Source organism: Lactuca saligna, chromosome 8 (genome assembly GCF_052625555.1).
Source record: "Lactuca saligna cultivar CGN05327 chromosome 8, ASM5262555v1, whole genome shotgun sequence".
Lineage (NCBI taxonomy): Eukaryota > Viridiplantae > Streptophyta > Magnoliopsida > Asterales > Asteraceae > Lactuca > Lactuca saligna.
The window spans coordinates 138,354,722-138,426,810 of record NC_136424.1 but is presented as its reverse complement, the minus strand read 5'-3'; the positions used below and the strand labels follow the sequence as shown (position 1 = coordinate 138,426,810).

Sequence of the window (72,089 nt, the reverse complement as noted above, 5' to 3'; positions counted from 1 at the left end):
TCAAAAACCACATTTTTGGCACATTTAGGGGTGTTTACGGCCTTGGTACATACTTGGGCCATAAACTCCTTTTTCCCTTCCTTTCATTATGTTTAAATGGTCTAAACCCAAAATACTAAGTCCCTAAATTATGTATGAAGCCTAAGGGTGGTTTGGGAGGGGTTTTGGGACATTTAGACAAGGTTTAGAGGTGTTTACGGCCTAAACTTGTGATTCGGCCGTAAACTCTCTTTTATGCCCTAGAATCTTGTGTTTTGATGTTTAAACACTCCTAAGCTAAATCCCCATTTAGTTTCTAAGCTTTTAGGGACATTTTTGAGTCATTTTGGCCACCATTTGGGGGTTTGCGGCCTAAGGAGGCACTTAGGCCGTAAACTCCTTTTTCATGTCTCTATCTTGTGATTTTTAGGCTAAAAAGACAATAATGTATGCCTAGAACAAGTTAGGGTTGATAGTCTTACGTTTAGGAGTCGAAAATCGTAGTTTTGGAGTAAAAAATGAGCCTAGAGAGAGAGAGTATAGAGAGAGAGGGTGGAAAAGTCTCCAAATGTAGTTTACTCCCCTTTATATATGGGTGAGAGTCGGAGCTCAGTGATATTCTAACCGATACTGTCGTTTAACGGGGCTTTTGGTCTCACCCGATTTAGTGGTCGTAATAATAAAAACTAACTTTTCCAATTAAATGGAAATGTGTGTTATGTGTTTTTATTTCCTTTTATCACGACTTAACGACATATATAATTGAAATATTTATTTAATTGGCGACCTATAATTAACGGAACTTGTATGCAGTGGAATATTCTGTTAACGGTAACGGGGAAATGTGACGGAACAACTTGGGTTCTCACAGTTTGGGATTGAAGTGGATGTGATGCTCAAAGCTGTGGAGCTTCGCATGTAAAAAAATGGATGTTATGGATAAAAATAACGAATTCAGGGTCAAAGCTCAAAATGATTCATTTAATTCTACACTCAAAGATCTTCATTGGACAACAAAAGAACGACATGTTATTTTTGTTAAAGATGTCAAGACAGTTCGTGAAGATGTGAATCAAAAATTCGATGAGCTGAAGGTAGAAGTTTCCAAAGAACTGAATGTGCTGAATTCCAATTATTCGACACTGCAGTCGAATGTTGACACTATTACGTGTCACACCCCAAAACCGGAACGGTGGAAACGTTCAGGGGTAGAGGACGTCATCTTTAGTATCATGAAATATGTATATGGTAAGCAAGTAATGAACAACAATTTCATTTAGAAAGAAAGTTTTTACAATGTGTGTGTTCACAAAACATAGATTTCATACACAAATAACAAAACAAGATTTGAAGCTATAATGCTCCATCTTCTGAATCCCCAGCACGAACACCTGTCTAATAGTCTCCTGAGAATACAAGTTATTTGAAAAAGTTGATCAGCAATTAAGCTGGTGAGTTCATAAGATTTTAGTGATATGAGTAATTTGTAAAGTGTTGTTGTAAATGTATATGTAAAAGTGATGTAAGTTGTAAGTTTTGCTTTGAAAGGTTCTCTTGTTCCTCTAGAAAATCCTATATTTCCTACTTGAATGAAAGTTAAGTAAAATGACACTACAAGCCTTTCTATAGGTACTAAGTGGGTACAAGTTATATATACTCAGAGTAAACAAACAATCGATTGTGCGCATCTACCCCAAGCTCACAACCCAATGGGGAACATAAAGTAAGGCGGATAGCACACACTCCATTTGTTGTTAGATCGTTGTCCTATATAACCCTGGTGTGTTCACTTGTTACTCATGGAGTTATTTGTAGTGGTTCCTTTATATCTAAAGAAAAGTTCTTTAATAAAACCTATATTTCTTATAGTAAAATACTAACCATGGTGACTACTTTTATAATAACTTTGTTTATACTGCTATATATAATCTGATATTGGGTCGAAAGTTAATTGGGTGAATCTGACCTAAGTCCACAACCCAACGGGGAACAGGATGTAAGGTGGAAAACACACATTTAACTATTTATTGAGTATTAGTTTTATATATAAACATGGTGTATAAACTAAGGTATCATAGAGTTACACACCTAAGGTCTCTAAAATTGTACAGACTTAATAAAATGGATTAAGCCCTTATCTGGGAAATCTCTAGTTTTGTATACCAAAAGTACTGACTTTGAGAAGTAATTTTTGTACTAGAAAAATTGTGCTTTGACTCTATGTCCTATAACCTGATCCATACCTGGTACCCTTATGATGACTTAATGTATACTAGGTATATATATATATATATATATATATATATATATATATATATATATATATATATATATATATATATATATATATATATATATATATATATATATAGAATCGGGTAGATAATATATTGGATTAATCTGCCCTAAGTTCAAAACCCAACGGGGAATAAGAAATGAAGCGGAGATCACACATCCTATTAGCTGTTGGAACCTATTAGAATATATGTATCTTGTGATGTATACATTAAGGAATCATAAGACTAGCATTATAGTCCTATCCTTTAATTGTAACATTCTACCAAGGCATCTTCTGATCTGTGCTAAACACGACTGTTCCTTTGTCCAATGTAAAAGTATATTCTCCCTAGTTTATAACTATATTGACTAGAAAATAGATCAACTTTCAAGTGGTACTGTCACTTTATGAAAGTAGTGGGAAAAGTAAGTACACAGATGTTGTTTATAATGACATGCGGATGTGATAATAACCTAAAAACATATTTGTTTTATTACGTTCATAATGTGAAAGCTAGAACCCCTACTAGACGCTCTCCCTGACAAGAGATTAAGGGAACTAAACGTAACCCCCGCAATTTCTTGCAAGCCGTGTAGTTCACATTAAAGTTATATGATCATGTATACCCAATATAATTATCACCAATGGGTTAGTGATTCATTCGTATAATTAGATCCTGTTTGTGTGTTCTCATGCTATAGCAACTTAACTTGTTTGTTATACTCTGTTCTGATATTGTTTTATTCTCTTCACTGTTTGTTCTGTTATGGTATTGTTTGATTCTCTTCATTATTTGTTCTGTTACGGTACTGATTCTTTGTGTGCTTCATTGTACTATAAGTAATGAATAACATTCTCCTAAACTATACCTATAATAGTTTACTAATGTTCTACCTGGACTGTTACTGAAAAGTCTCATTTATCTACTAAGTTATGTTTATACTTTAAAAACAGAGTTTTGTATAACTATAAAGTAACATAACTTTTAAAAGAGTTTTGAAATGTTTTGACAACTTATAAATAACATAAGTAAAGTTTTCAAAGATGTTTAACAACAAACATTTACACAATTATCATTGTCTTCAACGTGTATTCCCCCCCCCCCCCTTAAAACAGTTAAAATAGTTAAAAGATTCATTGCGGGGTATGAACTCACCTGATGTGGGTGATTTAACGGATATGCACGTACGGATGAAAAGTTCCACGAATGAAGTACCGAGACACAATAAGTCCTAAATGATATATAATGACACCTTTTGGCATTAATATAGTGTTTATAAGTATATGATCGGAAACACCTTCCGGGACTAGGAAAGACCTTGACCAAGTGTTGGAATCACATGTGATTCAACAAAGGAAGGTAGAATAGCACTCACATGAGTTTACTACCATGGGTTTATGGCCCAAGGGAGTTTACGGCCGTAAACTCATGGTTACTCATGTATAAGTGCAAGTTTGAAGGCTATAGATGTTTTAGGGACCTTAGCTCTACCCTAGGATGAGGAAGACCACTTTCTTTGTAGCTTTTGGGGTGTACACGGCCCTAATGAGTTTACAACCGTAAACTCATGACCATTTATGTTTATGATAGTTGTTTAGGGTCCTAAAAGTCATAATGAAGCATCCTAACTTCAAGTCTAAACCTTAGGAAGTGTTTGTGGCATCAATACACCCTTAAATTGAGTTTTCGGCCCATGGACCACTTTGGCATGTGTTTGCAGCCGTAATCACCTATGGGTGATGGTATTTTGACTATTTTGAGTACTTAACACATCAAGGTAAAGTGGTAGGCTAGTCTCTAGGCTTATGGAAAGAATTTGGGGCATCTTTGCACCACAAAAGGGAGTTTACAGCCCAAGAACATCCTTGGCAATAAAATCTCTTCTAACCTTTGTTTCTTGAGGTTTCGAAGGTCTAGACATGTTTAATATAGTGTAAAACAAGTTAAAAGAAGAGTGCTTAAAATATAAGGGCTTGAACTAGTCGATTTGGCCAAGAACACTAGTGTGTGTTCTTGGTGTTCTTGGTGTTCCTTGAGTATCTAAACAAACATGATTTTCATGGATGAAATCAATGTAAGAAGCTAGTTAATAAGATGTATTAAATAATCAAGGGATAGAATACTCACTCTTTTGAAGATCTAAGGAAAGAGGTTGGTTGATAGTTGAGAGGATTTGGGAGAAAATCCGGCCAAGAAAGGAAGAAATGAGAAGAAATGACCCAATGCCCTATATCTACTCTTGAGTTTATGGCCACATGAGTTTACGGCTATAAACTCATGGTCTTGTGGATGTTAACTCATTAGATGTGGTTAGGATTTGATTTGTTACACTGTGGTTCTAGTGGATACTTTCTAACACGTATTCCTTAAGTGTATTAGGATCAAAACTCCATAGAATGACCTGTAACTTGGCTAGAACTCTATACTAATGATTCTGACACTCAGTTGAGTTGACTGACTGTGCTTATAAAATAATAATTTTTAGGTTGTCACATCATCCCTCGGTTAGAGGGAATTTCATCCCAAAATTAGCTTTATTAACACATATTGGGGTTGCGCTCTTCTGATTGGAAGAATACCCGCTTGTAGACTTGGAAACTTTGCCCTTCCGTTCATAATAGTATTCATACTTGGTCCATCTATCATTACCTCGTGTACACAAGGCGTATATAATTAGGGTTAGTTAGACGGTTGGACGTGCGACTCTGCCCCAGGTCCACAACCTAACATGGAACAGGAGGTAGGGCGGAAACACACATACTAGATCTACATAATCATAATCATATACCACCCTCGTGTATACACTAAATAATAATAGGTGGGTTGTATTCGTCCATAGCCTCTATGCTCGAACTTGGTCTGCTGGATGAGTGGTATTTCGTGACGGTCTGCGGACATCTGACGATAAGACTTTGAAGGACAAAGTACTCTTCGAACGAGTACTTCGGGGGTTTAGAATGCGAAAGATAAAAATTTTAATTCAGGTCTGACTTTCGGTACTAAAGATGAAAGTTTCGGGAACTTGCCGATCGAGGCGATAGAAACATATGAACTTAGTATGGTGAGGACCACGCCAACTCATGACGAAAGAAAACAACGGACTCTATAATGAACAAAGTTTTGGTCAAATGAAAGAAACGTCTGATAAACAATGATGTATCCCTGGTATGCTCGATACTGTACTCCTAGTATGTTCAACAATGTACTCCTTATAACTGTTCTCGTGTTTCCTATTTTCTATTTTGAAATTAACACTCCTATGTATTGTACCGCTATGTGTGCATACATACAAATAAAAGTGCTTTACTAACTGAAGGGATACTTTTATACCATGATCCCCCATGGTATCACTACCATCGCCCGTCATATAAAAGTTGTGAATACTTAAGATGAGCCAGGAAGTCGACTAAGCATCTCTGCCTCAAATCCTCAACCAATTAAGGAAAGGGGACCTAAGTGGAGTCACTCACTCTAAGTCTGCAACATCTTACTTGCGCATAACCTTGATGTATATGGTGAGCCATAATATCTTCTCTAAAGGATCTTTTAGTTCTCTTGAATATGTCGACCTATTTTAACATGTGAGTGGTTATAGTTACTTTTAAGTGTTATCCCCAAATTTTAATCTTATATGAATATAAATTAATTTTAAAAGTAATTACTATTTTGAAACGTACCACTACTCGTCGATGGCTCTGTGGTAGATTCTCCTGCGGTGATCATTAGAATGCGTCCATCCGCGACTGAGTTCTTTATTATTGGGCAGTCCTTCTGACGGTGTCCAGTCCCACCATAGCCATAGCAGGCTTCGTTTTCTTTAGTTCCGAGGACTTAGGAGATCGGTTGAGCCGGTGCCCTACAGTAACGGACAGTGTGTCCTTTTCTGTGGCAGTTCAGACACTGCATTTCTTGACATACTACGGTGTGGTGGAAATTGCACTTTCCACATTTCGGAAGGTTTCCAACATATCAACTGGCAGGTGCTGAAGCAGTAGGCATTGTAGCGGTGTACATAGTACTCACTGGTTGCTCTTGCGGGGTGTCTTGTGTTGTTCGCTTCTTCTTTCTCTTGTTCTCCGACTTCTGATTATAGTCTTCTTCCCTGGATGGCTCGGGAATAGGGACTTTTACACCATGGCGGACTTCATGGTCGATGAATCGCTGAGCCAGGTGTTTAGCACTATCGAATGTGGCTGGGTTAGAAGACAGCACATTTCCTTAGGTCGAAGCAGTCAGACCCAAATGTATCTTTCAATCTTCTTGCTCTCCGAGGTAATCATCTCGGGGCCTAGAACTTCTAGTTCGTTGAACCGGTTAGTGTAGGTCACTATGTCTGAGCCGACCATAGTGAGATCCCACAGCTCTTGTTCTTGTTTTTGAACCTCGCCTAACGGACAGTATTCCTCCCGCATTAACTCTTTTAGGTTTTTCCAACTTATTAAATTAGCCACTGATAGGGTCAGTGACTTAACATGGTTGTTCCACCTTGTTAAGGCCTTTCCAGAGAAGGTGCAGGCAACAAACTTCACTTTGCTTCCTTCTGGGCATAAACAGATTTCAAAGACCGACTTTGTTTTCTCGAACCATTGCATGAGGGCAATGACTCCTTCAGTCCCTTTAAAGGACAATGGCTGGCATCTGGTGAAGTCCTTGTAGGAGAACTCTCCCCGGCACATAGAGGCCTTACCTTGAGTAGAATTAGTAGGTTTTTCACCTCCACCTGTACTGATGGGGTGATATTGAGCCATGGTTGTTGCCACAGCCGCGGCCACTGCAACGTTTATGGTTGCCATATCTATTTGCAAAGGAGGCGGTATTAGAGTTATCGGATTAGTGTGCATGGGTGATCTGCGAGGAGGCATCTTTGCTATAAGAAAACAAAGATGAGACAGAATAAGTCTATAGCAATGGACACAAGCCGAAAGCTGAAAAGACAAGGTTATCCTAGTTCTGGATGTATCGGGTCCTGACTTCCACAGTGTTCTAGGAACAATTCATAAATTAGTCTATACCTAATAAACTCTATGAATTTGAAATAACTATCCTTGAATGAATATCTATTTTCTGAATAACTATTACCAACTGCATGTAAGAAATTAATCCCAACACATGTAATGTGAGCAGTGTTTCCACTCACTCGATAAATTAATAGGATTACTATTTATTAGTCTGACGTGTAAGACGTTTTGGTTACTTCGGCTGATCTTTCCTTGAAATCTTCTCATGAACTTGTCCTTGTTCCTCCTGGACTCTTCTGTTGTATACTATGAGGAAGTGGTTACGTTTATCTGGGCTTGTCGTGCGAGAGTGGAAGTGACTAAATAATTTATGAGCTTTAAGGTAACTTTATGGGGTGATCCTTATGCAATCCTCTTATAATTGTACAAGGTACACAAGTTTGTATACAATTGAAGATCAAATAGACCTTCGAATAATTGATCCCACCTCAACACTACACCCTTCAGAGGATTGGATAGCGAAGCGTAGGCCATAGATTCTATGTCTATAAGATCTTGATTATATAACACTTTAGGAATATACCTTGTAAGATTATAGGCTTATCTGTAAGAGTCTTTTAAGTTCTCAAATAAGTTTTTTATTTGGACTAAAATACTCCTATAGTATTCTAACTCTGTATCTACTCATTCCGTGTTCTCTTGATTGGTGTTTAGGTAAGTTTTAACTCTGTTGCAACACCACATCATTCCCAAACACATGTCGGTCACATCTCGAATGAATATAGTTGATCAGGCTATATTGATCCTAGCTATGATTACATAACTGTTCAGGTTGACGACAGTGTCCAACCTTTAAATACTTTAGTTATGTTCTCCTAGTGACACTAGTTCTATTATGTACATGTATGAGCAGGTAGGTATACTTTTAAGATTTGTAGTTATACTCTAAAATATATCATCATCCAGAGCACTTAAGCCCCATTGTATTTATAGTTGTATCTCTTTTATCGGTTGATATACTTAGTTCACTATAAACAATGTTCTGATACCAATCTATCACACCCCAAAACTGGAACGGCGGAAACGTTCATGGGTGGAGGACGTCATGTTTAGTATGACGAGATATGTATATGGTAAGCAAGTAATGAACAACCATTTCATTTAGAAAGAAAGTGTTTACATTGTGTGTGTTCACAAAACATAGAATTCATACACAAATAACAAAACAAGATTTGAAGCTATAATGCTCCATCTTCTGAATCCCCAGCACGAGCACCTGTCTAATAGTCTCCTGAGAATACAAGTTATTTGAAAGAGTTGATCAGCAATTAAGCTGGTGAGTTCATAAGATTTTAGTGATGTGAGTAAGCTGTAAAGTGTGGTTGAAAATGTATATGTAAAAGTGATGCAAGTTGTCAGTACTGTTTTGAAAGGTTTGCTTGTTCCTCTAGAAAATCCTATATTTCCTACTTGAATGAAAGTTAAGTAAAATGAAACTACAAGCCTTTCTATGGGTACTAAGTGGGTACAAGTTATATATACTCAGAGTAAACAAACAATCGAATGTGCGCATCTTCCCCAAGCTCACAACCCAATGGGGAACATAAAGTAAGGCGGATAGCACACATTCCATTTGTTGTTAGATCGTTGTCCTATATAACCCTGGTGTGTTCACTTGTTACTCATGGAGTTATTTGTAGTGGTTCCTTTATATCTAAAGAAAAGTTCTTTAATAAAACCTATATTTCTTATAGTAAAATACTAACCATGGTGACTACTTTTATAATAACTTTGTTTATACTGCTATATATAATCTGATATTGGGTAGAAAGTTAATTGGGTGAATCTGGCCTAAGTCCACAAATCAACGGTGAACAGGAGGTAAGGTGGAAAACACACATTTAACTACCTATTAAGTATTAGTTTTATATATAAACATGGTGTATAAACTAAGGTATCATAGAGTTACTCACCTAAGGTCTCTAAAATTGTACTGACTTAATAAAATGGATTAAGCCCTTATTTGGGAAATCTCTAGTTTTGTATACCAAAAGTACTGACTTTGAAAAGTAAGTTTTGTACTAGAAAAATTGTGCTTTGACTCTGTGTCCTATAACCTGATCCATACCTGGTATCCTTATGATGAATTAATGTATACTAGGTATAGATATATATAGAATCGGGTAGATAATAGATTGGATGAATCTGCCCTAAGTCCACAACCCAATGGGGAATAGGAAATGAAGCGGAGATCACACATCCTATTAGCTGTCAGAACCTATTAGAACATATGTATCATGTGATGTATGCATTAAGGAATCATAAGACTAGCATTATGGTCCTATCCTTTAATCGTAGCCCTCTACCAAGGCATCTTTTGTTCTGTGCTAAACCCGACTGTTCCTTTGCTCAATGTAAAAGTATATTCTCCATAGTTTATAACTATCTTGACTAGAAAATAGATCAACTTTCAAGTTGTACTGTCACTTCATGAAAGTAATGGGAAAAGTAAGTACACAATTGTCGTTTATAATGACATGCGGATGTGCTAATAACCTAAAAACATATTTTTTTTTATTACGGTCATAATGTGAAAGCTAGAACCCATACTAGACGCTCTCCCTAACAAGAGATTAAGGGAACCAAAAGCGACCCCCGCAATTTCTTACAAGCTGTGTAATTCACATTAAAGTTATATGATCATGTATACCCAATATAACTATCACCAATGCGTTAGTGATTCATTGGTATAATTAGATCCTGTTTGTGTGCTCTCATGCTATAGCAACTTAACTTGTTTGTTATGTTCTGTTCTGATATTGTTTGATTCTCTTCACTGTTTGTTCTATTGTGGTATAGTTTGATTCTCTTCACTGTTTGTTCTGTTATGGTATTGATTCTTTGTGTGCTTCATTGTACTACAAGTAATGAATAGCATTCTGTCACACCCCGAAAACCAAGGAGGAAACATTTCCGGGGCGGACTCCACATTGAGTATCAAATCCAATGCACATAGTAAGTAAAGTAAACAACCATTACATTACATATAGAAATTTACATTTGTTCAAAAGTAAAGTTGTACGGTGTTATACATATGTATATATAAACAAAAGCAAGACGTGTCTTTGATGCACACCGTCTTCGCCAAAAGGATCGCCGGGTACCTGTCTAATGCGAACTTGAGAATACAAGCAGGTTGAAAATCAGCATAAAGCTGGTGAGTTCATAAGCGGTTTTTTTTTGTGAAAATGTACGAGTTTCCTTTTGGTTTCTGAAAATATTACGAGCCAAGAAAATCCCATATTTTCTTAAAAGTAATGTTTGGTTAACTGTTAGGTTACAAGATTTTGGTTATGTTTAACTGTGATCCCAAGAAAATCCCATATTTTCCTAATGTGAAAGATGTATACTGAAAACCTGGTTATCCTTGTAAAGTGCATGTTAGTTTACCAACCCGAAATGTAATGTAAAAGATGTACACTGAAAATGTATTAGTTTTAACACGTTTATAAAACTAATAAATACCAAGTAAACTAGTTACTAAACCCATTATTACTAAAATGTAAATCTCTGTTATCCAAATTACGAGTTCTATAACCATACTACAGACTAGATATGACTCGAGGCGAGGCCAATATCTTTTATGACTTTTGTCACCCTTGAACCTTTCGGTTCGGCTGTAGCTAGCAGCCAGGTGCGGGATAGTCAGTCCCGTATAGATCTATACACTCAAGTCACGCTCCCTATCTAAGAGATTCTGGTTACAGGGGCGGTCCTCCACTCGCATATCTCTGTGGAGTGTTCTCCGAGGACGTGTCTCCAATTTATAGGAATAACAAATTTACTAGTAATAATATTGAAAGATCAAATGACTATCCTCCACTCGCGTATCTCTGTGGAGTGTTACCGAGGACAAAAACAATGTTCTAATTTCAAATGTTATGCTTTTAACTGATATAATGTGGAAAGACATTTGCGAAAATATAAATACAACAATTTAAACTATTTTTCACAAATAATATGATAAGGTATTATGTAGGTTCAAATGGTTACTTGTTACGACTGTCAGTGTTAAAAGCATATGTAATAGGAAACACAACATATATAAAACAAGTTTTGTGTAACACCCGCATTTCCAGGCTAGGCATTATCATTGATGTAATAGTCTAGGTTAACCCTTGTAACTCTTTTTGAAGTATTAATGATGAAATATTTGAGTATTATGTGAATTATGTGTTTATTTTTTTAATTAATATAATTTAATGAATTAAGAATAAAATAAGCATCAAATTTGAAGTGTGGGATAATCCCAATATCTTTGCATAAAGATTTAGTGGTCAAAACCAAGATTCCGAAGATATAAAGAATGCCGAAATCCGAGTTATAACGAAGAAGTTATGACCTATCGAAGTTTCGCGACAGAACCAGCAACGCTGAATGACGTAAAAAGTGAAATTCACATTAGAGCGATATTTAGCCTTAGTGATCTAAACAAAAGTGGTAGAGTTCATTAAACCGAGAGCGTGCATAAAAAGAACGCCCAAATATGACTTCGTATGAGGAGGTTATGATTTTTCGAAGTTTCGACTTAGCAGTATGCAGGCCGAATACTCGATTTGAGACCGAGCGGCTTTTAGCCAAAACAATCTAAACGAGAATCGAAGATCTTGTTAATTGTATTGAAACGATGAAAGGGTAGGCGAAAACGCACGTCGGATGAAGAAGTTATGATTTTATAACGGAGTTTTCCTATCCCGGCCTCTTAAAAATAAATTCAAAATTAGCCGACGGAGTCTAAACGAAAGTTGTAGATCGTAGTCTCACCTACGTGTGGATATAAAGAACGTTGAAAACAGAGTTCGTGTGAGGAAGATATGATTTTTGAAGTTTATTAAATATTTTCGATATTTAATTTAAATATATATTATCCGATATTATCCAGGGGGAGTCAGCGACCCTATCGTCATTACGCCCAACGTAATCTCATGTTACGCCCAGCGTAATTCAACCTTCCAGCCCCTATAAAAGGGTGTCGAAGGCAACCGACTTCTTTGCTCATTTCTTCCCTTTTTCTCGTGTTTTTGCATCGTTTTTCGTGTAAGAATTATCCTGAAGCCCCGGTATCATTCCCGATCCCCGAAGCCTCGAAGATCCCGAGAAGTGTGATTCCCAAGCCGAAGCTCTGCCCGCGAGGAGTCCGGTTTTTGTGAAGATCTTCCAGATCTGCCGAAGAATACTACTTGTACAAGTCGTAGTACTGTCCGATCATTTTCTAATCAAGTGAGTGTGTGGTTACTTTCTTCTAACGCATAATTATGAAGTATTTTATACGAAATACGTGTTATGTGTATATTTTGTTGTTATATGCGTGAAAGTATATTCACTTTCTTCTATCTCATAGATATGATTTATTCTCTATGAAATACGTGTTATGTGTATGTGTCTCATCTATTGTTTGGAATATGTATTGAATAAGAATGCTATACAGGTTTTAAACTATGTATAAAAATATATATTTTTATCTACTAATATGTCAGGTAGAACATGGGTAGATAGTTGTGTGATAAACAGATAAGAGGACTCGATGTTGTTTTTGATTCAGTCATCTAGCGGAGTTTAGATGATGACCACAGACTTTTCTAGACAGTCCTGTGGAACGCTAGCAGGTTCGCCACTTGTAGGTGTTAATGAACTTGCGTGTTCATTCGCGGTACTCCATCCCCCTTATGGTTGCCTTATTTGACATATATTGCCGGGAAACCCCCGAATGCATGTGTCGTCACCCCGATGAAATATTCTAAGACTAGGTCCCTTGTGTTAGTTGTTTTAGGGACATAAAGTGAGAATAACAGGAATGGGTAATTGGGTTATTGTTGGTTGGTGGAATTAAATATAATTATTTATTGTGGGTTGAAAACCCTATATGCTCTCCAGGCTCCCAAGCCTGACCCACTCAGTTTTATTTGTATTACAGGAAGTGGCGGAAGGGCATAAGATGGATGAATCATCAAGTTGTTTTGTTTACAAGTCTGTATATGTATATATTTGTTGAATGACTTGTAATGTTATCGTTTATGCTTTACGGTCTATATCGGAACATGACATCCCGAGTTTTGATTATATAATGAAAATACATTTCTTTTATGAAATGCTTTGGTAAATATTATTTTATCACGTTTTGTTTTTGGGAACAAATTCTGAAAGGGAAAATAACTCTTGAGGGTAATTAACTTTTGCGTTTGTACTCATTTGGTCCTTTTTTTGTATTCAATATACCATCGAACTTGTTGTTGGTGTTTACCATAGCCCTTTTGACCGGATTTTGACCTGTGATAGCCAGTCAAAGGGTTATGGTGAACACAAACAACAAGTTCGATGGTATATTGAGTACAAAAAAAGGAAAGAGACCAAATGAGAACAAACGCAACAGTTCGTTACCCTCCTGATTCATTTTCCCTTTACTCATTTACAACAAATCCCACATCATCTCCTAGTGATATTAATGACTTTATGAGATTCATTCTTGTTTCTCTTCAAAACATAACCTACGAAAGGACATTATTCATACATGTACAACTTTGTAATGCACTTGAATATTTATTAGGGGAATCTTGACTAAGCAGACACATTTCATGACTACATTTACATTTGCAATCAAATGATTTATCGTATCATGGATTCTAGACAAGTCTACAAACGAGTGGAATCACAAGTGCTATGATTTTTGAGTTTACTTAGCTTTAAGATCGAACTCATGGGATTAAATACAACATCAATATGTACAATATTAAGGTGATGTGTCTACAAAAGCAGCATGAGATTATTTTAAAAGCATAAATGAAAATCGGTCTTTTCTGGCCGAGATTTTGGGGATGTCACATTTTGAGTACAAGTATTACTTGTACTTTGCTTGTATTCCCCCCCCCCTTGAAAACAGTGAAAACATTGAAAAAGGGTAGGGGTATGAACTCACCAGCCTAGTAAATGTGACGGTTTGGATGCTAAGCGATGGTTCAGGGCTTGATAACGTGCTAGGTTCCTATGTAATATGAAATAATATCCAAAGGTATCTAATTAGACTTTAAAACACTAATTAGATATGATAATACACTCCACTGAGCGAAAACACTTCAAATCAAGTGTTTGGAGTTACCCGGGTGACATCTACGGACGTGTGACTTGGGAAATGAGTTTACTCTTCATGAGTAAACTCCTTATGGAGTTTGTGGCCCTAAACACTTTAACCACATGAGTTCACGGGCGTGAACTCATGGTTGAGGGTTTCATGGTGCTAAATGGCAAGATAACACTCGAGGAGGGTTGGTATGAATTTATCTAAGACATGGAAGTGGATTAAATCACCAAGAACACCATTAAAGGGAGTTTATGACCCTAAACATGGAGTTGACGGCCGTAAGCTCCTATACCCCTCTTAGATTGATGATTTAATTGCCTTAGACTAATCACATGCGATTCAAACAATTTTTACAAGCCTTAGGATGAATTTTGGGCACCATTTGACTTATCTTAATGAGTTTACGGCCCTGGACCCTATCCTTGGGGGGTTATGGCCGTAAACTATCAAATGAAGAGTTTTTATTATGTTTAAGGTCCCCAAATTGATTTTGGTTGGTTCTAGGATTTATTCCAAGGCTAATGGTGTGTTTACATGGCTTTTAAACACTTGAAAATGAGTTTACTCTCCATGAGGATGATTTTATGGCCCAAGCATGTTCTTTGGCAGTAAACTCATGTTTACTCCTCAAAAATCATGTTTAAGGTGTTCCAAGTCCGAATTGGTAAGCCATAAAGTCATATCTAAGTCCTAAAGTTGGTTTGGAGGGGTTTTAAGGCTCAAAAACCTAATTTATCTGAGTTTACGGCCCAAGCATGCTCCAGGGCTGTAAAATCATGAAGATGGTCCTAAATCAATGTTTAAACTTGGATTTGAAGGCTAAAGAGGTTGAATAACAAGTTAAGGAAGTTACCTTAAGGATTTGAAGCCTTAAATCAATGTTTTTGGACCTTGAATTTGGATTGAGGAGAGAGGTTAGAGAGAGAGTAGTGAGAGAGAGCAAAAGCTTCAAATGGAAGCTTAGACCACTTTAAATAGTGTTTAAGATTTGGACACGGTGGAATTTTACCCGATACCGATGTTATACGATGATTTTGGTCGCACCCGATTAAGTTACCGTAACCCGATATGGTCGATTCTAAAATGTTTCCGATTACTAATATGATGTGTTAATATGAGTTCTAAACATGTTTAGACACTCATTAAGTCATAATAGAAGTCCCACAATTATGACTTAATTTAATGACGTAACGGAAATGGAATTGAAAACGACGAATATATTAACGAAAAGGGTTACAATTGATGGAACGAACTTTGGGTTGTCACACATTCTCCTAAACTATACCTATAATAGTTTACTAATGTTCTACCTGCACTTTGGGTTGTTACTGAAAAGACTCGTTTATCTACTAAGTTATGCTTATACTTTAAAAAACAGAGTTTTGTATAACTATAAAGTAACATAACTTTTAAAAGAGTTTTGAAATGTTTTGACAACTTATAAATAACATAAGTAACATTTTGAAAGATTTTCAACAACAAACATTTACACAATTATCATTGTGTTCAACATGTATTCCCCCCCTTAAAACAGTTAAAATAGTTAAAAGATTCATTACGGGGTATGAAGTCACCTGATGTGGGTGATTCAAACGGGTATGCGCGTACGGATGAGAAGTTCCACGAATGAAGTCCCAAGGCACAATAAGTCCTAAATGATATATAATGACACCTTTTGGTATTAATATAGTGTTTATAAAAACTATATGAAAGGAAACACCTTCCGGGACTAGGAAAGACCTAAACCAAGTGTTGGAATCACATGTGATTCAACAAAGGAAGGTAGAATAGCACTCACATGAGTTTAGTACCATGGGTTTACGGCCCAAGGAGTTTATGGCCGTAAACTCATGGTTACTCATATATAAGTGCAAGTTTGAAGGTTATAGATGTTTTAGGGACCTTAGCTCTACCCTATGATGAGGAAGACCACTTTCTTTGAAGCTTTTGGGGTGTTCACGGACCTAATGAGTTTACAACCATAAACTCATGACCATTTATGTTTATGAGAGTTTTTTAGGGTCCAAAAAGTCATAATGAAGCATCCTAACTTCAAGTCTAAGCCTTAGGAAGTGTTTGTGGCATCAATACACCCTTAAATTGAGTTTTCGGCCCATGGACCACTTTGGCATGTGTTTGCGGCCGTAATCACCTATGGGTGATGGTATTTTGATTGTTTTGAGTACTTAACACATCAAGGTAAAGTGGTAGGCTAGTCTCTAGGCTTATGGAAAAAATTTGGGGCATCTTTGCACGATAAAAGGGAGTTTACGGCCCAAGAACATCCTTGGCCGTAAACTCTCTTCTAACCTTTGTTTCCTGATGTTTCTAACTTCTAGACATGTTTAATCTAGTGTACAACAAGTTAGAAGAAGAGTGCTTATGATATAGGGGCTTGAACTAGTCGATTTGGCCAAGAACACTAGTGTGTGTTCTTGGTGTTTCTTGAGTATCTAAACTTACATGATTTTAATGGATGAAATCAATGTAAGAAGCTAGTTAATAAGATGTATTAGCTAATCAAGGGATATAATACTCACTCTTTTGAAGATCTAAGGAATGAGGTTGGATGATAGTTGAGAGGATTTGGGAGAAAATCCGGCCAAGAAAGGAAGAAATGAGAAGAAATGACCCAATGCCCTATATCTACTCTTGAGTTTATGGCCACATGAGTTTATGGCCGTAAACTCATGGTCTTGTGGCCGTGAACTCATTTAGATGTGGTTAGGATTTGATTTGTTACACTGTGGTTCTAGCGGGTACTTTCTAACACTTATTCCTTAAGTGTATTAGGCTCAAAACTCCTTAGAATGACCTGTAACTAGGCTAGAACTCTGTACTAATGATTCTGACACTCAGTTGAGTTGACTGACTGAGCTTATAAAAGAATAATTTTCGGGTTGTCACATTACAGCTGCTGTCCGAATAGTTATTGAATGGTATCAAGTTTTAACTCCAAAGTTTGATGCAAAGGATAAAGCGAATGCTCAACAATTCGAAAAGATGGGTGTACTGCTTGGTGAATTAAAAGAGTTAGTGTCGAAGCCAACTCCTACTTCATTCTAAACTCTTGAGTTTTTAACTCATAAGTTACATTCGTTGGATCAAGCTATTCAGAAGGTTGTTGCTCCAATTTTCGAAGTTTACACATATGTTATCAATTGGTGCCCCACTTGTTGTCACACGGGTGCAAGGGGGAGAAAAGAAAACTCAAGAAAGCAAACCTTCGATGGTTACAAAGGTGGTGGAAAAGCCAAAAAGTATTGAGAAGATTGTTACTACTACTGGTGAAATAACAAAAGTTGTATCTAATCTAATCACAGTTCCTACAGTTCCAAAGACGAATACAATTTAGGCCATCAAGACAAAAACAAGACCCATTTTGAAGGTAATTGCTTTTGGTTCCTCTACTGAAGGAGGAAGCTCAAGCTCATCTAAACCAAAACCTTCCGAAGATGATGATAAAGGGAAGGGAATTTTGATTGAAAATTCAAAGGAAGAGAGGAAGGATGAGATAGAGGCTGAAATGGAAAAAACAAAGACAAATTCAAGGCATTATGAGACTTCGCGAAAGTGATCCACCTGGTATGGATAAGGGAAATCCAAAGAAGTTGCATAGCTATGAAAACATTGAAGCTAGAGTGTCATATAATCAGATGTATGCATTTGAGAAGAAACCACGTGTCACACCCCGGAACTGAAGGCGGAAACGTTCCGGGGCGGAGGACGCCATGCGTAGTATCACAACCAATGCACATAGCAAGCATAGTAAACACAACCAATACATTACATAGAAATATTTACATTTTTTTGAAAGCAAAGTGTGACAACCCGAAGTTTGCCCCATTGCCGTAACCCGTTTCCGTCCATAAAATTTGTCTCTTTCGAATTATTTCCGTTTAAGTTTTAAGTTAAGTCATTATTTTTGAGACTTCTATTATGACTTAATTGGTATCCAAATACGTTAGAAACTCATGAAAACATCCCAAACAATTACTTAAAAAAAATTTAGTTTCGACAGTATCGGGTTACGACAACTTAATCGGGTGCGACCAAAATCATCGTATAACGTCGGGGCAAACTTGGGGTTGTCACACTTTTAAGAATATCTTGTAATTAAATTCATTATTTTGATTGAATGTTTTCGTAATACATAAAACTTTTAAGAATTGAAAGCATAATAAGAAACAGTTTAACTTGCAGAGTTATTTTTCAAACCAAGTTTCAATTCTTATTATATAGTGTTATACTTTATACTTCACAATTGGTAGTTCACACATTTATTGTTGGAAATCATAGAACTTTGTATTGTCCTTAATAAAGCACACCCTAGATACGAGTGTGAAGGACATGTATCATTAGAAGTTAGATAGGTCCTAGTTAATACTCCCCCTAGATACGAGAGTAAGGAACTAGTAAAACCGGGTTTTTCGTATTAATATATTCAGTTTTAAATTCATGAATCTTAAGATTGGAGACACGTCCTTTGCAACACTTCCCCTAGACACGAAAGTGGAAGACTATCCCTGTAACCAGAATCTCCGGAAAGGGAGAGCGTGACTTGAGTGTATAGATCTATACGAGATTGACTATTCCGCACCTGGCTGCTAGCTACAGCCGAACCGAAAGGTTCAAGGGTGACAAAAGTCATAAAAGATATTGGACCCGTCTCGAGTCATATCTAGTCTGTAGTATGGTTATGGAACTCGCAATCAAGATTATGAAAACTTTATACTTACTTATTAGTTTTATATACGTGTTAAAACTAATGTACATTTATAGGTAACCAAACTTTCAGGAAACTTCACACACACACACTTTAAGTATGGTACATACTTGTACGTTACTCTCATATTCGATAACACTTCACAAACGTTTTAGGAAAATATAGGATTTTCCTGGGGTAATAACTATTCATAACCAGATTTGTGTAACACAATAGAAAACTTAACATTAGTTTTAAGAAAATATGGGATTTTCTTGGGTTCGAAACTTTTTCAGAAACCGGAAGGAAACTTGTTCATTTTCAAAAAACAAAAACCGCTTATGAACTCACCAGCTTTATGCTGATTTTTAAAATGCTTGTATTGTAACGCCCGCAAATCCGGGCTAGTCAATTTAGAGGCAATAAGGGGTCGAAAACAACTTTTTGAAAAAATATTATTTAGAATAAATAGTCCTAACCAAGTTGTAGAGTATGTCTCATGGTTTTCGTACATATAAAGAACGCCGAAATCCGAGTTATAACGAAGAAGTTATGACCCGTTGAAGTTTCGCGACGGAACCGGTACGATACCCCGCAGCGTAAATAGTGAATTTACGATAGAGCAGGATTTAGCCTTAGCGATCTAAATGAAATTCGTAGAATATGTTAAACTAAGAACATCGATAAAAAGAACTCCCAAATTTGACTTCGTAGGAAGAAGTTATGATTTTTCGAAGTTTCGGATTAACAGTGTACAACCCGAAATTCAAATATTAGATCAAACAGTTTTTAGCCAACACAACCTAAACGAGAATCGAAGATCTCATTAAGATTAGCGTAACGAGAAAAAGATGGGTGAAAACGGACGTCGGATGAAGAAGTTATGAGGATTTAACGGACCAATCCTGTCCCGGTCTGTTAAAAATATAAAATTTAAAATCAACTCAAAATTAGCTGACGAAGTCTAAACGAAAGTTGTAGAGTATGTTCCCACCTTCGCGTGGATATAAAGAACATCGAAAACGGAGCTCGTATGCGAAAGTTATGATTTTTAGAAGTTAAGTGTGCAATTTGCGAAGCTGCGATGACGTGGCACAATCCTGACCTTACCTTCCCCCCCCCCCCCACGGTCTCGCATCCGATGAGGACACGCCTCCCTTCGCATTACGCCCCGCGTACGAGGTCCGATACGCCCCGCGTACCTTCGGCCTTATCCTTTCGAGATGAGTGCGAGACAGCTGGCTTCGGCTGGCATCCATACCCAAGGAGTACGCCCAGCGTACCCTCAGTACGCCCAGCGTAAGGACCGAGCTGTGCGCCTATAAAATGGTTCGGAAGGCAGCCCTCATTTTCACACCAAAGCTCACTCTCTCTCTAAATTACTTTCTCTCTAGCCCATTTTAATCCCCCTAAACCCTACGAAGAACCCCCTAGCACCTTAGGGAAGCCCCGAGGCTTCCGGAGTCCCGAGAAAAAGGGTCTTTCGGTTTCGAAACGCTGCTCCAAATAAAGTTCCGATTTTCGACAAAATTCGTTGTAAGTGTGCTACACTTACGCAATTTTTAATATAGCTTTCAAATAATTATAGGAATGTTATTAGGTCCTTAAAACAATTATTTGGGCTATTATTATGAGTTATATTGAATGTTATTAACACTTATATAATAACAATAATAATAGTCAGACTAATTAATTTGTCGCGGTTATCGTTAGACTAAACCCTAGTGGTATTGGTACTAAGTTTTATCGAAGGAAATTGTTTTGAGAGTATCGAAGCGCTGTCCGAGTGCTGAGTCACCACCTTTTAGGTGAGTGCATAGTTCCCTTTCATCTTACACATAGATATGATGTATTTTATATAAATTACGTGCTATGTGTGCATATTATCTGAGTACTTGTTGTCTATGCTAAATGAACGATTTTATACATGTTTTAAATGATTTAAACTGTATATGTATTTTATATATACGATAATGTTGGGGTAAACATGGGTAGATATAATAGATGGAATATGATTTGAATGATGAGTTGAGAGGTGTTATAGACCATGAGGTGAGGGTGAGAGGTGGATACTGTGAGAAGCCTTTTTCCCAAATGATGGCCCCGTCATTCAGCAGAGTATGGATGACAACCACAGACTATTCTAGACAGTCAGTGGAACACTAGCAGGCTCGCAACCTGTAGGTGTTGTGAACGATGTGTTCACTCGGTGTACTCTAAACCTTGGTGATCATGCATACTTGATGCCTAAACCCTGGTGATCATGCAGACTTGATGCCTAAACCCTGGTGATCATGCAGACTTGATTCCTAAACCTTGGTGATCATGCAGACTTGATGCCTAAACCCTGGTGACTAAGCAGACTTAGTGCCCATTGTGTAAACCGTGGCTATGATGTACTTTGTGCCGATTCCTTAGGATAATCCTTAGGAATGAATGAACGAGAAATAGTTGATTCTTAAGGTAGATCCTTAAGAGTAAAGAAGATAATGGGGATGGGTAATTGGGTTTAATTGCTTGATTGATTAAACATAATAATTATATTATTGTGGGTTGAAAACCCTATGTACTCACCAGGTTTCCCAACCTGAACCACTCAGTTCATTTATATCACAGGTGTTGATACGAAGTCACTTTACACTGAGAGATTTAAAGAGATGTAGATCACTAGTGTAAATAAATGTAAGTTCTGTTTATGCTTATGTTTCTGTATTAACGATGACATCCCAAACATTTTGAAATGAATAAAATACGTTTCTTCAAAAATGTTTTAATAACGTATTTATCATGTATTTCTGGGAACAAATTCCGCAACATTTTTATTAAAAGAAGTACTCTGATTTTTATAAAGCATAAACAAAATCGGTCTTTTCTGGCCGTGAAAATGGGGATGTCACATGTATTCTTAGGTCCGCATTAGACAGGTACCTGACGACCCTTTTGATGAAGACAGAGTACGTAGAACACACGTCTAAATTTTTGTTTATATATACATATGTATCATCACTTGTACAACTTTACTTTTGAACATATGTAAATTCTAATATGTAATGTAATGGTTGTTTACTTTTCTTACTATGTGCATTGAATTTGATACACAACGTGGAGTCCTCCCCGTAAATGTTTCTGCCTTGGTTTTCGAGGTGTGAAAGATTGGTATCAGAGCCCTTGTTCATAGTGAATGAAGTATACCAAACCTTACATGGTATAAAATAATAAACACTAAGGGGCCTAAGTGCTCTGAACTAAAAGTATACTTCAAAGTATAAGTATTTTCAAAAGGATACAAGTATACCTAACCATCGAGATCTGTAACTACAAGTAGAAAAAAACATAAGTAAATGGGTGTTGTACGTTGCGGTCAAACCTGGGCAGTTATGTAGTCGTGTCTAGGATCAATATAGCCTGGCCAACTATATTCATTCGAGACACGGCTAACATGTGCTTGGGAGTGACTGTGGTGCTCAGCATGCCTAAAACTTACCCTAATACCCCAAACATCGAACCATGGTTGTAGCGAATCATGAAATACTATGGGAGTATTTCTCGAGCCAATCCTTTGTAGAAATCCTCATTCGAGTGTTGTTCCCTGCTCATTCCTCTAGTGATAAAAAATTATCTGTTTTCATAACTCTTTCCTGCTTTATCGCTTATTCGATATATATATATATATATATATATATATATATATATATATATATATATATATATATATATATATATATATATATATATATATATATATATATATATCATATCTCTTGATTTAATTCGGAGGACTTATCATCCTCTCTTTCCTGATCTTATTAGATCAAGATGCCTCCAAGAAAGAGACCCAGTTCAAAGACCAACAACCCTCCGCCACCCCCTCCTCCTCAAATCGATCTGGTAACACTTCAGGCAGCTGTTACTACTACAGTGACAGCCACCATGTCACAAAGGAACCCCAGTAGTTCAAGAGGTGGTTCCCAGCCCCAAAACCAGGAAGGTAGCCAAGGATACCGAAAAGAGGGTTCTTACAAATTCATGAATGTGAAACCCACATCCTTTAATGGCACTGGAGGTGTCATTTCCCTCACCCGATGGTTCGAGAAAATCGAATCAATCTTTGAAACTTGTACCTGTTCAGAATCTGATAAGGTAAAGTTCACCGCCTGCACCTTCATCGACAAAGCCTTGACTTGGTGGAACGGCCGAGTCAAATCCCTAACTTTACCTGTATCCAATGCCATGGGTTTGAAGGCCATGAAGGAACTTCTTCTGGCTGAGTACTGCTCTTGGGGCGAAATGCAGAAATTGGAGCACGAACACTGGAACTTGAAGATGAAAGGTTCTGATATTGCTTCTTACACTTCCAGGTTCGATGACTTGGCGCTAATCTGCCCGGGAATGGTTACCCCGGAGAGTAAGAAGATAGAGAGATTCATCTGGGGGCTGACCCAGCCAACAAAAGGAAACGTCATAGCTGCGAGGCCAGATACATACAACAGCTCCAAATGCTTAGCACAAATCTTAATCTACCATAGTGATGACCTTGAAAAAGCAGCTACCACTCCTGAACCGATAGAGAGGAGTGACGAGATCAGAAAAATTGGGAAGAAGAAGAAAAGTCAGACATCGCAGGAGTCTTCGAAGAGGCAGCAAACTGTGGCAGTTCACGCTGCTACTACCCTGCAACTATCTCTGTTGTTGGATCCTCAGCTCGAACACTTACCAGTAGGTATGCTGGAACCCTCCTTAGTTGTCACAAGTACAATTATCATCACCTCACTTCCAGCCCATGTCGAGAGGTGTTTTGCAACAGTTGTGGCAAAAAGGGTCACACTGCGAAAAACTGCAAGACACCAACTGAATCAACCAATCAGGCTTCCGGAGCGGGCATTAGTTAGGCCTGCTATGCTTGCGGAGAAGTCGGGCATTTTAAGCAAAACTGCCCCAAGGAAACAACGCCTGGTAACACCAGAAGAGTTCTAGCAATAGGACGAGAGGAGACAGCCACTGATCCCACCGTTGCCTCAGGTATATTCCTCCTCAACAACTCTTACGCTTGCAATTCTTTCTGATTCTAGTGCTAAAAGAAAATCAGTTAACTACTCATTCAGACATCTTCTTAATCTTATCCCTTCACTATTAAATGAAACATTCACCATCGAGACAACTAACAGTGGGAAAGAGAACTTTATCGATACATCCATAGGTTGTACCTTTACTCTGAACGACCATTCTTCATCCATTGATCATATGCCAGTTTCCATAAATAGTTTTGATGTTATTTGTGGCATGGAATGGATTAGTCCCAATCATGCTCATACCTCTGTATTGAAAAAGTCATCCACCCCACTCTCCTCTCTGGTCAGACCCTCATGACCTACGGCGATAAATTCGATTCCAACCTTCGTATCATTTTGTGCATCAAAACTCAAGAATATTCCCCAAAAGGAGTGTCATGCATTCCTAGCCCATGTGACCCCCGGGAAAAAGGAAGTTAGAAACCTCAAGAACGTCCCCGAAGTCTGTGACTGTTCTGATATATTTCCTATATAGCTTCAGAGAATTCTTTCCAAACATCAGGTTCAATTTCGCATCAACCTAATTCCTGGAACTACCACAGTAGCCAAATCTCCGTATCGTTAGCTCCAACAAAAATGCAGGAGTTATTCAGTCAACTTGATGAGTTGACCGTCAAAACCCATATCCTCTTTCCTTGAAAAGATGACCTTTTCGATCGACTTCAGAGAACTAACCACTTCCCAAAGATAAACTTTAGGTCAAGGTACCGTTAGCTACAAATCCATGAGAGTGATGTTCCATAGACAGTATGCCGAACTCGATATGATCACTATAAGTTCGTAGTAATGTCCATCAGTCAAACCATTTTCCTTGGTCATGTAGTAGACGATGAAGACATACATGTGGGATCCTTCTAAGATCAAGGCAATAGAGAATTAGTCGGCACTGAAGGTACCCATAGAAACCCATCAAATTCTTGGGTCTCACTGGCTACTATTGCAGGTTCATCCAGAAGTTTTTCCTGAATCACCAAAACCCTAACCATTCCGACACCGAAAGGTGTACCCTCTTGTAGTAAGTCTTACCCTGAAAAGACATGGTACACCTTGGAAAGCACAGAAAACTTAACTCGTGGTACATTAGACTCTTCGAGATCCTCGTTAGGATCGATTCCATAACCTTCAAACCCCGACTACCTTCAGAACTTAGCAACATCCATCCGGTATTCCACGTTTTGATTCATAAGAAATGCCTACCCGATGAAACCCTAGTAATCCCTTCGAAGTGACCGAAACCAACGAAAGTCTGAACCTCATGGAGGAATCAATTGAAACCATAGATCGAGAGACTAAACATACGAAACAAAACCCTATCATGATAACGAAGGTTCGCTGGAATGCCATACGAGGACGCGAGTTCATTGGGAGCGTAAAGATCCGATGAAACTGAAGTATCCGTATCTCTTTCGAAATCCTTGACTCGTATTTAAAGTTTGAATTTCGGGACGAAATTCCCTCTAATGGGGGGATAATGTGATGAAATTCCCTCTAACAGGGGGATAATGTGACACTACTCTCTCTCTCTCTCTAACCTCTCTCCTCAAACCAAATCTAAGGCCCAAAAACATCAAATTTAAGCTCCAAATCACCAAGGTAACTTCCCTAACTCTTATTATAGCATCTTAGACCTTCAAATCCGAGTTTAAAAAATCATTTAGGACCATTTTCATGTGTTTACGGCCCTGGAACATGCTTGGGCCATAAACACACATATAAGGGGTTTTTGAGCCTTTAAACACTTCCAATCGACCTTTGGAGCTTAGATATGGCTAGATGACTTAATGTACTGGACTTAGAACACCTTGAATCAAATTTTTGGGGAGTAAACATGAGTTTACTGCCCAAGAACATGCTTGGTCCGTAAACTCACCTTCATGGAGAGTAAACTCATATTTGAGTGTTTAAAAGCCACTTAAACACACCAATAGCCTTGGATTAAATTCTAGAATCAACCACAATCGATTTAGGGGCCTTAAACTTGATAAAAACCACCCCTTGGATAGTTCACGACTGTAAACCCCCCTAGAATGGGCTCCTGGCCCGTAAACTCATAAACACAAGTCAAATGATGGCCTAAATTCCATCCAAGGCTTGTAAAATGAGTTTAAATCACATGTGATTGTCCTAGCACCACCAAAAGACATAAGGAATGTGTGTGGGGGAGTTTATGGCCGTAAAATCCTAGTTTACTACCATAAACTCCATTAAATGGTCCATTTGTAAGTTTAATCCACTCCTATGCCCTAGATTTGATCCTAGCCAATTTTCCCAAGTGAAATAAGACCATTTAGCACCTTAAAACCCATTAACCATGAGTTCATGGCCATGAACTCATGTGGTCATGGTCTTAAGGCCCTAAAATCCTTAAGGAGTTTACTCTTGAAGAGCAAACTCATTATCTAAGCCCCATACGTCCATAGATGTCACCCGGGTCACTCCAAACACTTGATTTGAAGTGTTCTCGCATCTTGGAGTGTAAAATCATATCTAATTAGTAATTTCAAGTCTAATTAGATACACTTGTGTATGATTTAATATTACATAGGAACCTCGCACGTTTTCAAGCCTCGATTCGACGTTTAGCATCCTAGTCGATACACTTCTCGACCGGTGAGTTCATACCTCTACCCTTTTTCAATGTTTTTCAATGTTTTCAGGGGGGGGGGGGGAATACAAGGAAAAGTACAAGAATATCTTGTACTTAAATTCATTATTTCGATTGAATTTTTTCATAACACATAAACTTTTAAGAATTGAAAGCATAATAATAAACTGTTTGACTTGCAGAGTTATTTTTCAAACCAAGTTTCAGTTCTTATTATATAGTGTTATACTTTATACTTCACAATTGGTAGTTCACACATTTACTGTTTGAAATCATAGAACTTTGTATTGTCCTTAATAAAACACCCCCTAGATACGAGTGTGAAGGACATGTATCATTAGAACTTAGATAGGTCCTAGTTAATACTCCCCCTAGATACGAGAGTAAGGAACTAGTAAAACCGGGTTTTTCGTATTAATATATTCAGTTTTAAATTCATGAATCTTAAGATTGGAGACACGTCCTTTGCAACACTTCCCCTAGACACGAAAGTGGAGGACTATCCCTGTAACCAGAATCTCTAGAAAGGGAGAGCGTGACTTGAGTGTATAGATCTATACGGGATTGACTATCCCGCACTTGGCTGCTAGCTACAGCCGAACCGAAAGGTTCAAGGGTGACAAAAGTCATAAAAGATATTGGCCCTGTCTCGAGTCATATCTAGTCTGTAGTATGGTTATGGAACTCGCAATCAAGATTATGAAAACTTTATACTTACTTATTAGTTTTATATACATGTTAAAACTAATGTACATTTAAAGGTAACCAAACTTTCAGGAAACTTCACACACACACACTTTAAGTATGGTAGATACTTGTACGTTACTCTCAGATTCGATAACACTTCACAAACGTTTTAGGAAAATATAGGATTTTCCTGGGGTAATAACTATTCATAACCAGATTTGTGTAACACAACAGAAAACTTAACATTACTTTTAAGAAAATATGGGATTTTCTTGGGTTCAAAACTTTTTCAGAAAACCGGAAGGAAACTTGTTCATATTTAGAAAAAAAAAACTGCTTATGAACTCACCAGCTTTATGCTAATTTTTAAAATGCTTGTATTCTCAGGTCCGCATTAGACAGGTACCCGATGACCCTTTTGATGAAGACGGAGTACGTAGAAGACACATCTAAATTTTTGTTTATATATACATATGTATCATCACTTGTACAACTTTACTTATGAACAAATGTAAATTCTAATATGTAATGTAATGGTTGTTTACTTTGCTTACTATGTGCATTGGATTTGATACACAACGTGGAGTCCGCCTCAGAAATGTTTCCGCCTTGGTTTTCGGGGTGTGACATGAAGTAATACATGTTTCTATATACATCAGTATAACAAAAGTAAAGACGAGACTTCTACACACTCTGTCTTCTCCAAAAGAACGCAGGATACCTATCTAATGAGAACCTGAAAATACAAGCAGTTTTAAAAATATTAGCATAAAGCTGGTGAGTTCATAAGTAGTTTGGTTCTGGTGAAAGAATAAATTTTCCTTTGGTTTTATGAAACAGATTGTTATCCAAGAAAATCCCATATTTTCTTAAAAAAGAAGTTTAGTTATCCATTTGTTAAACAGCCTGTTTATGAAAAGTTAGATTATCCCAGGAAAAACCCTTATTTTCCTTAAAAGTTGGTGGTTGGTTATCAATCCGGAAAGAAGTGTACAAGTATCTACCTTACTTGTAGCGTTAAGTGAAGTATCTTGAAAGCCTGGTTATCCTTGAAAAGTACATTAGTTTTAACACGTAAATTAGTAGGTAGTAAACTAATTCCTAAGGTATTAATTCACTAGGTTCTTTATTACTTAAAAGCAAATCTCCATTATCTAAGTTTGTGAGTTCTATAACCATACGATAAGCTAGATATGGAAAGAAGAAGGCCAATATCACTTTATGACTTTTGTCACCCGTAGACCTGCCGGTCCCACTGTAGCTAGCAACAAGGTGAGGGGTAGTCAGCCCCGTATAGATCTATACACTCAAGTCACGCTCTCCGTCCAAGGGGCGGTCCTCCACTCACGTATCTCTGTGGACTGTTACCAAGGGCGCGTCTCCAATCTTAAGAATAACGAATTTACAAGTAATAATATGGAAAATCCTGTTTCATGAATAACATGAAATCCTTTGTGAAATATAAGATATAACATTTTATAATGAGTTTCGCAGTTAGTTTGAAAACTAACTCTACAAGTTAAACGGTTGGTTAATATGATTTTTCATTGTTAAAAGCATATTGAATATGAAACATTTCATACGAAATAATAAGTTTGAGTACAAGATTTCCTTGTACTTTTGCTTTTATTCCCCCCTGAAAACATGAAAACACGGAAAAAGTGTAGGGGTATGAACTCACTAGTCGAGAAATGTGCGGCGTAGGATGCTAAGTGTCAGTTTAGGGCTTGAACACGCGCGAGGATCCTATTGTATCTAATTAGACATTGAACTACTAATTAAGTAAGATAATACACTCCGAGGCGCGAAAACACTTTATCTCAAGTGTTAGGAATGATACGGGTTGCATCTAAGGGGGTGTAGGGCCTAGTTAGGGAGTTTACTCTTCAAGAGTAAACTCTTAGAAGAGTTTTCGGCCCAATGACCATATGCCAATGAGTTTACGGCCGTAAACTCATGGTTGGAGTGTTCTTGGATGTTTAAAGGTCTTACTTTGCACAAGGGAAGGTTCTAGGGTTGATTCAATTGCTTAGGAAGTGATCGGGACTTGAAATGACCTTGGAAATGGAGTTTGCTACTCATGAAGGACACTTGGGGAGTTTACTGCCATAAACATATGGGTTTACGGCCATAAACTCGTGCTTGGTCCAAACTTGCATGATTTAAGGTCTCAAATGAAAGAATACAAGGTTCTATGCATTAATCCAAGCCATATGGAGAAGTTAGGGCACCATTTGACCTCCTTAAGGGAGTTTACGGCCAAGGAACCAATCCTTGGTGGGTTTACGGCCATAATCTCCTAAGGTAATGGTTTCCTTGATGATTAAGGTCCCTACTTCGATGGTGGTTGATTCTAGACATTACCTCAAGCCATAGGAGGTGTTTAAGGGGCAATTTAACACCTTAAATGGTGTTTACGGCCTATGAAGGAGGGTTTACGGTCCAAGAATGTTCTTGGGCTGTAAACTCATGTTTACTACCTAAATGACAAGATTTTGGTGTCCTAAGTTCATTCATGCAAGTCCCTAAGTCATAGCTAAGCACTAGAAGTGATTTGGAAGGGTTTTGGGGCTTCAAAACCCCATTTATGGGTGTTTACGGTTTTGGAGTGTTCCAGGGCCGTAAACACATGTTTTTGATACTTTTGGATGGTTTAAACACGGATTTGCATGCAAAATAAGCTAAAAAAAACAAGTTAGGATAGATCACATACTATTTTGGAGCTTGAAAGGGGTGTTTTGGATCAAAATTGGCTTGTAGAGAGAGAGTAGAGAGAGTGTGTGTTAAGAGGGTGGAAAAGCTTCAAATGGAGGTCCACTCACCCTTATATAGGGTTTGAGTTTGTGGCCCGGTGGAAATCTACCCGATCCTGACGTTAAACGGGGCTTATGGTCGTACCCGATTAAGTGTTCGTACCCCGACGTGGTCGTGAATTAGAAACTTTTAAAAAGGAACACCGAGGGTGTTTCACGTGTTTCTAATGCATTTTGACACTCATGAAGTCGTAATAAAAGTCTCAAGTTAAATAACCTAATCCAAAATGTTAACAGAACAATTTGATAAAGACGAGTTTTATTGACAGAAACGGGTTACAGTGACGGAATAAATTTCAGGTTGTCACACCATGAAAGAGTTATTCTATCGAAAATTCAAATATGAATCAACTCGACTTTCTTGTTAATGAAATGATGTTCATTAATGCTCAGTATAAGGTGATAGAGAGGTTCAAGAACGAAGATGATTTTCTTCATATGAAACAGGTTTCATGTTGTTGTGCGAAAAGATCAAGAAGAAGTGTGGTCACTCATCAAGATCAAAATGGTGTTGAGCATGACAAGGGATGTAATGTTTGGGAACATGATACAAAAGTTTTGTTATCATGTTGTTAGAACAAATAATCTTGCATGTGACTTCTCGATAGTAGAGTTTCCTCTCATGAACTTGAATGATTTGATTCAAGTTGCATTAATTTTGAAAGATATGGAGGCTTCGCATGTTCAAGGAACTGAAAAGGAAATTTTGAGACTAGGTCTTGGTCATATCAATATTTTCATAGACAATTATTATGATTGTTTAGCCTTGACTGATGTCGAATTGTCAATGACACTTGGTAAAGAAGTTAAAGTTGGTATGGAATTGTCGAAGACTCAAGAAGAACTGAAGAAATATGCAGATGAGTAAATTTGTTTAAAACCTTTTGGGATGGTCTTTGCTGGAAAAGACAAGAATGGCAAAGCAAAGAAGTTTTGTTCCAAACTTCTATATACCACTTCGCAATATACAAACTTTATTGTTCGTATGAATAGTTGCAAGAAGAATAACGATGGAGAGAAGAAGGATTTAAGAAAGATAATTACTTGGTACTCGGAGATACGAAGGATGATGCATTTTGCTGCACAGATTCTCACGAATTGAGAAGTTTGACATGATTACAAAGGGGGAGATTGTAATGTCGAATTTTGTTGTAATATATCGAAATCTATGTAACTATCTTTTTCGTATGTTTATTATGTATTTACTAAGGCATCTGTTTTTACAAAGCTTAAATGTTTAGCCTTAGTATTTTTTTTGTACTTTCAGTCTCTCTTATAAATAGGAGCTGAACATAGAGTAGATGATAGAGTTTTTCTAGTTTTCTGTTATAATTTTGTACTCGTGTTCATTGGAAGTAATGGGAGCTTAAACCAGAACTTATTTACTTCTTGTATTCATATTTACTCAGATTTTCTTCAAAAACTCGATTAAACTCTTCTACGGAAGACCATTCATGAGTTTGAAATGTTCAAAAATCGTTTTTGAAAGAAAACTTTGGATGCATGTGGTGTTTTTCCACCAAAACGTGAAGAAAAGTGCATTTCCATGATTTTAACTTAGGTTTAGGTCATAGGACTTCACCATCTACAACATGCATATTGTTTTGGATGAAATCCAACCACCATCATCATTAAAACTGTGAGTGTGTATGTGTGTAAGTGTATGTTTATGTGTTCACAATCCTTACATTTTATGATTTTGATTTCTGTGATACTTTGATATGAAACTATTTTGAAAACATTTTGTACTAAATAATGGTTTTTTGAATGCTTGAAAAAGTTTTAAATTTTCATGAATTTCATGGATGTTACAGATCTATTGATCTCTCCATTGCATCTGGGGCAAGTTAATGTTCAGTTAACTCTATCAATCCATACATGCAGTTTGATTCAAATTTTTATTGATGAATTTGAATGATCGAGTTTATTGCATTTGATGCGAATTGTGGATTTTGATGCAATGATTGGCAATCTGACATGATCTAATAAGTTTCTTTATGGCCTTTATATTCTCGTTATATATATTGAATTACTAGATTATAACCCGTGTAAAATGTGGGGAAGCATAATATATATATATATATATATATATATATATATATATATATATATATATATATATATATAAGGTATAAAAAGCCGACACAATATCAAGACAGTTTTCAAAAGACGGATAAATGGTCGATACAATTGAATGAATATGGTCACCTGTAGTGTAGAAAACATTGTTTCTACTTATTGAATGGAAACATGTGGGGAGAGATTAAAAAGATCCATAATATGCACTATAAGTGTCCTTCATTTTCTAACTATTAGATGCATGATGAAAGAAAAATCATTCATTTCATATGTATAAAGTTTTTTATAATAGCCATTAATAATGTCAATACATATGTAATTGCACTATGTTTAAGTAAAAACGATAAATTGATGATTCTATATCAGTCAATTAAGTCAATTAAGTTGATATAAAAACTACATCCCTATTACTAGAAAAAAAGGAATAGAACATTGCTATTTTTCAAAAACAACAATTGCAATCAACACACATATTGCTAAATAAAATAACATTCAGTACCATTAAAAATCGAAACACATATATTAAAAAAATTAATATCATAAAACAAAATAAAACATGACTTGACGATTAAAACTATAAATTAAAAAAAAAAAAAAACAAAGTAGTCAATCACAAACAAATATAAAATAGTAAATATCATCATGAGAAAAAACAATGGTTTTTGAATGCAATTTAAAATATATACAATCACATATTTCTACTTGGCATAGTCACTATTTCAAAATCTGAACGAAATGAAAATACTTCATGAGAACGATGTGCCGGAATGGCATACTCAATTGTATTTCCTTTAAAGAAATAAAGGAGATTTTTTTGATAATCCAACCATTCATTTGCACATGCACCGTAATTATAATATCTACTTTAAACCACCGATTCTAAATGAAAAGCCAAATAACCCACAAACGATCTCCACTTATAGAAAAAATATTTCAATTTTCCGTTAAACTTGATAAGTCTCGATGCATACAAGTTGAAATAATTAATAATAGAAGGTGCATATATCACTAAATATTCTTCGGAATATATATCAAATCAACATTAGAAGGTGTTAGTATGATGAATGGTCTCTTTTCAAGTATGTTTACCAGAATGATCTCTGATATAGTAAATCTACAGTAATGGTCTCTGCTATAATATTTTTACAAAAATGGTCTCTGTTCAAGTGGATTTACAAGATTGGTCATTGTTATAGTAAGTATACCTAAATTTACTATGTAAATTGTGTTAATAAATGGTCAATATTCAAAGTAAATATAGGAAGTAAGTTGATATTTCAAGAAAATTTATAAAAGTAGTTTTTAGAGTAAGGGCAAAATAGGCAAAACTCAATTTTATTTTGAAAATACAATGCTATTTATTGCATTGTTTTGAAGTTTTTTTTTCTTTTTTTTTTGTTTTCTCTATAAAAGATGTAGAACTTCAGAGGCAAATCAATCACACACAACAAAACAATATACTTTCTTATGGAAAATTGTTAAAGACCAATTTTTATAAAGTACAATGCTATTAGATGTGGTATCATGTCATACATGACATAATCCGATGGTCACTAACCCATTTGTTTTTTATAATTTCTTTCTTGAAAGAACATTACCATAATGGACATGTAAGGTTCTTGTTTGTTTTTTCTGGATTAAAATTTTGAATTTTTTTTATTAAAAATGTCATATTTTATGAACATAGTTTGAGAATATAAATTGTAATTTAGGTTATAATGTATTATAGAATCGTACTATTTGCCATTCCATGTGTAATTTTGTATACAAAGAGCCATGGTTAATTTATCATCAGTTTAAGAATATTGATGTGTTTCAAAGTTCCTATAATAATAGTTTAAATCTAATGTAGGACACCATTATTGGATTTTTACTTGCTGGAGTAGGGAACGTTCACAGAAGGAGTAAGGAAAGTAAGATGTTTAAAGAATGTTGATTATTTATTTTTCATGAATTCTCAACATGAATATAAAGTGATAACAGGTAATAAGAACATAGTAAATGCAAGAAATTGGAGAAGAAGAAAGAGATCCAGAGTAAAGAAAGAACCTAGAAATTTTTTTGGAGAAGAAGACCGCTGAAGAAGACCACTGGAAATCTTATGCCTCAATCCAAAATCATGAGAACAACAATTTTAATGTAATCATATATATATAGGTGTTTTTGAATAAGGAAACCATTATTTCCAAAAAAAGCAGGGATCCTAAGACATCATATAGGAGATTTTCAGATATTTAGCTGGAAAAAAGAAAGATATCAATTATATTGATTCAATATTTCAAATTAATTGATAATTTTCTTATTTACAGGACATTACTATTATAAAAACTTAAATGGTTTAGAATATCGGTTAATGGGGGATCTGAATATATGCAGAAATGATTAAAAATATATGATTTCAATTATAGAAGAAGAAGCTTCTGAGCTGGCTCATTTCACCTTTTATACGGTTTATCCTATTTGCATTACAATCGTTCGATTAGTACTCTATTTTTTGGTTAAGAACCCTTGAAAATTCATCATTCATGTCATAAGCTTGGGCTGATAATACTGCTCGATGATAAGTCCTCACAAACTTTTGTTAAATATCTTCAAGAAAAGCAAAAGGAATCATTCCTGAAAAAAATAATGTATCATCTACTTTGTCCATATTCTGCAAATCATCAAGTAACTTGTTCAATAAAAAAGATAACAATTACATTGTACAACAATGTTACTGTGAGAAGTTTAGATTATCCACGATAATTTAATTCAACTTCCTTTTCAATTCCATATATATGAAAATAAGAAATGAATTTGATTTTCAAGTTCCAATCTCTATATTTGGCATGATAATAGAGGCTAAATTGGAAGAGCAATTCAGTTAATGCAAAATCCTGATTTTTTTTAAAAAGTAGGTACAATAATAATAAAATAAAAAAAGATAAATAAATAGAAACATATTTAATGTTATTGGTAAAATTGAAATGTTTGAAAAAAAAAAAAACAATAAGATGCTTGAATATCTATAACCATTGTGGGACCTCATTGTAAACACTATTTTTTGTTTTATTAAATGGAAAACAATCATTGTCACATATTAGTACCTTGAATTCTTTTTTACTTGTGACGTGATAAACGACATATAACTGACCATGAGTGAAGACGAGCCTATACAAGTAGGATATCCAACATTTGATAATGTTTTCCCTTGAATTTCATTAATGACAACGACCGGTCAATGTTTCATCATTATAACATTGTACTATAACAAATCTACTAATAATAGTTATAACAACATACTTCATTTTTTAAATAGCAAAAAAAAAATCCCACCATTAGTAACCAGTTATGTAATATTTTTCTTGGCACATGATATATTAGTATAATTTTTTTCTGCGTTACGGAGTGAGGGTCCAATTACGTAATCTTTTTCAACCTAGAGACCAATTATATAGTTATTTTCCACCACAAAGACCAATAATGTAATTTTTTTTCCACGTGGACCATTTCTGTAATTTTTTCTTGCATTGTTATTATCGGTAAAGAGCCATAAGTATGATGCTTTTATGGGTCAAACTGACTTTATTTTAAAACGGTATAAACTACTATAAAAAAAAACTTTGAAAAACAAACAAAAATCAATGACAATTACAATAAATTGCTATTTTGGAATTAGCTGTAAGTATGTTGCTATGCTGGTAAGAAGAGATGCTTTTATTACACTCTTTAATTGTTATAATATTCAACTCGATCCAACAATTATTCAGAAAAACAACAACTCTTTAGCAACATATATGTTATGAAAAATTCAACTGAAATGAGTAATTAAAATAAATCCAACCATTTAATTATTACAAATATTGATTCTTTGAAAAATTAAATTAAAAGAAGTAATTAAAAAAAATCACAAGAGTATACAACATAGCTGGATGGTTGTAATTATCGTAATAGCAACAACAAAAACCACGGTAAAAATTTTAAAAACAATATAGAATGATTGGCATGTATATCAAAAACAACCATTTTGCTTAAAAAAACATAAAAGAATGCCTAAAAGAAGATTAGTGACGATTCAAAACAATAGATGAAAGTTGGTTTGGTTAGAATGACATTAGACCTGTTACTGGTCCGGTTGTTAACGTCTGGTCAAGGTCAGTGCGTTTGATAACTCATCATTGCCTCTTACTTTAGAACAAAGTTTGGTTTGGTTCTTATTTTTTTTCTTGAAACAAAACCAAAGGAAACTACATTAGCTCACCACAAGAACAAATTAACATCATCATTGGACCAAAATCACATGCCTTCTCAAGACTGTCTTCATCAAAACACCATCCAGGTCAAATAAAATCTTATGTTCTTCTCAAGACTGTCTTCATCAAAACACATAACTGGACTTTTCATTGATGCTTTATTGCTTCGACTAAATGGTAGTCTGTCTTTAGAGCAAAGCAATATGAGTTTTCCTACCTTCTGGTTTCAGCTTTACGGCCTTGATCAAGAACCCATTGACATTGTTGGTACCTTCACATTCTCGCAGTAATTACATACCACAATTTGAAGATGAAAAACATATATTAAGATGTTATCGGTTGCAACCACAATTTAGAACATGGAGAAGCTTGGTGGCAGATTCAAAGCCAGTGGTTTCGAAGAATTTTTGAGTCGTGAGGAAAATGAATGGTGAAGAAGAAGAAGAGGGGCATGAAGAAGAAACCAAATCTAGGTTGCGAATTGCTTTAATAGATTATTTGTTTTTTTTTTTTTCGAAACGACCAATATCCAAGTGGAAGCCCCTTTTGTGTTTTACAGCAAAACCCTGGTTCGAGCTTCTTTACAACGCAAACCCTCACTTTTTTTTTGAAATTTCCAAGAAAAATTCCCCACGAGTGGCCACGAATACGAGTCAAACTCCCCACCTCTGCCGCTCAATGGGTATAAACCCTACACCTCTTCCCCAGCTGGGTTGGGCTTCATTGGTAACAGATTATTTGTTAGTTTAGGGATTTAGAATGCGTTAAAAAAGATCAGTGACTATTTAAAACAATAGATGAAAAAAACGCTGACTGAGATAATATTGCCTAGATTTACCCTCTCGTTCTCATAGCCTTGACGTGATTTCTTTCTCTCCTTATCCCAGTCGCAATTTCTTCCACAACTCCTACCACCTCCGACATCTATGTCGGTTCCTCTCACCTCCGACCAACGCCTTGGTCGCCTCACCTAAGCTCCGGCCTCCTTCCAGCAGTAAGAAAAACCCCATCTTTTTCCTCCTTTTTTATTTTATTTTTTTCCAGGTATATATTTATTTTTTCGATTTTTCTGCCATGTATTATCTTATAGATGTTGTTCTCATCTTCATATCATCTACTTTGGAGCTGTATATGATTTTATGTACAAGTTTGAAGCATCAAAGTGTAATGTTTTGGTATGCACGTTAACTATTTGATAAAATGCCTGAACAAAATCAGATGAATTTATTTGTTTGTGAAATCAGATTATGTATGTATACGTGAAATAAGATTATATATGAATTTCTCTTTTTTTTTTTTTTTTCTCCAAGTGGGGTAGAAATCTGAAGAATTTCCACGTTCTTCTCCATGTTGGTAGAAATCTTATGTATGTATGAAATCTGATCCATGTTGGTACTTCTTTATGCTTCTCTATGTTGGTACTTCTCCATGCTCATCCTTGTGAGGGTGTTTTTCATGCTCATGCTTGTGATGATGTTTATGTGAAGGTTCTGGGATATGAGTAAGTTCTGGTGCATTTGATGGTGAATGGGAATCCTCAAAGAGAGGAAAAGTTTCATCATATTTTCGTAGATTGAAGATCACTTGGTCATCAGCAAGAAGTTTGTGCTCATGTGCAGATTCTGGTTCAATAATGCTCGTAATATCACAATTCTTTTATTAACTATGGACCTATGGCATCAAACTTGCAAATCTGAGATTTGCGATTAAATAAAATCTGTAATCTGTCGATTTCACTTTTAATTTTTCTTCTTGTTCCATCATGGTGCTCAATAGTGAACGATGGTAGTGGTTGAAGGATGTTCATGAACAGGAACACGATCATAGAACATGAATAAAGCCTGAATATTATAAAGTATTTATAATTTTGAGTTTATATAATTTTACAATAACAATAATATTAATAATAATTTTAAAAACAATTAATTTATTTACCGAAAAATCCATGGATGATATGTCACTAACATGTGTGTTAGTCATAACAGAAGGGTAAAATAATTATTTTCAGCAATCAGCATAGTCAGATGTATAATCAAACAATATTGTTTCAGTCAGAGACATGCGTTTAACCTAGTCAGACCCTAACTCTATCAAATTTGACTCAATCAACAAATATCAAATAGCCCCTAAGTATTTTTTTTTTATGTTATTAAGAATGTACAAAACCATGATTCGAAGAATGATAAATCACACTTATAAGGATATAGCTTCTAAATGATTAATCATAGTTATAAGAATATTGTTTCTAAAATGCTTGCCACTTCAGAGACGGAACAACCAACAACTATGTCATTCAAATTCACAACACAAATCTTGAGACACATAGTTAGATTTCACCCTCACATTTATAATAAAAAAAAATTAAAAATGCATAATCAAATTTGGAATAACTTTCATTTATTGGAAGGTGATATACATATACTTTTGCAACATACAACAATATTCAGTCGAGCATAAGGTACATAGCTATGCATGAGAAATTTCTATGCTTTTAAAAACTTGTCAATCCAATCACTCACTTCGTTAAGCATTGATGGTGTCACTTCATGTCGAATTCCTGGTTCGATATGCACCTAAATTTCATTAACAATAAATCACATTATTACCTCATATACAACACAATATTACATCATATAACATTATACTTAACTTTTTTTTACCAATGTAGACAATCTACTCAATTTATTACCCATAATAGCAACATACTAATATTCTCTGGTAGTAAAGTACGTAGCTATTCCATGCAATTTGCTCGTTTAGAAAAAGCAAGAAACATTGGTGAAAAGTGAAGAGTCAAAAGTCAAGACCTGGAAATGATTCAAACATTGGGCATCTTCGAAGGCTTTATATGTTTTACATATGGTACCATCAATACCATTGATTGGGCAACGGGGATCATCTTGACCTGATAGTTTTTTCCATGTTATTATTTCATCAGAAAAAAATGGATCAAGAATAGGAGAGAGGATCGGTCATTTCACCATTCATAATGAACAAAGGGCGTGGTGCAATGAGTGGCACCGTATAAGGTGAGTCAAACTCAGATGCTAAACCAGGAGCTATTCTTTTCCAAACCTGGTCAAAATAATAGCAGAACAACAACAGTTAGATGCCATCAGAATGCCACGTCAGCAAAACATTTAGCAATTTTTATGGAACATACCTTTTCCACAACCTCTTTGTCAATGGCTACCTTCCCTAAATCAATCCTTGCTACTGAATAAAAAGAATATAAATGCGCCATCACAAAATCATGCAAAAAAAATTATAATTTAGAAAGAGTGCATGTGCTAGCTATAGCTGTAAGATTTTTAAAACAATATATATATATATATATATATATATATATATATATATATATATATATATAGACACACACACACACATTTTAAGAGAACTTTTAAACAATTTTTATAAATATATTTGAGGAAATAAATGAGAGAAATTTGTACAAATTTATAGTTCGAAGTCGTTAAACACCGATATATAACTTAAGTTACATGTTTTATTAAACATAGAAATAATAACATATAAAAAGTAAATATTTTATATTTCTTTTGTAAAGTTACATGTTTTAATTACCTTCAAACACAGGCCACATACTGTCAACTCGAGCTTGCCATTGATCATTATCTATGGCCCACCGAAAGCCCTACACATTCATATTATGTTAGTAGGTTAGATTAAGTGTTAAATTATGCCCATTAAGTCAAAAATAAACAATACCTGAACAGCAATTACAGGGGCAGCAACTGAATAACGTCTATCAATAAAAGCAGCAAACCATGCATGCATTCCTGCATCACATATCAGAAATGAGTTATGGAATTAAAGGCATAATAACTCATAACAAAAGAATATATATATATATATATATATATATATATATATATATATATATATATATATATATATATATATACTCATGTTATTTCAAGATGATGTGTTTAATAAAATATTAAAATTCAACCTCCAAGCGAATTCCCAGTTATTCCTATCTTGGAATGGTGTATATCATCTCTGTCAGTTAGATAATCTGCCAACTTTATAAGGTCCCACACCTAAAACATAATAAATGTTAAACATTTGGGCATTAAAAGTACATAATGAATGTCATTTGAAAAATTCAATAGTGAAGAAGTATAACCGTGTCAAATATAAATGGCATTGTATCACCTCTTATCCATGATGAAACAAGAGCCTAGATCCAGAATATATGAAATAGAGGTTATATTTATGCTTTGAGATCATGAAAGATGATTTGTATATTATCCATTGTACTCTCAAATATCTACTCAACTATAGCAACGAAAAATTGGCTTCTATGTGAATCACATTGCTATAACTGGATAGATTTTTTTCAATGTAGGATGCTATAATAAATAAGTATATGAAAGTATGTTGCTATTTCTTATGTTCTTGCATTTAGCCATATTCTTTTTTGGCATAAACCCAAAAAACTAAAGAAATGTTTTGGTGCTCACTTCTTGATAGGTGTTGGGGGTTTTGGCACGTTCTCCATGGTAACGAGCATCAATGGCAATTGCAATATATCTACGTGAAGCATAATCCTGAATTGAAAGGAAGAACTCGTTAGATGAAAGTCTTTTGTCAAATGAAGAAATGACCAGTCTACCCTTGTAATTTTATATTATAAATCGCGTAGATACTCTTTGTTTGCATTTGATGGATGCAGATAAACAACAGCTGGTCTTTTCGATTGTGTTCTTTGTTTCTTGCTCAAAATGAGCACAGGCAGTAACCCTTGATCTCCTTCCTAATTTAAATAAAATAATAAGTTTCACATATTAAACTTTATGCATCATATATTGGTATTACCAATTTGCTCTTGTTTTCCATATTCCAAAGTATGTAGTTATTTTCTTAGATATCTTTTAAGCATCATATATTCATATTAAACTTTATCCGGTCAATATCCAATGAGACAAAAGAAACATGGTATAAGTTACCTCAATGGTTAAGTAATAGTTTTCTTCATTTAGCGGTTCCTCGAAGGTATACATGATTGGTTCCATGCAGTGGCGGAGCTAAGAAGGGGTCAGGGGAGGCCATGGCCCCCCTGGTTTTTTATCTTCTAAATACAAAATATTATACAAACAACAAATGTATACTATATTTCCAGGAAAATAAAAACAAATCCGCCCCTCCAGTTTTTTTTAATAATGGATGAAACATTGAAATTATTTCCAAGTTAATCCCAAAGGGCATATATTTGAGAAATTTAAGAGAATCGGAAGCCACTAAAATAAAAACTACACTCAAAATACCTAAATACCTATTTTGAAGGAAATGGGGATATTGTACCAAAGATAAATTTTGAAATTTAGAACTATTTAATAACCTACGAGGTAAAGAAAGAAATAAAAAATGTCTCAAAATTAAAACCAAAAACCTATAGCTCTTAACCATGTCTTCGCCTCCTTATTCGCATCCTCACCGTCACAGTTGGTTTCTTCTCTTGCTCCTAAGTCGTTGAATCACTGTCACCGCTCGATCTCTCAATCTCTCTGTCTGGAGTACTTCTCCGACTTCCACAGCTCCGAGCGCTTGAGGACTTCCAGATTATCACATCTTCATCTCATCTCTACAGTCTCAAACTCTCGATTAGTTGTAAGTCTTTTTGTCTTTCATTTTGTATCTTCTTATTATAGTGTTTTAGGGTTTATATATTCAGAAATAAGAAATTTTAAGAGAAGATATATATGACATTTCATGATGGGTTTGTACACTGCGCAATATATGTTAGCTGTCAGCTTTTTTTTTCAATATCTTTTAATTTAACATTTAAAAGCTATATTTGTTATTATTATTATTATTATAATACCCTTTTTTAAATCATAGAAAATATATTAATTAAATAAATTATATAATTAAAATGTGAAAAAGTTACATTAATCAAATAAATAGTGTGTTATATTATACATCAAGAAATTGTTCGAACAAGTTATAATTTAACTTTATTATTATTATATATTTTAATCAATGCGTAAATATGTTAAAAGTTACAAAAAAGACTAATTAATTAACTTAATAAAAGCACAAAGTATAACATTTTGAAATCAAAGGCATAGTTTAAAGCTTATATACATTTATAAGTGTGTACTTTAAAAAATTATATCAAAGTTTTAGAAAAAAAAATCCAAGGTTACAAACCAAAAAAAATATGAACAAAATTTAGAGTCCATCAAAGGCAGACTCTTTTGCAATTTGTTCGTCCTTTAAGAAAAAAAAAACGATTTTTTGTGGTCACTTTTTTATATGTTGCTGTTAAAATGAGTATAATATAATAGTACACTAGAAGGAGGTACCCAATTTGACGAGTGTAATTAAACTGGTTTATATAAATTTTACTATATATTTTTTGTTCCGGCCCCCTTGGTTTGGTTATGGTTTTTGTGTTCCGCCCCTGGTTCCATGCGTCGTTTCCGGTAGGATAACAGTGCCTGATAGTGTGTTCAGATAAGATAATTTCTAACAAAGATTAACAGAAAGGTAAAGTATATGTCAGGTAATATCCACCTTAAAGTCCGGCAATTCAGGAGGTGGTTTCTGAAATAAGGGATGCTCCACGGGCTTTGCAGGTAGTGTCTGAAGTGGAACTGAAAAAAAAAATGTAGCAGAAATATAATATGAATCCAGATTTTGACAAATAAAGAGATGAACTCAAATTTCAAAGAAATTATTGATAAACATAATAGTGGTTGGATAAGAGTGATAACAGTAGTTATTGATGAAAAAAGTTAAACTTAATTCCTCTCTTAACAAGACAATGAGAGATAAAGAACAAAGTTTGGTGTTGTTTCTTTTTTACATAATGGGGTCATGACTTACTATGCTAAGCTAGTTATGTTTCTTTTTGAGTAGATGCAAGAGAACAACTTAATTGAAAAAGTTAAGGAAATGAGGCTTTCCCAATTAGGTCCTAACATTTTACAAATTTACGCCATCTTAGTTTTTCTTTCTCAATTACTTTATTTAGACAACAATTAATGGACAACAAAGAAACATGGTGCTACATAGAAACAGAGAAGTCTGGCACTTTGACTCTGGACAATCAAATGATTTATTTTATAATAAAAGCAACTGGCCGTATGCTACTCTTACTAGATTGAGGAAACTGTTGATATTCATAAACCAATTTAGATACATAAAACGCACACAAGTTAGCTCGGATCTCCATAGCCACTATCTTAGCTCAAAAGAAATCTACTACGACTAGCTGTCTAGCAGCAATGTCTATCCTTATGTCTGATGTCTGTTTGTAGAGATTGTCCTCACTGCTGTACTCTTCTTCTTCCTCAGCTTTGCATCTGCGCTTTTACATGTAATACTTTTGCCATTGATCACTGCCACTTTCTGTGACCTATCTGTACAAATTCTGCAATGGAGGTCACTACATTTAACCACACATTCCCAGATGCTGAGTTTCCGGTTTGAAACAAATTCTGCAATGGACTCAGCTATGGAATCGGTTAGTTTCCATTTCTTTTCCCTATTTCATTGTGTGTTGAAACTTGAATGAGGATATTAATTGGTATACCCAATTCGAGATGGCAATTCCTCAATAAGAACACAAAGAAGAAAAGGATTTGGGACAATTTTCTGCTTCTTTTCCAATGCAAACTTACATTGTAATTTAAAAGGGAAAATGCAACAACTATCTAAAAACTAGGATCATGAAATAGCTATCGGAGATGACTAACATTACATGCCTAAGCAAAAGGGAAACATGAATGCAATTAGATGGTAATGGAGGAGAAGACGGTGGCAATCGTAGAGGAATGGAATGATGTTTTTGGATAAGGGCATCAGCCACTTTGTTTTCCCGACTCGATTCATAGTGGAGCTTGAATTCATAACCCAAGAGCTTAGTGATCCACTTATGTTGTTCAGGTGTTTGAATCGTTTGGGTGAGAAAATATTTCAAGCTGTGGTGATCTGTGAACAGACAAAATTTGCATCCCAACATTTTTTGACAGAATCGGTGATCGCATAAAGCTCCCGGACATATGTAGAGTTGGCTTGCATTCGGTTGCATTGTTTTTTACTAAAGCAAGGCCGTTCCAAATATATTTTGGGCTCAGGGCAAAAGGAAAAAAAGGCCCTTAAACTACACAAATTGCATCCACTGCTTTTATAATAATTTAATAATTGAAAGAAAAATACTTATACTACCTCCTAAATATAACATTTTCAATTACAAATATTTATATAATTAAAGAAAAATATATCTTCTAGTATTTTGAGATGAAAAATCATTAATAATATCTTCAAAATTGACCTTGTCTAACTTACCATTAATAGAGTGTATAAATTTTTTGGGCCATTTAAAAGATTAGCCATGGACGGTCTCCCTTATCGCCCGCCCTGTGGGACGGGTCTGTAATAAAGAATGCAATTAGCTTATGATTCTGGCATAAAATTGAGCCAATAGTGGTTTTGGAAGCATTAGTGTGATATCGAAGGGCTTTGTGAAGTCTGGAGTGGGCCACTTTTGGATTGTAATTATTTTTTCTTACCTCCCTCTGATTGGTTCCTACGGTTTCACGAGGGAGTGCGGCACCACTCCCTCCGGCCTAAGTATCTCGTGGGTATGAGTGATGTCAGATTGGGTGTCATTAATATCATGGGAATCATCATTGTCGGCTATTAATAAGAATTCAGATGGGCGTTTTTGTAATGCATCAGGAGATAAACGGTTGAAGGATAATTCCGGGTTTGGTTTGGGTGGGGGTTGTAGTAGCGGTGGGTTAGATGAGTTTGTGACAGTGGGGCCATAGACTCAGTCAACTTTCATTAGTTGTTCCTTTAATCCTTAAAACGGATGGGTATTTTGATTGTTATTTTTGGCCTGGTTGCAGCTTTTGGAGTAGCAAGATGAACCCCATTGTTGTTGGGTTGGGCTATGATAGTATCATTAATGGTGGTACTTCATCTAATAGTCGATTCTATGGTGATTCATGATGGGGTTTTGATTTTTGATATCTCCAACGAACATCCATCAATGGAGATTAATAGTTTGTTGTTCTTCGTGATTGCATCTTGCTTTCTAACAAAGGTGAAAATTTCATACATACCTTTTGTTTTTGGTAAACATATTGTTCAACTCTGGCCTGTTAAACATATGTTCTACAAAATCCATCCGCACATTAACTCAAAATTGGTGTAAAACCAAAACAAGAGATGATTGCATCTAAAAACTAGATTATTGATTCCTACCCTAATGTGGAAGTACCAAGATCATTAAGCATAAGAATTAGATAATTGACCGTAAAAAAAGGTTGAAGTTCATCCCTGAATATTGTAACAAAAGGATTAAAGTGTAAGTGCAAATAAACCATCATATGCTTTTTATCAAAAAAATCTCCAATTTTACAAACTGTAATGTTTCTTTCTTGTATTTATGCAAGAAACTTTGTTTGTAACAAAAATTAAATTATATTTTTTGTTTCTTATTTTATAAATAAAAATCTTGAGTGTCATATGCAATATCTTGAGTGTCATATGCAATGGTGTCAGGTTATTGAAGGTTTATGGCTGGTTTGTACCAGTAGCGCTATTTCAAGGTACATACTTTGTTTTGATGTGTTCTTTTTTGAAATTGACACCGGGATCTACTAGGGTGTTAGGATTAGGATGTAACTGAACCTGCATTTGATAATATTACACCTCGAAACAATTTTTTGTAGATATTTCGATCAAGGTATGGATGCCAGATGAAGTATCTTCTAGTTTAAACAACTTTTTGTAACTTAAGTAGAGAAACTTATAATATTATATACCTATTAATTAGAATTATGACGAAAAAAATATTTTGAAATCAAGTGGCAGCCCAGCCAAATAAAGTTTAAACCGAAGAAACAAAACTCATATACAAATTTACACCATCTTAGTTTTTTTGCTTACTAGATTGAGGAAATTGTCGATATTCATAAACATATCTAGATACATAAAACGCACAGATTAAGCTCGGATCTCCATAGCCACTATTTTTGCTAAAAAGAAATCTTATACTACTACTGGCAATCTAGCTGCAATGTCCATCCTAGAACAACTCCTTATTTTTGTATATTGCATCGTATGAGAGTAGAGGAGAGCATGATATGAGCCTAAAGATTCGCAACAAATCAACATTAAAATTGACCAAATCTATGAAAGAAGCTTACATGAAGGACAACGGCGACTACGAAGAACTTCAACGTATTATGAACAGAGGTTGGCTGCTGATTCGACGGGCTCCATCTTTCAAAATTTGGACAAGTAATGGTGACATGAACACATTAAGATAATATGTTGTGTTTATATGTATAGTAGAGTAATTGCGATATGAGAGCAGGTGAGAGTGATGGAACACCTCGGATATGTGGTGGTTGTATTTTACCTAAGAGAGTGTGAATAGAGAGAACAAATTACTGAAATGGTCCTGTCGTTCGCAAAAATTTCACGTTTGGTTCCTATGTTTTCTTTTGCACTTGGGCGGTCCCTAAGTATTGATTTTATTGTGTTTTTCATCCCTCATAGAGCTAAAAAAGACTATATCGCCCTTTATCTTAAAAAAATTTCATTTTTTATATTATTAGTTTATTATTAAATAATATAAATTATTAAATAAACTTGAAATTGGTCCCACCCAAAAACCCTACACCCCTTATGTCCTCTCTCGTTTCAATTCATCTGCGTTGCAAACCACCGGCCACTGTCGAAAAACACCAAACACTACAGAAAACACCAGACGCACAAGGAAACCACAAGACACCACTAATCTAAACTCTAAATTTATTGATTTGCTCCATCAACCACCGATCTTCATCAATGGACGCCACAAGAAGCATCCTGCAACCAACATTTGTCATTGTTGGAAGGAGATATGAAGTAGTGAGGGATGGAGATCTGGTTCATGAGTCGCTTCTCTTCTTCTCGACACCCCTTGTGGACATCCGACCATCGACTGCATCTGCTCCCCCTTGCTCTTCCCTCTTCGCCATTGATTTCATCTATCCTTCCTCGCTCATCCTCTCCGTTATCAGTTTTGTAAAGGGTTTAGGGGTGTTGGTGGTTCACTTTACTTGTCTTCCTCCTTTCTTGTCACTATGGCAGGGTTAGCTTCCTGGCACCATAGTGGATCCCGGTTGTCATTGTTTCATGGTACTATGATAGTGGTAGCTTCATGGAAATGATGGCAGGAGATCTAGAAGCTTTTGGTTTTTAGTACCTGTTTTCAGGAAACGAAGGGATAAATGTTTTCAAGGGAGGATCGAGGTGTTTTCGGAAACATAAGAGACAAGGATGGTGGTGGTGCTGATTGTTTTTTATTTGTCTGACGAAGCTTCCTCCTGTGGGAGGGCTTCAGAAGTGGCGGTGAATTAAAATGAGAAAGAAGTACATGACAAGTGTGGGGTGTAGGGTTTTGGGTGGGTTCCATTTTAAGGTTATTTAATCATTTATATTCATTAATAATAAACAAATGATAATAAAAAAAAGCTAAAACAGATAAAGTCAAAGGACAATGTGGTCTTTTCATCTCTACTAGGGGATGAAAAACACAATAAAAACCAAAACCTAGGGACCATTCGAGTGCGAACGAAAACATAGGGACCAAATGTGAAATTTTTGAAAACCACATAGACCATTCAATAATTTGTACTTTAGGATATGCATCGAGCAAATTACGAAAATTGTTTGTTTCATTTTGGCACGTTCTCCATGGTAACGAGAATCAATGGCAATTGCAATATATCCACGTGAAGCATAATCCTGAATTGAAAGGAAGAAATCGTTAGATGAAAGTCTTTTGTCAAATGAAGAAATGACCAGTCTACCCTTGTAATTTTATATTATACCTCAAGTAAAGGGCGTAGATGCTCTATGTTTGCATTTGTTGGATGCAGATAAACAACGACTGGTCTTTTCGATTGTGTTCTTTCTTTCATGCTCAAAATGAGCACATGCAGTAGCCCTTGGTCTCCTTCCTAATTTTAATAAAATATTAAGTTTCACATATTAAACTTTATGCATCATATATTGGTATTACCAATTTGCTCTTGTTTTCCATATTCCAAAGTATGTAGTTAATTTCATAGATATCTTTTAAGCATCATATATTCATATTAAACTTTATCCGGTCAACATCCAATGAGACAAAAGAAACATGGTTTAAGTTACCTCAATGGTTAAGTAAAAGTTTTCTTCATTTAGCAGTTCCTCGGAGGTATATTTGAGTGGTTTCCGGAAGGATATCATTGCCTGATAGTGTTAAATAAGATAACTTCTAACAAAGATTAACATAAAGGTAAAGTATATGTCAAGTAATATCCACCTTAAAGTCCACCAATTCAGTAGGCATTGTCTGAAATAAGGGATGCTCCACGGGATTTGCAGGTAGTTTCAGAAGTGGAACTAAAAACAAAATGTAGTAGAAATATAATACGAATCCATATTTTGACAAATAAAGAGATGAACTCATATTTCAATGAAATTATTGATAAACATAATAGTGGTTGGATAAGAGTGATAACAGTAGTTATTGATGAAAAAAGTTAAACTTAATTCCTCTCTTAACAAGACAATGAGAGATAAAGAACAAAGTTTGGTGTTGTTTCTTTTTTACATAATGGGGTCATGACTTCATATGCTAAGCTAGTTATGTTTCTTTTTGAGTTGATGCAAGAGAACAACATAATTGAAAAAGTTAAGGAAATAAGGCTTTCCCAATTAGGTCCAAACATTTTACAAATTTACGCCATCTTAGTTTTTCCTTCTCAATTACTTTATTTGCACAACAATTAATGGACAACAAAGAAACATGGTGCTACATAGAAATAGGGAAGTTTGGCACTTTGACTCTGGACAATCAAATGATTTATTTAATAATAAAAGCAACTGGCCTTATGCTACTCTTACTAGATTGAGGAAACTGTTGATATTCATAAACCAATTTAGATACATAAAACGCACACAAGTTAGCTCAGATCTCCATAGCCACTATCTTAGCTCAAAACATAGCCACTATCTTAGCTCAAAAGAAATCTACTACGACTAGCTGTCTAGCAGCAATGTCTATCCTTATGTTTGATGTCTGTTTGTAGAGATTGTCCGCACTGCTGTTCTCTTCTTCTTCCTCAGCTTTGCATCTGTGCTTTTACATGTAGTACTTTTGCCATTGATCACTTCCACCTTCTGTGAGCTATCTGTACAAGTTCTGCAATGGAGGTCACTACATTTAACCACACATTCCCAGATGCCGAGTTTCCGGTTTGAAACAAAACTCGTGCTGTTGTTAGACTCAGCTATGGAATCGGTTAGTTTCCATTTCTTTTCCCTATTTCATTGTGTGTTGAAACTTGAATGAGGACATTAATTGGTATAGCCAATTCGAGATGGCAATTCCTCAATAAGAACACAAAGAAGAAAAGGATTTGGGACAATTTTCTGCTTCTTTTCCAATGCAAACTTACATTGTAATTTAAAAGGGAAAATGCAGCAACTATCTAAAAACTAGGATCATGAAATAGCTATCGGAGATGACTAACATTACAAGTATTTAGACATGGACGGTCTCCCTTATCGTCCACCCTGTGGGACGGGTCTGTAATAAAGAATGCAATTAGCTTATCATTCTGGCATAAAACTGAGCCAATAGTGGTTCTGGAAGCATTAGTGGTGATATCGAAGGGCTTTGTGAAGTCTGGACAAGCTAGCGTTATGAGCAATTCCATTGTTTGTTTGTGTTGTGTTGTTCGAAGGCTAAGTTGGGAGTGAAGTTCAATGTAATTACGGGTAGAGGAGCTGCGATTTGAATCTAATTACGGACAAACCTATAAAAACTTGTTAAGCCCAAAAATGTACTAAGGGTTGTGAAGGAGTTTGGAGTGGACCACTTTTGGATTGTAATTATTTTTTCTTACCTCCCTCTGATTGGTCCCTACGGTTGCGGCACCACTCCCTCCGGCCTATGTATCTCGTGGGTATGAGTGATGTCAGATCGGGTGTCATTAATATCATGGGAATCATCATCGTCGGCTATTAATAAGAATTCAGATGGGCGTTTTTGTAATGCATCAGGAGATAAACGGTTGAAGGATAATTCTGGGTTTGGTTTGGGTGGGGGTTGTAGTAGCAGTGGGTTAGATGAGTTTGTGACAGTGGGGTCATAGACTCTGTCAACTTTCATTAGTTGTTCCTTTAAACCTTAAAACGGATGGGTATTTTGATTGTTCTTTTGGACCTGGTTGCAGCTTTTGGAGTAGCAAGATGAGCCCCTGTAACGTCCCGATTCCAGGTATAAATTTAATTAAAGAATAATTGGTATTATGTCCTACTCGGCGAGTTGGTTGCCCTACTCGCCGAGTAGCAGTGGGATTGGAACGCATGTTTAGTGACCTACTCGGCGAGTCCACCAAGGGACTCAGCGAGTAGGAGCTGGCAGATGAAACCCTAAATTCTAGGGTTTTACACCCTATTTAAAGGATCATTGGCCTCCACCAGCCTCCCCTTATGCCTCTTGTCTCTCTCAAACCCTAAAACATCTGTGTGTGTGTGTGTTTTTGGTGTCCAAGCTTGAAGGAGTAACTTTGGAAGGAAGCATTGGAAGAAGAAAGGAAAAGCAAGGCCAGGAACTCGGGAAAAGCTAAGGGATTGCATCAAACATCACTCTCTGGAAGGTAATAAGCTATTCCCTTAGGCTCTTTTCACTTTGAACCTCCCTTGGATGGGTGTTATGAAGGACTCTCCATGTTTAAGCTAAGATCTGAAGTTATAACTTCAGATATGGACTTCCCTTGACCCCTAGATCCATAAAGTTCCCAGATTGTGCAAGGTTGAAACTCTCCAAGGTGTAAAACTCCATTAAAGAGCTTAGATTGATCATTTCGGGCCTTTAGAGCCTTGCATGTACGTAAAGATTGCAACTTTACGTAATAAACGTGCCTTAGGAGCTTGGATCTGTAATTTGGGGCCTTGCCATGGCTTAAAAAGCAGCTGCATGGATTAAGATCTGCATGGACTCGACGAGTTGATTAAGGGACTCGCCGAGTCCGTTGAAGATGGCCATAAACTCGGCGAGTTCGTTGAAGATTTCCTTGAACTCAGCGAGTGTTAGAAAACTCGGTGAGTCGAGTCAACATGGACTGTTGACTCTGACTGTGGACTTTGAATTGGACCAAGGGGTTGACCAATTGAATTCTGTGGGTTTCTGGGATTGGGAGATTTATGAAAAAGGTTGTGTGGTACTTTTAGGTAGTGAAGTTCGTGTTGGACCCGACAGTTAAGCTTTCTTATTTCTGACGACAATTGCGAGGTGAGTTATCCTCACTATACTAAGGGGTCTAAGGCACCAAGGCCGGCCCATTGGATTTGATATCCTAGTAGTCATTGATATGTTGAGTTGAGTTAGTAATGTATGCCAGTTTATATGCAAGTCGGGTAGATCTATAGGATTGCCTGTGATATTGATTGATTACCTGTATGTGCATTTATCTATTACATGTCGACATGTTATGTGGAGTGGGTTGAGGTTGTACTTCTCCATGCGGTAGCCAACAAACCCGAGAGTCAGATATGAGCTGAGGGCCCGGTAGGCATTCCAAACTCATACTGAGGACTCGAGAGCATTCCAGATACGAGTTGAGGGCCCGATAGGCATTCCAAACTCGTACTAAGGGCTCGATGGCATTCCAGATACCAGCTGAGGGTCCGGTAGGCATTCCAGACTTGTACTGAGGGCCCAAGGGTAGTCCATCTTGTAAAGCTGTGGACCCAGTGCATGTTGTTCTGTTTTGATTGATATGATATGCTAATGTTGATATTGCTATGTGAACTGTATGTGTATCTGTATTTTGGGGGTAACTCACTAAGCTCTCGGGCTTACAGTTTCAGTTTATTGTTTCAGGTACCTCAGGGGATCGCTGCAAGGCTAAGGCTTGATCGTACAGCTCCTCCTATTGTGTTATGTTTCTGGGGAAAACTCTGATATAAATGTATTTTGAAAACAAAGTTGTAATGTTTTGATGAATTTGATGTGTTTTTAAAAATTTAAATTTGGCTTAAATTTTGAGTGTTACAAGTTGGTATCAGAGCCTTGGTTTGAGTGAATTGGAGGAACATTCGTGTGAATCCAATCTCAAATCGAGGAAAGATTTTCAAATGGTTTTAAATGGTTTTCAAAATAAGTAAAGGAGGATGCAGGGTGTACGATCAGCCGGAGCCAGTAAGTAGACCCCAAAATGCCATATAGTTATTTGATATTGTGATATGTTAGAACAAATGCTAGTACTAGGCTAAGGATCTTCAGGAATTGCATGATAGAATTGCCTGATTATATGATGCCTAATAGCCTAGGGATCCCTTATGTGAGATTGACATCATTACTGTAGTTGTCTAATGTATGCATCACAGTTGTACCTAATTAAGATCTTATAGCCTGAGAATGTTTGATTTGGCCTTATGTTTTGTTCTTGTTTGATTGGGAGCTTGGGGTAGGATTGGATATTCAAAAGTCTATAGGGTCCAGCGTTATGTATGGCTAGCATATATTAGTGTTGCACGGTTGGTGGAAGTTTTACGAGTAAAAAAGGATTGAGTGGGACCGAGAGGTCAGTTATGAGATATTTAGCATTCCTCTAGGAGTGAGGGTTGAGCACTCGCCTTATTGTGCATATTGTTAGGGTTGTGGGGATACTTGGGACGAATATGGGTAAGTGTGGAAGGTAGTAGGGGCCCATACTACTGGAAGCACCAAACCTATACGCGTGCCAAGTAAGTCGCAATCCCTAGGGTTAGTAGGGAGTTGGCTCCCAAATATTTATATGAATTATCTAATATCCTGTGCTATGTTTCAGAATGGTGATGACGAGACGCTTCGTGGTTGGATCCGGTTCGGGATCAGGATCAGGGGATGGAGGCCAGGAGGGGCCGACAGCACCTGAGTCAGTGGTGCAGATGGGTGCAGAGGAGTTGGATGCCAGGATTCGGGAAATCCTGCATGATGAGGTTGCTGCTGCATTCTGGGCTCAGTTACCGGAGATGTTCGAGTCGGTTAAGACCGCCATGGTGGAGTATTTTGATGAGCGCTATTCAGCCCTTGCAGAGACAGCAGCTGCATCAGTTGTATCAGCGACGGGGGGAGGAGTTGGTAAGGGTTTCCAGTACAGGGACTTCGATAACACGAAGCCCCCTACTTATGATGGGACGCATGATCCCATCAAGGCTATGAGGTGGATTTTAGATGTGGAGGGGTGTTTCTTCACCTGCTCGTGTCCTACTGACCAGAAGGTCAGGTGTGCTCTGAACCTGCTTAGGTCGGGGGCCAAGGACTGGTGCAGACATGCGACTGGGTCATTCTCTGATGATCAGAGAGCTGCTGTTACTTGGGAGCAGTTCAGGGATATGTTTGATGGGTTTTGGTCATAAGACATCTTATGTTCTCATACAAACCCTAATGCTTGGATCTAGGTTTCTCTATTGTACATGCTTTGAATCCAAGACTATAAACCCTAATTCTAGCATATGGAAATCAATATTAACATATAATTAGGTTTAAGATATTACCTTGATTGTTATGTAGTAATAACAATCCCAATTCCTCCTTGAATTGACTTTGGAAGGCTTAGAGTCACAAGTGTCACTCCTCTAATGGCTTACAAACACCATAAGCAAGTGGAGAAGGTATAAAGAGAGAGGAGAGAGGTAGGAATTCGTCCTTAGGACTTCTTGGGAAGGCTTGGACGAATTCATAAGCCTTAGGGGGTTTATATAGGTGTAAAGATTAGGGTTTTAGTCCTTATCCTTATCTAGTTGCTTGCCCACCAAGTAACCATAAGATAAGTCTTAGAAACCCTTATCCTAGTCGAATTCTAAGGCATTATCTCCTTAAATTCGTTCATCCTATATTTAAGATAATCCTTACCTTATTTTGTAACTATCACATAATTACAAATCAGCCCCTCTAGTTTAATTAATTACACTTGATCACAAAATTAATTCCTAATTAATTATTGACCAATATTAATTAAACAATTATGATTTCTCCTTTAATATATTATTCTTATAACATATTAATAAATCATAATAACCTTTCTCTCTTTATTTATTTCTCCAATCAAGTTGCTTTGGTGAAGGCAACCCAAAAGGACCAAGCACCATCGGGTCAAGTACATACCAAAATAGTTATGGACTTAGACACTAATCCAACAGTCTCCCACTTGGATAAGTCTAATAACTATTATGCGTATGACTTCAGATCCTGATCTGCAATCGTAGCTTTCCAAAGCCTCTTTCAACTCTGATCCTATCAGATACGCGTGTCCTTAGATAAAGGATCATATATTCCTCCATTCTAGATATCGTATGAGATATGATTTCCAATCATTCTCTTTGTACTATTTCTCGATTCCCGATTTATGACGACTGACTAATTGAACAAATCAAATTAGCCCTAGCCCGACCGAGCATTTACGTTTGTAATCACTAAACCATCGAGTGGCCCAAAGATATCGCTTTTATCCTACTTTGGATAAAAGGAACGGATAAACTTTGATACAATGCTTGCTTGCACTCATTCACCGAATCACACACAACAATATGTTTTATAACACCAAGTTACTAGTGCGTTTACATATTATCAATGTGCAACCGATTTGCAAGATACAACTCACACATCTCGGTTTCAAGAATATAAGATGTTATCGTCTCACCAATCACTCGTGATACAATTCATGGAGTGATACAAGTGAGCGTGGGTTTAATCCAATGCCCAAACTCATATTCATAAGCACTCATGAATGTTGCAGCAAACATTTGCTTATGTCTAATACTCTTTTAGACAATCCACACACCAATTCACGACAGTCTTCATTCATATCTACTTCCAACATATGAATGACTGTGGCCCGTTTGAATAATTCAATTATTCTTAATAAACTCAATTATTCTGGAAGTCAAAACATGCAAAGTGAAAACACAAGAATAATACTAATCCCATATGGCCTCAAATTTTGAGTATAAATAAAACTCCTTTTATTTATCACCATATCGATTACTCATTATTTCTCGTTTCGGGTAATCAACTTCTTACTTGAATTATTACACTTGTCCTATGCTCTTAGCTTGCACACAATGTTTACCTACAGTTCTTACTTTGTGAAATAGATCAAATTTAACACATTTCCCATCATTCTGATTTCACAAACTCCAAATCCTTTTTTCATAAGTAAAAGAATATCAAATTCTCGCTACTTATAGAATATGTTGGATTCTAACATTTTATGCAATGATCCTTTCGTAATATCACTACACCAAAGTCACAAAGACTAATGCCAATGAAATTACAAAGTCTTTTTTCGGAGATTGTTACAATACAATTCCTTAGATATGATGTCTCTCACTCAAAGTACATTCCTTCGAACATCCTTTTGCACAAAAGTTTCTAATCTAGACATAGATTTTCAATATTCAATTCCTAATATGGACACGCTTCCATATTTTCCATATGACAACTCATTCTTAATAGAATCTTATCTATTCATAATAATGTCAATATGGTCCATCCAATACCATGCTTCCAACCAATCACAAGCAACCAATCCTCGTCGAACTTTGGATTGTCCTTTGATAGTTGTTTAATTATTTTAGTCAAAACCAATTCTAGTCCCTTTTTCCACTAAAATAAAGCACTTGCAATCGATCCTTTACCCGAAGCGTATGGGACACGATGCACAATGTTTTATTTGCTATGTTCTCAAAATTCGAATTGTGAAAAGGAATGCCGTAATCATAATCGAAATTTTAAGAACACACTATGTACCTTTGACTAAATTTATTAACATTTCTCAACCTCAGCTTTTAGATTTGAAATGAAGCATAATATTCTCTCCCTTAATTATAGAAAAACAACTTTACAACCCTTACGACTTTGCAAGGTATAAGTCTTGTTTTCTATAATTAATATTGCCAACTTGCAATACGTGCCTTAATAATCATACAATCATAACATTTATGCTCCCACTATCATAATGATTATTATAAAACATAACACTTATGCTCCCACTAGCTTTGACATGTATTCGGAAACAGCTTAACTTTCAGAAAAACAATACTTATTGAATTTCTTAAGTTCATGTTTCTAATACTTAGTACTTTGATAATCTTTTATCAATGCTTCTTGAACTTATACACCTTTTCCTTAGATAGTTCATATGTGTGTCTAAACAATTAAGACTAATTGCCAAACCTCACAATTCAAATCATGGAAAGGGATACCGTAACCATAATCGAATTCGAGAATGCAATTTTACAATCACTATCTTCTTAAAATCTTTCCTAGTGAAAGCATTTCCTCACAATCATTTTCATGAAGGAGGAAATCTTATGACACTTAGATTTAAACGGTGTATGTGTTCCTATCCATGTGAATTTGTTAAAACCAAAGTTTACGACAAATTCAAACTCATATGGACCGAACTTTCTTAATCTTGATTTCTTGCCTTATGGTAGCACAGCTGCCCACCACGTCTTCCAAGTAGTTAAGCAGCTCACCTTTTCCTATCAATGTACTTTTCATTGATCAAGGTGCCTTGCCTTTTATGCGTTCAAAATGAGAACTCATAGAACTCTCATGCATAATTAACTCGATTGGATTGGCACAGAATCAAAATAATGTCATCACGATAGGTTGTAAACCTTAACTCGTGTGCTAGTGACGATCGATAAGGTTTGTTTGATTTGTTCTTGAAACCTTTCAAGACCATTAAGACTCCTACTGACTCCTTGACATATAAGATTCTCTTATCATTAACCATTTGTTGACAATCAAATATTCAAGAGTTAGTGTAGTTTTTATCAAAAGCATAACACTTCATAAAATGGTCTTAGTTGGTCTTTGTCTTATCCAAGACATCACAACTTTCCACATTTGATCAATGTTATAAACCTTTTTAATACTTTTCACTCATTGTCACAATCTTAACTCTAAGACTTGCTTTGGAACGAAGTATGATTGACTTCTTGATTTGACCATTTCTTCAATCTTTGATTCCTCTTCTTGGACATACAATTGTACCAAGACTCACTTAGAGGATCAATTGAGATATGGTTCTTAATCATTAAGACTTATCATAAAGCATAAAAGGTACTCTCCCTTCTTCTTAGAATGGAGAAACTTTTATCTCTCTGCCTTCTTGATTCTTCTTATTCGTTCTGCTATTGATTTAAACTTTTTCAATCAACTAAGAATTACACTTAATCTTGCAAGTATAATCATATTTACTAAACCTTCAGTAAATCATGACGAATATCATTGTTACTCTTATGGTGGACTTGATCAACACGCAACTTTGTGTGCTCGAACTCCTTCACTTGACACTTTGTCAATGAATTAGTCTAATTTCCAAATACGAAATTTCTCATTTATCGTGCATCCACGTTGCAAGATTCCAAGTTTATGTCCAATTGAAACTTGGGCGATGAGAAACTCTCCCTATTTGGTAAATTCTCGACTTTCCATAACACAATAAGAACCAAATCCATTATTGCTAATAATGGAAACATTTTAACATCAATTTTTCATACACGCCATTGTAAGGATAAATAAATAACATTTAAAATCAAAATTTATTTTATTGCGGAAAAATTTGTCCTTACAATGCAACGCATTGAAAAACTTATGCTAATACATCTTTCTTAGCAATCTAATTCTAACTCTAAGTAGTAGCTCAAAAATCTAATCTTCGAGAAACGCGATCGAAATCCATTCCTTCACGGTTAGATTCTGCTCACTTCTTCCCTTAGGCTTCCTTTCTTTTCTTCGATCCTTCAAAACATCAATTGTAATCTTATCACATTATGAAGCTTAAAAGAGTTAGTCAATGGATTTTACCTAAATTAGAGCCATACGTTTCGACTCTCCCATCTCTTAGATCTCTTAGGTAAATGGGGAAGCTTTGTCTCCAATGCCCTTTCTCTTGGCAATAAAAGCAAATTGACTCTTTTGGAACAGGACATGGAACTACTTCAGACATCGCCTTTCTCTTATAATCAAACTTTTCGATCATAGCATGTCTTTCGTTGCCATTGTCTATATCCATAGAGGTCTAGAAGTCAGATTCACCAATCAACTTTGCTTTTCTATTGCACCAAATTATTGCTGATTCAGCAGCAATAAGCATATAGGTGAGATCTATAAGGGTCACGTCGTAGTTCATCATATAGTACTCTCTTACCAACTCACTATATGAGTTGGGAAGTGACTGAAGAACCCAATCAACAGCCATTTCCTCAAAGACAACGGATCCCAACATTCTTAACCTATTAATGTGTGACTTCATCCCTAGGATGTGTGCACACACGGACTTTCCTTCTTTATGTTTACTTGCCAAAAGGGCTTGAGTGATCTTGAACTTTTCAAGCCTTGGATCTTGTGGGTTAGGGAGAATAATTGGGGGAGGTAGAGGAAGTGAAGCATGATTTCTTGTTCCTCGATCGAATCGTGGAATATCATCTTCATGTGGAATGCTTGTTCGACGGGATTTAAGAAGACCATAGTTGTCGAACTTTGACATCTACAAAACGGGAGAAAAACAAATTAAAGTTAGTTGATAGATTGAGTCCTTAGTAAATCACCCAAATGAAATACTAAGGCTAGGACCCAACACAATATTCTACAACTCGGGAGAGGGATGCCGTAACCCTAATTGCAGAATATTTGAAGGTAAGTGAATGACGATTCACTAATTTCCACCATGAAAAACGAAAAAGAAATTGAAGTTTTAAATCTATGAAAACTCCTAGATCCTTTGAGATTCATTGAACTTCCAATAGAATGTTTAAATCTCGATATGCCCCTCTAGTTTGTGACTGGGATGCCGAGGATCACAAAGCGGGTGTGAATAACCATGCAAACTACATGGTGCCCTCACATGTTACAGTCACCTATTCGATGTGCCGGTAAACCACACACGCTCCACCGAATTATGACAAACATTGAGTCACCCTTTGCTACCTTTGCTTAGAACCATTTAGTGTGCCAGTTAACCACACACACTCCACTAACGTCTTCGCAAGGGCACAATGTGTAATTTCATGGAATTGCATCAATTCACTTTTCCTAAGTAACTAAGATTGGGAATTTTGAAAAACATTTAGTTAATTTAGTAATTCATTGTACTTATAATGGAAGGTTTCGTCCTATCCTACCCGTTCGGCTAACGACCCTCCACTAGTCAAGAGTGCGGTGGGTAAGAGTCGATACCCATTCAATCGCCATTTTATAGGCAATTTCCTTAAACACCCCTTATAGATCAGCTTCGTGAATGAGGCCTACTAACGGTAAGACTGACTTTTACTCATACATATATATAATGTTAGACTTTTAATGTTATATATAGTATAGGGTGTATTTTATACTTTTAAAATACTAGGTGGTCTAGTTTAACAATTATACTTTTAATTCAATTAAATTGTAAACCTAAACTTTTATGGATTTATTAAACTTCCTTTTAATTATACACCTTAATTAATTAATAAAACCATAAGGGTGTGATTTGAACTTTTTCAAAACAATACTAGAGTTTTAGAATTTAACATTCCTAATTAAACTTTTAATCAACTTTTAAATTCCAAAACTTGAGGGCAAGTTTTGAAACATTTCAACACATTAGGGTTTAGAATTTAAATATACATCAAAATTAAACCATTTAATCAAAATTTAAATTCCAAAACTTGAGGGCAAGTTTTGAAACCTTTTTTCAAAATATTAGGGTTTCAACTATTTAAATTTCAAAACAACAAACCTTTTGGGTTCAAATTTAAACTATAAAACCTAAAGGGCAAAATATGAAACTTTTCATAACAACAAGGATCAAATAACAAATAATCTAAATTAACAATTAATCACATAATTATCCATATTTGATTTATTTAATGATTTCTTGCAAAACAATTTATCAATTTACTCAAAATAATTAATCAATTATCACATAAGGAAACAATTATGTTATTAATTGATAAATATCTTCAATTAGATCAAAATTATAGTCAAATATATCATATAATCGGATTAATATTGATCTAACATGATAAGGTAACTATCCATAAGCAAAAACAGCAAGAAATCCCGGAATACCCTCCATCTGACGAGCCGACTCGCCGAGTCAGGCATGGACTCATCGAGTCACCTTGGACTCGGCGAGTTCATCTATGAACTCGGCGAGTCCAGCCTCCAGAAACAGAAAAATTCTAAATTTTCAAACATATTAAGCATCAATACAATAGAAACCAATCAAGGCTCTGATACCACTGATGGGTTTTGGTCATAAGTCATCCTATGTGCTCATACAAACCCTAATGCTTGGATCTAGGTTTCTCTATTGTACATGCTTTGAATCCAAGACTATAAACCCTAATTCTAGCATACGGAAATCAATATTAACATATAATTAGGTTTAAGATATTACCTTGATTGTTATGTAGCAATAACAATCCCAATTCCTCCTTGAATTGACTTTGGAAGGCTTAGAGTCACAAGTGTCACTCCTCTAATGGCTTACAAACACCATAAGCAAGTGGAGAAGGTATAAAGAGAGAGGAGAGAGGTAGGAATTCTTCCTTAGGACTTGTTGAGAAGGCTTGGACGAATTCATGAGCCTTAGGGGGTTTATATAAGTGTAAAGATTAGGGTTTTAGTCCTTATCCTTATCTAGTTGCTTGCCCACCAAGTAACCATAAGATAAGTCTTAGAAACCCTTATCCTAGTCGAATTCTAAGGCATTATCTCCTTAAATTCGTTCACCCTATATTTAAGATAATCCTTACCTTATTTTGTAACTATCACATAATTACAAATCAGCCCCTCTAGTTTAATTAATTACACTTGATCACAAAATTAATTCCTAATTAATTATTGACCAATATTAATTAAACAAATATGATTTCTCCTTTAATATATTATTCTTATAACATATTAATAAATCATAATAACCTTTCTCTCTTTATTTATTTCTCCAATCAAGTTGCTTTGGTGAAGGCAACCCAAAAGGACCATGCACCATCGGGTCAAGTACAAACCAAAATAGTTATGGACTTAGACACTAATCCAACAATGTTCCGTGCCCGTTACATTCCACGGGTTGAATGGGAGCGATTGTCACAGGAGTTTTTGAGTTTGAGACAGGATGGGGAGTCGGTGACGGAGATCACCCGGATGTTCACCGTGAGGGCGATGTTTTTCCCGGAGTTTGCTTCAAAGCAGGCTCAGATGACTCGTTATTTGAGTATGCTCAAGACGGATATCTGTCAGTTTGTGTCTACCCAGCGATGTGATTCTCTTCTAGAGTTGCAGGAGGCCGCCAGACGGCGTGAGTTGGAGATTGAGCAACAGTTGAGAGAACAGCGGCAGGCCCCAGCACATTCTCAGCCGACGTCGAAGCGGCCTAAGAACGCTGAAACTAGGACTGGGGGTCAGCCGAGCCGCACATGTAGGAAGTGTGGCAAAGGTCATTCTGGTGTGTGTCGAGCTGGTAGTGGATGCCACAAGTGTGAAAGGGAGGGGCATTACGCGAGGGACTGTCACCAGGCTGCTCCAGTTCAGAGTCTGAGGTTATGTAACCATTGTGATCAGGTTGGCCATTTGAAGGCCAACTGCCCGTTACTCGCCGCCAATCCGGCGCAGGCTCCAGCGCTGGCTACTTTGAGGATCACGCCAATCCAGTGCAGGCTCCAGCCTCCAAAGTCTCAGGGCCGTGCCTTCCAGCTTACAGCGGAGGAGGCCAGAGCAGCACCGAATGTGGTTGCTGGTATGTTTCTATCCTTATCTGGTTATTTTTATATTTGTTGCATTCTTATTTGTGGCAGCTGTGGTTAGGTACGTTTTTAGTGAACTCCTTGCCTGCTTTGGTTTTATTTGACTCGGGGGCGAGTCGGTCTTTTGTATCGCAGCCATTTAGTAGGGGGTTCAGTGCACCAGTGGGCGAGTTAGAGTTTCCGTTGCGAGTGTCTATCGCCAACGAACACGAGGTTTCTACTTCTTCAGTTTATTGAGGGTGTGACTTGGAAATTTTCGGGGTGTCATTTCCGATAGATTTGTTTCCGATTCCCATGGGGGAGGTGTGCGTGATTGTAGGCATGGATTGGCTCAGTCGATTCAGTGCCATGATCGACTGTGAGGGGCAGCGTGTGGTAGTTCGAACCCCAAGTGGGGGAGAACTGATTGTTTATGGCGAGGGCACCAGAGTGGGATCAGGGTTTTGTTCAGCTGCCAGGGCACGACAGTACCTTCAGCATCGGTGTACAGGTTATCTAGCATACGTGGTAGATACACGAGCCAGGGACCAGATTTCGATTTCCGACGTGCCGGTGGTTAGGGAATTTGCAGATGTATTCCCGGAGGAACTACCAGGGATACCTCCGGAAAGGCAGGTTGAGTTCAAGATTGATCTGGTGCCAAGTGCCGCCCCTATTGCTAAGGCACCGTACCTGTTGGCACCGCCAGAGATGCAAGAGTTGTCATCGCAGCTGCAGGAACTGCAGGGCAAGTAGTTCATTCGGCCTAGTAGTTCTCCATAGGGAGCACCGATACTTTTCGTCCGGAAAAAGGATGGTTCACACCGGATGTGTATCGACTACCGGGAGTTGAATAAGTTGACGGTGAAGAACCGTTACCCGCTCCCGAGGATAGATGATCTCTTCGACCAACTACAAGGTGCATCTTGGTTTTCTAAGATAGACTTGAGGTCTGGGTATCATCAGGTCAGGGTCAGAGAGGAGGACGTGGAGAAGACCACGTTCCAAACTCGTTATGGTCATTACAAGTTCGTGGTGATGCCGTTCGGGCTCACCAACGCACCAGCGGTGTTCATGGACTTGATGAATCGAGTTTGTAGACCGATGCTTGATCGCTCGGTCATAGTATTTATAGATGATATTTTGGTGTATTCCAAGACCCGAGAGCAGCATGCGGAGCATCTGTGGGAGCTGTTGGGAGATCTGAGATGGGAACGGCTGTACTCCAAGTTCTCGAAGTGTGAGTTTTGGCTACGGGAGGTCCAGTTCCTCGGACATCTCGTTAACCAGGAGGGTATTTTGGTCGATCCGACCAAGATCGAGGCAGTTATGCAGTCGGAGGTTCTGAAATCTCCCTCGGATATTAGGAGCTTTCTAGGTTTGGCAGGGTACTACCGGAGGTTTATACGAGACTTCTCCAAAATTGCAGTGCCACTCACTCATCTGACTAGGAAAGGAGTAGATTTCCGGTGGGGTCCCGAGCATCAAAGAGCATTTGAGACCCTCCGTCAGAAATTGTGCGAGGCTCTAGTGTTGACACTCCCGGAGGGAGCTGACGATTTTGTGGTGTTCTGTGATGCATCCATCACAGGTTTAGGGGCGGTCCTCATGCAAAGAGGGCGAGTGATAGCTTACGCATCGCGACAGCTAAAGCCGCATGAGACGAGATACCCTACGCATGACTTGGAGTTGGGGGCGGTGGTGTTTGCTCTTAAGATATGGAGACATTACCTATACGGGATCCGTTGTACCATTTACATGGATCACAAGAGTTTGAGACATATCATGGATCAGCCAAACCTGAACATGAGGCAGCACAGGTGGCTGGATGTAGTCAAGGACTACGATTGTGAGATTCTTTACCATCCCGGTAAAGCGAATGTAGTGGCGGACGCTTTGAGCCGCAAGTCAGTAGGGTCTTCCACCCCAGCAGTATGTATGAGGATATTAGTGGATTCTCCGCTGGTGGGTTTGATCAAAGATGCCCCAAGTCGAGGGCATCCGCCCGGATAATTGGAAGCTGGAAAGGATCAAAGGCGAGAACACCTAGTTCGTGAAATATAGTTGGGGACTATTGACCCGATGTGGTCGGGTTTGGGTCCCGATGACGGGTGGGGTTAGGCAGACGGTTATGGAAGAGGCTCATAAGTCTCATTTCTCTATTCACCCGGGGGCCACCAAGATGTACCGAGATTTGAGGTTGAGTTATTGGTGGTTGTGCATGAAGCGGGAAATAGCTTGGTACGTTGAGAGATGCTTGACCTGTAGGATGGTCAAGGTCGAGCATCAGAGGCCACATGGGCAATTGCAGCCCCTAGAGATTCCCATGTGGAAATGGGAACAAATCACGATGGACTTTATTACCAAATTGCCAAAGAAGGCAAGGGGATTTGATGCTATATGGGTCATCGTGGATCGACTAACCAAGAGTGCCCATTTCTTGGGTATTCGAGAGGGCTCATCGGCCGAGAAACTGGCCGAATTGTACGTTCGGGAGATCGTGTCGCGCCATGGGGTTCTTGTCTCCATTGTCTCCGATCGGGATGTCAGGTTTACCTCTCGCTTCTGGAAAAAGTTTCACGAGGAGCTAGGCACGCGGTTGCACTTCAGCACAACATTCCACCCGCAAACCGATGGCCAGAGCAAACGGACTATTCAGACCCTCGAGGACATGTTGAGGGCATGTGTCATTGATTTCGGCGGGAGCTGGGACTCCCATCTAACGCTTGCGGAGTTCGCCTATAACAACAACCATCACTTCAGTCTGGGCGCCCCACCATTCGAGCTATTGTACGGATGTAGATGTCGCACCCTGGTCTTTTGGGGCGAAGTTGGACACAGGGTGATGGGTAGTACGGAGGTGGATTTGCAGACTACTGAAAAGATCCAGCAAGTTCGACAACGCTTGCAGACCGCTCAGAGTCGACAGAAGAGTTATGTCGACAAACACCGATCTGAGTTGGAATTTCTGGTGGGAGACATGGTACTCCTGAAGGTCTCGCCCTGGAAAGGCGTGATCCGCTTCAGGAAGAGGGGAAAATTGGGTCCCCGGTATATCAGACCGTTCAGGATCACTGCCAGGGTTGGTAAGGTGGCTTACAGGTTAGAGCTGCCAGAGGAGCTTCGTCGGATACACAGCACTTTCCTCATTTCACAGCTGCGAAAGTGCGTTATGGATCAGGAGTCGGTGGTGTCGTTGGATGATATTCAGGTCGATGAGCGCCTGAACTATGTGGAGAGGCCCGTGGCCATACTAGAGAAAAAGGTGAAGATACTAAGGAACAAGGAAATACCTTTGGTGAAGGTACAATGGGAGCATCGGAAGGGATCCGAATGGACGTGGGAGGCAGAGGCAGAAATGCGAGAACATTATCCGGGGCTATTCACCGCAGCAAACTTCAAGGACGAAGTCTAGTTCAAGTGGGGGAGAATTGTAACGTCCCGATTCCAGGTATAAATTTAATTAAAGAATAATTGGTATTATGTCCTACTCGGCGAGTTGGTTGCCCTACTCGCCGAGTAGTAGTGGGATTGGAACGCATGTTTAGTGACCTACTCGGCGAGCACCAAGGGACTCGACGAGTAGGAGCTGGTAGATGAAACCCTAAATTATGGGGGTTTTACACCCTATTTAAAGGATCATTGGCCTCCACCAGCCTCCCCTTATGCCTCTCTTCTCTCTCAAACCCTAAAACGTGTGTGTGTGTGTGTTTGGTATCCAAGCTTGAAGGAGTAACTTTGGAAGGAAGCATTTGAAGAAGAAAGGAAAATCAAGGCCAGGAACTCGGGAAAAGCTAAGGGATTGCATCAAACATCACTCTCTGGAAGGTAATAAGCTATTCCCTTAGGCTCTTTTCACTTTGAACCTCCCTTGGATGGGTGTTGTGAAGGACTCTCCTTGTTTAAGCTAAGATTTGAAGTTATAACTTCAGATCTGGACTTCCCTTGACCTCTAGATCCATAAAGTTCCCAGATAGTGCAAGGTTGAGACTCTTCCAAGGTGTAAAACTCCATTAAAGAGCTTAGATTGATCATTTCGGGCCTTTAGAGCCTTGCATTTACGTAAACATTGCAACTTTACATAATAAACGTGCCTTAGGAGCTTGGATATGTAATTTGGGGCCTTACCATGGCTTAAAAAGCAGCTGCATGGATTAAGATCTGCATGGACTCGGCGAGTTGATTAAGGGACTCGGCGAGTCCGTTGAAGATGGCCATAAACTCAGCGAGTTAATTGAAGATTGCCTTGAACTTGGCGAGTGTTAGAAAAATCGGCGAGTCAAGTCAACATGGACTGTTGACTCTGACTGTGGACTTTGAATTGGACCAATTGGTTGACCAATTGAATTTTGTGGGTTTCTGGGATTGGGAGATTTATGAAAAAGGTTGTGTGGTACTTTTAGGTGGTGAAGTTCGTGTTGGACCTGGGAGTTGAGCTTTCTTATTTCCGATGATAGTTGCGAGGTGAGTTATCCTCACTATACTAAGGGGTCTAAGGCACCAAGGCCGGCCCATTGGATTTGATATCCTAGTAGTCATTGATATGTTGAGTTGAGTTGGTAATGTATGCTAGTTGATATGCAAGTCGGGTAGATCTATAGGATTGCCTGTGATATTGATTGATTACCTGTATGTGCATTTATCTGTTACATGTCGACATGTTATGTGGGGTGGGTTGAGGTTGTATTGCTCCATGCGGTAGACAACAAACCCGAGAGTCAGATATGAGCTGAGGGCCCGGTAGGCATTCCAAACTCATACTGAGGACTCGAGAGCATTCCAGATATGAGCTGAGGGTCTGGTAGGCATTCCAAACTCGTACTGAGGGCTCGATGGCATTCCAAATACGAGCTGAAGGACCGGTAGGCATTCCAGACTTGTACTGAGGGCCCAGGGGTAGTCCAGCTTGTAAATTTGTGGACCTAGTGCATGTTGTTCTGTTTTGATTGATATGATATGTTAATGTTGATATTGTTATGTGAACTGTATGTGTATCGGTATTTTGGCGGTAACTCACTAAGCTCTCGGGCTTACAGTTTCAGTTTATTGTTTCAGGTACCTTAGGGGATTGTTGCAAAGCTAAGGCTTGATCGTACAGCTCCTCCTAATGTGTTATGTTTCTGGGGAAAACTCTGATATAAATGTATTTTGAAAACAAAGCTGTAATGTTTTGATGAATTTGACGTGTTTTTAAAAATTTAAATTTGGCTTAAATTTTGAGTGTTACAGCCCCATTGTTGTTGGGTTGGGCTACGATAGTATCATTAATGGTGGTACTTCATCTAATAGTCGATTCTATGGTGATTCATGATGGGGTTTTGATTTTTGATATCTCCAACGAACATCCATCAATGGAGAGTAATAGTTTGTTGTTCTTTGTGATTGCATCTTCCTTTCTAATAAAGGTGAAAAATTCATACATACCTTTTGTTTTTGGTAAACATATTGTTCAACTTTGGCCTATTAAACATATGTTGTACAAAATCCATCCGCACATTAACTCAAAATAGGTGTAAAACCAAAACAAGAGATGATTGCATTAAAAAACTAGATTATTGATTCCTACCCAAATGTGGAAGTACCAAGATCATTAAGCATAAGAATTAGATAATTGACTGTAAAAAAAGGTTGAAGTTCATCCCTAAATATTGTAACAAAAGGATTAAAGTGTAAATGCAAATAAACCATCATATGCTTTTTATCAAAAAATCTCCAATTTTACAAACTGTAATGTTTCTTTCTTGTATTTATGCAAGAAACTTTGTTTGTAACGAAAATTAAATTATATTTTTTGTTTCTTATTTTACAAATAAAAATCTTGAGTGTCATTTATGCAATGGTGTCAGGTTATTGAAGGTTTATGGCTGGTTTGTACCAGTAGCGCTATTTCAAGGTACATACTTTGTTTTGATGTGTTCTTTTTTGAAATTGACACCGGGATCTACTAGGGTGTTAGGATTAGGATGTAACTGAACCTGCATTTGATAATATTACACCTCGAAACAACTTTTTGTAGATATTTCGATCAAGGTATGGATGCCAGATGAAGTATCTTCTAGTTTAAACAACTTTTTGTAACTTAAGTAGAGAAACTTATAATATTATATACCTATTAATTAGAATTATTACGAAAAAAATATTTCGAAACCAAGTGGCAGCCCAGCCAAATAAAGTTTAAACCAAAGAAACTAAACTCATATACAAATTTACACCGTCTTAGTTTTTTTGCTTACTAGATTGAGGAAATTGTCGATATTCATAAACATATCTAGATACATAAAACGCACAGATTAAGCTCGGATCTCCATAGCCACTATTTTTGCTAAAAAGAAATCTTATACTACTACCGGCAATCTAGCTGCAATGTCCATCCTAGAACAACTCCTTATTTTTGTATATTTCATCGTATCAGAGTAGAGGAGAGCATGATATGATCCCAAAGATTCGCAACAAATCAACATTAAAATTGACCAAATCTATGAAAGAAGCTTACCTGGAGGACAACGGTGACTACGAAGAACTTCAAGGTATTGTGAATGGAGGTTGGCTGCTGATTCCACAGGCTCCATCTTCTCAAAATTTCGACGAGTAATAGTGACATGAACACGTTAAGATAATATGTTGTGTTTTTATATATAGTAGAGTAATTGCGATATGGGAGCAGGTGAGAGTGATGGAACACCTCGGATATGTGGTGGTTGTATTTTTACCTAATAGAGTGTGAATAGAGAGAATAAATTACTGAAATGGTCCCTATCGTTTGCAAAAATTTCACGTTTGGTTCCTATGTTTTCTTTTGCACTTGGGCGGTCCCTAAGTATTGATTTTATTGTGTTTTTCATCCCTCATAGAGCTAAAAAAACTATATCGCTCTTTATCTTAAAATTTTTTCATTTTTTATATTATTAGTTTATTATTAAATAATATAAATTATTAAATAAACTTGAAATTGGACCCACCCAAAACCCTACACCCCTTATGTCCTCTCTCGTTTCAATTCATCTGCGTTGCAAACCACCAGCCACTGTCGAAAAACACCAAACACTACCAGAAAACACCAGATGTCATCATCGGAAAACACCAGACGCACAAGGAAACCACAAGACACCACTGATCTAAACTCTAAATTTATTGATTTTCTCCATCAACCACCGATCTTCATCAATGGACGCCACAAGAAGCATCCTGCAACCAACATTTGTCATTGTTGGAAGGAGATATGAAGTAGCGGTTTTCAAGAAACGAAGGGATAAATGTTTTCATGGGAGGATCGAGGTGTTTTCGGAAAGATAAGAGACAAGGATGGTGGTGGTGCTGATTGTTTTTTATTTGTCTGAAGAAGCTTCCTCCAGTGGGAGGGCTTCAAAAGTGGCGGTGAATTAAAATGAGAAAGAAGTACATGAGAAGTGTGGGGTGTAGGGTTTTGGGTGGGTTCCATTTTAAGGTTATTTAATCATTTATATTCATTAATAATAAACAAATGATAATAAAAAAAAGCTAAAACAGATAAAGTCAAAGGACAATGTGGTCTTTTCATCTCTACTAGGGGATGAAAAACACAATAAAAACCAAAACCTAGGGACCATTCGAGTGTGAACGAAAACATAGGGACCAAATGTTAAATTTTTGCAAACCACATAGACCATTCAATAATTTGTACTTTAGGATATGCATTGAGCGAATTACGAAAATTGTTTGTTTCATTTAGGATATGCATTATATAAATTACAAAAATTGTTTGTGTCATTTAGGATATGAATCAAGTAAATTACGAAAATTGTTTGTTTCTTTTAGGATATGCATCGAGTAAATTACGAAAATCGTTTGTTTCATTTAGGATATGCATTATGTAAATAACGAAAATTGTTTGTTTCATTTAGGATATGCATTATGTAAATTACGAAAAATCATTTGTTTCATATAGGATATGTGTCGAGTTAATTACAAAAACCGTTTGCTTCATTTAGGCTATGCATGGAGTAAATTACAAAAATTGTTTGTTTCATTTAGGATATGTATTATGTAAATTACGAAAATCATTTGTTTCGTTTAGGATATACATTATGTAAATTACGAAAAATATTTGTTTCATTTAGGATATACATCGAGTAAATTAGGAAAATCGTTTGTTTCATTATGATATGCATTATGTTAATTACGAAAATTGTTTGTTTCATCTAGGATATGGATTATGTAAATTACGAAAATCGTTTGTTCTATTTAGAATATGCATTATGTAAATTACGAAAATCATTTGTTTCATTTATGATATGCATCGAGTAAATTACAAAAATTGTTTGTTTCATTTAGGATATGCATTGTGTAAATTATGAAAATCGTTTGTTCCATTTAGGATATGCATTGAGTAAATTACAAAAATCATTTTTTTCATTTAGTATATTTTGTTTTGATGTGTGTGTTTTTTGAAATTCTATTACTGTTAATATTTTTACTTTTTTTGTATAGAAATCGAGAATGTAGTTGACTCTGTATTTTATGATATTAGACATTAAGATCCTGATTTTCTGAGGGGATGAAGTTGGGGCAATATATGTCAAATTGAGTTAATACTATTGTAAAGTAAGTGGTTCACATTTTTCAGCCCTAATTTCATGCAGTAACGTTTATGCTGATGCAGGTCACTGCTAGAAGAAAACAAACAACATAGGCTTTACCTTTTCAACTTCCATATACTAGTATGATGTTGCTTTACAAATAAACCATATGCATTTAACACCAATTCTTTATGTTTATGTTTTTGTAAGTTTACATAATCACATGAAATCTTTTCTTCTTTGTCCTCCTAATTTGAATGCAACTTCTATGAGAATCTAAAATAGTCAATTTTCATACTGTTGCAAAGTTAGCAGAGTGCATAAAATACATAGAGCAATCATTAGATATATTCATGGAATTGGGGAGGCTCGACATTTTAAGTGATTGCAAGTGTTAAAGTGGCAGTCGATAGATGTATTCACTTATTTCTTGTGTATTTTACATTCCATTACGATATGAGTTACATCAAGATAGCATATATGAATTTTATACACTTGAAGTTGCACATGTGATTTATAGTTTTAAATTTGGAATGCGTGAGTATCAATCTTTTTGAAGATATTTCGATGAAGGTAGGGATGTCAGATGAAGTTTTATCTACATGCACCTATCTAGTTTAAAAATCTTTTTGTCACTTAAATAGAGAAACTTGTAATATTATATATCTTAATTAGAATTATGAAGAAAAAATAATTATATTTTGAAACCAAGTGGCATTTAAGTTTAAAACCACCAAGGTTCCATTTTAAGTTTATTTAATCATTTATATTCATTAAAAATCTTTTTGTCACTTAAATAGAGAAACGACAATATGGTCTTTTCATCTCTACGAGCACATGAAAAACTCAATAAAACCAAAACTTTGGGACATTCTAAGTGCAAATGAAAACATAGGGACCAAATGTTAAATTTTGTAAACCATAGGGCCATTTCGGTAATTTTTCTTTCGAATATGCATTGAGTAATTACGAAAAACATTTCTTTCATTTAGAACATGCATTACATAAATTAGGAATAACATTTGTTTCATTTACAATATGCATCGAGTTAACCATGTAAATCGTTTGTGAGGCAAACAGTACACTCTAAAGTCGAAACAAAACATTTAGGTCCTCTTTTGTTCCAAACGAGTGACAAAGGCACCGAATATCATTTAGGCTATGTGATATGGTTTTAACATAAATTACTTTATGCTTACATGGCA

At 36.6% G+C, this 72,089-nt stretch overlaps 1 protein-coding gene and 1 long non-coding RNA gene across 3 annotated transcripts; one reads left to right on the top strand and one right to left on the bottom strand.

Moving 5' to 3' along the window:
• Positions 1-36,447: 36,447 nt before the first annotated feature.
• LOC145008446 (uncharacterized) lies at positions 36,448-38,399 on the top strand. Of its 2 annotated transcripts, XR_013663436.1 has the most exons (3): positions 36,451-37,535; positions 37,632-37,716; positions 38,029-38,399. It is a non-coding gene; the product is annotated as an uncharacterized LOC145008446 (long non-coding RNA). The 2 variants fall into 2 exon arrangements; XR_013663435.1 differs by lacking the exon at positions 38,029-38,399 and having other exon boundaries at positions 36,448-37,535; positions 37,632-37,838.
• Positions 38,400-38,902: 503 nt separating this feature from the next.
• LOC145010132 (uncharacterized) lies at positions 38,903-49,025 on the bottom strand. Its single transcript, XM_078968714.1, has 12 exons — positions 48,891-49,025; positions 48,725-48,805; positions 48,403-48,531; positions 41,026-41,112; positions 40,689-40,742; positions 40,512-40,602; positions 40,268-40,338; positions 40,124-40,193; positions 39,705-39,757; positions 39,523-39,616; positions 39,349-39,446; positions 38,903-39,114 (listed from the first exon to the last, which is right to left on the bottom strand). The coding sequence occupies exons 1-12, from the start codon at positions 49,023-49,025 to the stop codon at positions 39,025-39,027; spliced, it is 1,053 nt and encodes a 350-aa protein (XP_078824840.1). The 3' UTR covers positions 38,903-39,024.
• Between the last annotated feature and the right edge of the window lie 23,064 nt (positions 49,026-72,089).

Excerpts from the sequence above, each read along its gene's own strand:
- LOC145010132 (XM_078968714.1), bottom strand. The coding sequence starts at position 49,025 with ATGAGTTCATCTCTTTATTTGTCAAAATATGGATTCGTATTATATTTC. Across the intron at positions 40,743-41,025 it reads CCCCCAACACCTATCAAGAA|GCTCTTGTTTCATCATGGAT; the intron begins GTGAGCACCAAA and ends TTCTGGATCTAG. Across the intron at positions 40,339-40,511 it reads AACTGGGAATTCGCTTGGAG|GAATGCATGCATGGTTTGCT; the intron begins GTTGAATTTTAA and ends TATGTGATGCAG.